The sequence below is a fragment of the Ranitomeya imitator genome, chromosome 1 (assembly GCF_032444005.1).
Source record: "Ranitomeya imitator isolate aRanImi1 chromosome 1, aRanImi1.pri, whole genome shotgun sequence".
Taxonomy (NCBI): Eukaryota; Metazoa; Chordata; class Amphibia; order Anura; family Dendrobatidae; genus Ranitomeya; species Ranitomeya imitator.
This window is the reverse complement of record NC_091282.1, coordinates 606025191-606097279: the sequence shown is the minus strand read 5'-3', so window position 1 is coordinate 606097279 and position 72089 is coordinate 606025191. Positions and strand designations below refer to the sequence as shown.

Below are 72089 nucleotides of genomic sequence, written 5' to 3'. Positions count from 1 at the left end.
ATTTGGTCACCAAGTGGTGGTAATATGTGGTCTTGACATGGTGCAGTGGTATTTGTTCCTTGTATGTGATATTATTCGATCACTGTGGTTGTAATTTGTGGTCTGGTCATGGTGCGGTGGTATTTGTTCCTTGTATGTGATATTATTGGTCAAAATATACCTAAATTGTATTGCAGATTTTAACAAATATTTAATAGGTTACAGTAGAGTAGGGCCCGGCCATTTTTCTGGAATAATCTGGTTCGGGTATATCATGACCCCCGTCACACGACCCCCGTCACATGACCGGGGGGCCCACAGTGTCTGAACAGCCCGGGGCCCTGGCTACCCTTAATCCACCCCTGAATACAGGGGTCTACAACAGGGTGGGCGCTTCTGTACTCTGGCCTAGGCAGGCGTGCCTTTCCTATGCGGAGTAAACCTATGGGGCATTCACGTCCCTGGGTGGCCAAGATCGGGGCACTTTATTCCTCATTAGTTTAGTGGTCTGGTTTTACACATGGAATGCAGGATGTCTAGTGTCAACGCAGCATAAAACCCTCTCCTGGGAAGAGGTGATTAGTAACATCTTGGGTGACCTGGGTAAAATGCGTTCTTTTGAGTTTATGAGGCTGGGTGCGAGGAGGGCCTCCCGACTTTGCAGGGGTTTCTCCTTTAACATACCATAGGGACAGCTAGTTTGGTAGGAGTGAATGGTAGGGTAAGATAAGCAGTGTGGGTAGGGCCAGATAGATGTATAGATGTGTAGGGATAATCTAGGGTTAGGTAAATAGGTAGTTTTGGTAAGGTATGTAGAGAAAGGATAGTAAGGGGCAGGTAGGGATAGATAGGGTCAGCTTTTATAAGGAATGAGGGACAGCTTCTTAGTTAGAAAGGGACAGAGTGCTTGGTGAGAGCTAGTCAGGGTTGGAGCCTCTTAATCTCCAGCTACCTGGTGATGGGCTCTTGTGTTGCACAAGGTTTTTGTTTTTTGGAAAAGTATATATAGATATAGGGCTTGCAGGCGCCATTCTTGGGTCTGGTGTTTTGCCAAAATGAGTTTTTGCAATATGCTAATATATCTTGCTGTGTTGCTTCTTCTATAGCGTTTGGTTGGGAGGGTATAGATTAGGTGGGGAGGTGTTATGACCTGGTGGTTAGGAGCACCCGGCACGACCTGATAGTTAAACCCACACAGGACAAGCTCTGGAATGTGGGAGCTCGGCTGACCGCAGGCCCTAATCCTATCACAACAACTAGAAATAGCCGTGGAGCGTTCCTGACTCTCCCTAGACGCCTCTTCACAGCCTAAGAGCTAGCTAGCCCTAGAGATAGAAAATAAAGCCTACCTTGCCTCAGAGAAATTTCCCAAAGGAAAAGGCAGCCCCCCACATATATTGACTGTGAGTAAAGATGAAAGTCACAAACGCAGAAATGAAACAGGTTTCAGCAAAGGGAGGCCAGACTTACTAAACAGACAGAGGATAGGAAAGGTATCTTTGCGGTCAGCACAAAAAACTACAAAAGACCACGCAGAGTGTGCAAAAAAACCTCCGCACCGACTAACGGTGCGGAGATGCCACTCTGCATCCCAGAGCTTCCAGCTAGCAAGACAAAATCATGATAACCAGCTGGACAAGGAAACAATGAACAAATAATAACTATCAGGAACTTAGCTTCTGCTGGAGAAGACAGATCACCAGAAAGATCCAAGAGCGAACTGAACCAATGCAGGAACATTGACAGCTGGAATGGAGTAACGATCTGAGTGGAGTTAAATAGAGCAGCCAACCAAAGGATAAACCACGTCACCTGTGTAAGGAACCTCAGAAGCAGCAGCTTCACTCACAGCCACCAGAGGGAGTCCATAGACAGAACTCGCCGAAGTACCATTCACGACCACAGGAGGGAGTTCGACAACAGAATTCACAACAGGGAGGGTGATGAAAGGGCTTTTTGGGACATACTTGGGGATGCTTGTTGAACTTAGAAGCTCCAATGCACAAGAGGCCATGATGGACAATGGATACTGCGGACATTCCATGGACCTTTCTGGTGTGGCAGTGTTGGGGTAAGATAGGGTAGGGTTTTATGTGAATTAGGCTATGATGGACAGTGTTTCTGCTGACATTCCATGGACCTTTCTTGTGTTTCAGTGTTGGGCTTACATAGGTTAAGTTTTTGTGTGTTTAATAAAAAAATATATCTATATTTTTCCATATATAATTATATATACAGTGGGTACAGAAAGTATTCAGACCCCTTTAATTTTTTCACTCTTTGTTTCATTGCAGCCATTTGGTAAATTTGAAAAAGTTCATTTTTTTTCTCATTAATGTACACTCTGCACCTCATCATAACTGAAAAAAAAAACAGAAATGTAGAAATTTTTGCAAATGTATTAAAAAAGAAAAACTGAAAAGCAGGTCTTGTGGGGTGTTCCCTGTATACGGCAGGTCTTGTGGGGTATTGGGTTATGATCTGGTGGCCTAGGAGCAGCATGAGATGGACTCTGGAGAAGGTGGTCCCTGTACTGACCGCAAACCCTGAACCTAGCAGCGCAACTAGAAGTAGCCGTGGGGGGTACCTAACACTCCCTAGACCCCTCGGCACAGACTAAGATCTAACTACCCCTAAAGACAGAAACAGGAAACCTATCTTGCCTCAGATAAAATCCCCAAAGGATAGATAGCCCCCCACAAATATTGACTGTGAGAGGAGAGGGAAATAACATACGCAGATATGAAATCAGATTTTAGCATAGGAGGCCATACTAGCTAAAAAGAAAGGATAGAACAGAGTACTATGCGGTCAGTATAAAAACACTAGAAAATATCCACCACAGAAAATACGAATCACCACATCTGACTAAAGACATGGGAGGTATATCTGCAACTCCAGAGAAATAGCTAGGCTGCAAAAAAATCCTTCACAGACTAAGCTGGACAAGACAAAACAAGAAATTGCACAGACTAAGGTCCACAGCAGGTGGACAGCAAAAACAAAGCCAGGACTTATCTTTGTAGAAAAGCACAGCAAACTGGAGAGACCAGCAGGGAAGTGAATCCTTCAAAAACAATGGACAACTGGCACTGACTAAAGGATCCTGCAAAGCTATATACCCCAGTCAGTTTTGCAATTAGTAGATACACCTGTCCACTCCTGCAGTCCAGGCACAACTGCATTACCCTCTACAACCACCGGAGGGAGCCCAAAAGCTGAATTCACAACAGTATTCCCTGTATACGGCAGCTCTTGTTGGGTGTTCCCGGTGTACAGTGGGTCTTGTGGGGTGTTTCCAGCATACGGAGAGTCCTGTGGTTGCTCCCTGTATATGGCAGATCTTCACCATGCTGTGATTTTAATTACATCCTAACACAGTTGGTTCTGAGCTTCCTATATAAGCAGGCGTTACCACGTTATTAGCCATAGGTAAGTGTTCACACTAGGCAGTCAGCTCAGGTACCCATCCGTTCTGAGACTACCTTGACGATTGGTGGATGGGCTCACAACTTTTGGCCAAATCTTGTGCTAAGAATCTCATGTGTTTTTTCATATATTTCACAAGCCATTATGCTATTCCCATTTCATGTATCGCACATTTCCTTGATCTAGCACAGATTAATTTTGAGCTTCAAGAGGTAGTCACCAGGAATGGTTTTCACTTCACAAGTGTGCCCTGTCAGGTTTAATAAGTGGGATTTCTTGCCTTCATAAATGGGGTTGGGACCATCAGTTGTGTTGTGCAGAAGTCTGGTGGATACACCGCTGATAGTCCTACTGAATAGACTGTTAGAATTTGTATTATGGCAATTAAAAAGCAGGTAAGTAAAGAAAAACGAGTGGCCATCATTACTTGAAGGTCAGTCAGTCCGAACAATTTGGCAAACTTTGAAAGTGTCCCCAAGTGCAGTGGCAAAAACCATCAAGCGCTACAAAGAAACTGGCTCACATGAGGACCGCCCCAGGAAAGGAAGACCAAGAGTCACCTCTGCTTCTGAGGATAAGTTATCCAAGTCACCAGCCTCAGAAATCGCAGGTTAACAGCAGCTCAGATTAGAGACCAGGTCAATGCCACACAGAGTTCTAGCAGCAGACACATCTCTACAACAACTGTTAAGAGGAGACTTTGTGCAGCAGGCCTTCATGGTAAAATAGCTGCTAGGAAACCACTGCTAAGGACAGGCAACAAGCAGAAGAGACTTGTTTGGGCTAAAGAACACAAGGAATGGACATTAGACGAGTGGAAATCTGTGCTTTGGTCTGATGAGTCCAAATTTGAGATCTTTGGTTCCAACCACCGTGTCTTGTGCGATGCAGAAAAGATGAACGGATGGACTCTACATGCCTGGTTCCCACCGTGAAGCATGGAGGAGAAGGTGTGATGGTGTGGGGGTGCTTTGCTGGTGACACTGTTGGGGATTTATTCAAAATTGAAGTCATACTGAACCAGCATGGCTACCACAGCTTGCAGTGGCATGCTATTCCATCCGGTTTGCGTTCAGTTGGATCATCATTTATTTTTCAACAGGACAATAATAATAATAATAATCTTTATTTTTATATAGCGCTAACATATTCCGCAGCGCTTTACAGTTTTGCACACATTATCATCGCTGTCCCCGATGGGGCTCACAATCTAGAATCCCTATCAGTAAGTCTTTGGAATGTGGGAGGAAATCGGAGTGCCTGGAGGAAACCCACGCAAACACGGAGAGAACATACAAACTCTTTGCAGATGTTGTCCTGGGTGGGATTAGAACCCAGGACCCCAGCGCTGCAAGGCTGCAGTGCTAACCACCACCACTGTGCTGCCCTGACAATGACCCCAAACACACCTCCAGGCTGTGTAAGGGCTATTTGACCAAGAAGGAGAGTGATAGGGTGCTACGCTAGATGACCTGGCCTCCACAGTCACCAGACCTGAACCCAATCGAGATGGTTTAGGGTGAGCTGGACCGCAGAGTAAAGGCAAAAGGGCCAACAAGTGCTAAGCATCTCTGGGAACTCCTTCAAGATTGTTGGAAGACCATTTTCGGTGACTACCTCTTGAAGCTCATCAAGAGAATGTCAAGAGTGTGCAAAGCAGTCATGAAAGCAAAAGGTGGCTACTTTGAAGAACCTAGAATATAAGACATCATTTCAGTTGTTTCACACTTTTTTGTTAAGTATATGATTCCACATGTGTTAATTCATAGTTTTGATGCCTCCAGTGTGAATTTACAATTTTCATAGTCATGAAAATAAAGAAAAATCTTTAAATGAGAAGGTGTGTCCAAACTTTTGGTCTGTACTGTCTCTATAGATATATCTATAGATATATCCATAGATATCCATCTATAGATATATAGATATATTTATAGATATATCCATAGATATATAATAGCAAGGCCGATGTTGATTAATGAATATGTTTAATTTAAAAAAAAAAGCGGAAAAAAATTGCCTGGGCTCCCGTGAAATTTTCTGTGCCAGAGGGGGAAAGCCGACAGCTGAGGGCCAATATTTGTATCCTGTGACGGGGGTAATACCCATGGCCCCTTCCCAGGCTATGAATATCAGCCCGCAGCTGTCTACGTAGCCTTTACTGGCTATTAAAATAGGGGGATCCCCCAAAAAATGACGTGGGTTCCCCCTATATTTTATAGCCAGAAAGGCTATGCAAACAGTTGTGGGCTGATATTCATAGCCTAGAGAGGGGCCATGGATATTTGCCATGGATATTTGCCCCCTGGCTACAAATACCAGTCCCCAGCAGCCCAAGAAATGGTTCATCTGTAAGATGCACCAATTCCGGCATTTAGCCCATCTCTTCCCACACCCCTGTAGCGGTGGGATATGGGGTAATAAGGGGGTAATGTCACCTTGCTAATGTAAGGTGAGATTAAGCCCGGTAATAATGGAAAGGTGTGAATAAGACGCCTATCCATTACTAATCCTATAGTAGTGAAAGGGTTAAAAAAAAGACACAGCCAGAAAAAAGTATTTTAATATTCTTAATTTCACCATACTTACCATACTCGATCCTCTGCAATAAATTAAAAATAATAAACTAACGGTATACTACCTTTCCGCCGTAGTCAAATTAATAACGAGTGTCCCACAACGATCTCCCCTATAGAACAGTGACATCGGGTGATGTCACTGCTCTATAGGGCCTCCAGTGACACACTGACAGGAGACAATGGCTCCTGCAGTGCATCAATGAAGAGGTTACCTGAGTTCATTGGTCTCACTTTATGGCAAAGCTGCGTGGGAATTTTCCCACACAGCAGTGCCACAAGTGAGAGTAGGAACTATTTCTCACAGCAGCGGAGGAATACAGTGCGGAAGGATACCTTCTGTCATTGTATCCCGGAGCCCCTGGAGAGCGGTCGCATCAGCAGCTCTCCATGGGAGATTGTCGTGGGACACTCATATTAATTGGATAACTGCGGATCAGGGAGTATATTGTTTGTTTATTATTTTAATATTTTTTACAGGTGAGCAATGGCTTTGGGGATCAAGGTGATGTGAGTATGTACTCTATGTTGTATGTACTGTATGTGTTGTGTATATGTACTGTATGTCTATATGTATGTGTTGTATTTACTGTATGTAATATGTTGTATGTACTATTGTATGTTGTATGTACTGTATGTCATATGTTGTATGTACTGTTGTATGTTCTGTATGTCATATGTTCTATGTTTTATGTACTGTATGTTGTATGTAGTATGTTCTGAATGTAATATGTTGTATGTACTGTATGTTGTATGTAGTATGTTCTGTATGTCATATGATGTATGCACTGTTGTATACAAGACTGGGGAGTTCCACCACTCCTCTTGGGCTATCTGCACAAAAGCTGTTCTACCCTGTATGCACACATGGATTTTTTCCTCTCTGAACCCTGTTCACACAGGTTATATACAGATGATCAGGTTTTTAAATACATCAGATAGGGATTGCATACATTAGTTAGGACTGCTCTGATAAGGGTATACCGTGAAGATTGGTAGAGCAGCTTAGTATACATTTTTTGCAAAAAACGTATCAACCAAATACCCTGTTTTTTACATCTTTTACTAGCACTTGCGGATTACTGCAACATTTTTTCAAACTGAGTGTTTTTGGTTTTACTATTCTCTTTTGTGTCTTCAGGTTTCTTGGTGGTGTGTGAACATGATCATACAGACTTGTTCACTGTGCAAGTAGCCCATGTGTTCCTGTTTCCATAATTGTTCTCTTGTGTCTACAAGACTGGGGAGTTCCACCACTCCTCTTGGGCTATCTGCACAAAAGCTGTTCTACCCTGTATGCACACATGGATTTTTTCCTCTCTGAACCCTGTTCACACAGGTTATATACAGATGATCAGGTTTTTAAATACATCAGATAGGGATTGCATACATTAGTTAGGACTGCTCTGATAAGGGTATACCGTGAAGATTGGTAGAGCAGCTTAGTATACATTTTTTGCAAAAAACGTATCAACCAAATACCCTGTTTTTTACATCTTTTACTAGCACTTGCGGATTACTGCAACATTTTTTCAAACTGAGTGTTTTTGGTTTTACTATTCTCTTTTGTGTCTTCAGGTTTCTTGGTGGTGTGTGAACATGATCATACAGACTTGTTCACTGTGCAAGTAGCCCATGTGTTCCTGTTTCCATAATTGTTCTCTTGTGTCTACAAGACTGGGGAGTTCCACCACTCCTCTTGGGCTATCTGCACAAAAGCTGTTCTACCCTGTATGCACACATGGATTTTTTCCTCTCTGAACCCTGTTCACACAGGTTATATACAGATGATCAGGTTTTTAAATACATCAGATAGGGATTGCATACATTAGTTAGGACTGCTCTGATAAGGGTATACCGTGAAGATTGGTAGAGCAGCTTAGTATACATTTTTTGCAAAAAACGTATCAACCAAATACCCTGTTTTTTACATCTTTTACTAGCACTTGCGGATTACTGCAACATTTTTTCAAACTGAGTGTTTTTGGTTTTACTATTCTCTTTTGTGTCTTCAGGTTTCTTGGTGGTGTGTGAACATGATCATACAGACTTGTTCACTGTGCAAGTAGCCCATGTGTTCCTGTTTCCATAATTGTTCTCTTGTGTCTACAAGACTGGGGAGTTCCACCACTCCTCTTGGGCTATCTGCACAAAAGCTGTTCTACCCTGTATGCACACATGGATTTTTTCCTCTCTGAACCCTGTTCACACAGGTTATATACAGATGATCAGGTTTTTAAATACATCAGATAGGGATTGCATACATTAGTTAGGACTGCTCTGATAAGGGTATACCGTGAAGATTGGTAGAGCAGCTTAGTATACATTTTTTGCAAAAAACGTATCAACCAAATACCCTGTTTTTTACATCTTTTACTAGCACTTGCGGATTACTGCAACATTTTTTCAAACTGAGTGTTTTTGGTTTTACTATTCTCTTTTGTGTCTTCAGGTTTCTTGGTGGTGTGTGAACATGATCATACAGACTTGTTCACTGTGCAAGTAGCCCATGTGTTCCTGTTTCCACTGTTGTATGTACTGTTGTATGTTCTATGTTATATGTTCTGTTGTATGTTGTGTGTACTGTTGTATGTTCTGTATGTCATATGTTGTATGTACTGTTGTACTGTATGTTATGTTATGTTGTATGTACTGTATGTTCTGTCTGTACTGTATATTGTATGTTATATGTTGTATGCACTTGTTATATGTTGTATGTACTGTATGTTGTATGTACTGTATGTTGTATGCTGTATGTACTGTATATGTGTGTATGTGTTTTTGTTTTTACATTCAACACATTAGCCGGATGATGGGACTACTACTGTCCCATCATTGGCTAATGTTTTAATCACTGTCACTGTGGCAGGCATAGCTGGATGGGACTTGTAGTCCCATCGGACAATGGCTGCGCACACACACACACTGGGACAGTACCGCACTCACCCGGACAGCGCAGCACACACCAGGACAGCGCTGTACACACCAGGACAGCCCACAGACCCCCGGACAGCCCACAGATGCCCCGGCAGACCCACGGACAGCCCGCAGACCCGCCCGCACACACATACTCACACACAGTCACTGCCCATACTCCGCCCACATACTTCCCTCCTCCTGATCTGCAGCGTTTCCCCCGCAGCTAAAACGCAGATCTTTTTTACATCTGCGGTTTTGCTGCGGATGTGCCCGACTCAATGCAAGTCTATGGGTGCAGATCCGCACAAAGAATTGACATGCTGTGGAAAAAACAACGCTGCGTTCCCGCACGTTTTTTTCCACTGCATGTGCACAGCGGATTTGGTTTTCCATAGGTTAACATGCTACTGTTAAACGCATGGAAAACTGCTGCAGATCCGCAGCGTAAAAAATGCTGCGGATCAGCGGGAAAATCTGCAACGTGTGCACATAGCCTAACTGTATCGGCATGCATGGTTGCTCAGTGGTTAGCATTGCAGCGCTAGAGTCCTAGGCTCAAATCCCACCAAAGACAACATCTGCAAGGCGTTTGTATGTTCTCCCCGTGTTTCATGGGTTTCCTCCCACACTCCAAAGACATACTGATAGGGAATTTAGATTGTGAGCCCCATCGTGGACAGTGATGATAATGTGTGCAAAAGCGCTGTGGAATATGTTGGCGCTATATAAAAATTAAGAATATTATTATAGCCCGACAGTACAGTTAAACTCTGTGGCAGAGCAGGGAGATACGATGTCCCTGCACTACCACTTTCAACAACGGCAGAATGATGCAATGGCCGAGGGACGGGCACATGCACAGGAAGGTCAAAACACCTCGGCCAATGCATGATCCTGCCATCGCTCAGTGGTAGTGCAGGGATGTCAACACGTTGGTATCCTGGATTAGGTGAATATATGATGTTTTTTTTTTACTTAAATCTTTTGGTGTGATACTGCGGGCATCAAAGAATATGGCGGACCCTCATACAGTTGGGTAGGGGGCTCTCATACGTTTTAGGGGCTACTGTTGGGGCACTTCAAAGTGTGGAGGCCATTATACAGCATGGGAGCTAATGTGGGTGCCCTCATACAGAATGGGAGCCAATGTGGGGGCTAATATAGAGTTTGGGGACAAATGTGGGGCCATCATATAGTGTTGGGCCCTCATACAGTATGGGAGATAATGCAGAGACCAATATTCAGTTTGGAGACTAATGTGGGGGCATCATATAGTGGGGGCCCTTAAAGTGCGGCCTACTTTGAGGACCATCATAAAATGTTGGATACTACAGAGGGGACCATCATACAGCGTGGGGGTTATTATACAGTTTAGTGTTCATTATACAGTGTGAGTATACTTTGGAGGCATTGTACTATGTATAGGGGAGCTGTGGACCCATCATACTAAGTATAGGGAGCTGTGGACCTATTATACTGTGTACAGGGGAGCTGCGAGCCAATCATATTGTGTATAGAGGAGCTGTGGGCCCATTATTCTGTGTTTAATGAGCTATGGGGGCATTATACTGCATATAGTGACGCAGTGGGGGCATTATACTGCATATAGGGAAGCTGTAGGAGCATTATACTGTGTATGGGGGAGCTGTGGGGGTATTATAAAGAAGAGCTGTGGGCCCATCATATGACAATCAAAGTACATAGGGCATTATTAAATGCTAGGGGCAAAATGAGTACACTGTTTACTAGGACAATTTAACAGGGCATTAATATTTTCTAGAGGGCAATTTTACTATCTAGAGGGCATTATTACTATGTAAGAGGCACAGAGGTGGGCATTATAATATGGGGCAGTAATATGGCCACTGTTATTGTACCACACAGCAGGTGCAGTAATATGGACACATACGGCAGCATCGGCTCTGTATTGGGGTATCAGGGGCAGTAATAGGGGCACATATGGCAGCATAGGCTCAGTATTGGGGCGTCAGGTGCAGTAAGAGGGGCACATACGGAAGCAGCGGCTCAGTATTGGGGTATCAGGTGCAGTAATAGGTTCACATACGGCAGCAGCGGCTCAGTATTGGGGTATCAGGTGCAGTAATAGGGACACATACGGCAGCAGCGGCTCAGTATTGGGGTATCAGGGGCAGTAATAGGGACACTTACCCCAATACTGAGCTGCTGCTCCCGTAAGTGTCCCTATTACTGCCCCTGATACCCCAATACTGAGCCGCTGCTGCCGTATGTGTCCCTATTACTGCCCCTGATATCCCAATACTGAGCCGCTGCTGCCGTATGTGTCCCTTTTACTGCCCCTGATACCCCAATACTGAGCTGCTGCTCCCGTATCAGGGGCAGTAATAGGGATACATACGGCAGCAGCGGCTCAGTATTGGGGTATCAGGGGCAGTAATAGGGACACATACGGCAGCAGCAGCTCAGTATTAGGATATCAGGCGCAGTAATAGAGGCACATATGGCAGCAGCGGCTAAGTATCAGGGTATCAGGCGCAGTAATAGAGGCACATATGGCAGCAGCGGTTCAGCGCTGGATAATCAGCAGGATAACGAGTTTCTGCAAGTTGTGAATAGATGGGGAGGTTGCTGTAAATGTGAGAAAGATGAAAATGAGAGACAGATGTGTTTCTTGTAATCTTTGCAGATGAGTTGTGAATGGAGAAATTGCCATGTCGATTTGGGCCAGATGGAAAAAAACGGGAAACGAGTCTATCACAAAGAACAGCTGTAAGTAGTGAGGAGCGAGTATACTCATTACTCGAGATTTCCCGAGCATACTTGGGTGATCTCCGAGTATTTAGATGTACTCGAAATAGTAGCGTAGATACTGGGGGGGCAGAGGGGGCCATCGCCCCAGGCCTCGTGCTCTGAAGGGGCTCACCTGGAGCTAGGCTACTACTATAACTGCATTGGCGTGCACGTGGTGCCGATACAGTTACATTCTGCAGCAGAACAGTGAGAATTGATCTCCCTGCTCTGCTGCTTGGCCGCTATGGGGCTCCTGAGGAGGCGGTGGGGGACCTGGTGCCATCAGTTCAGCACATCATCGCAGGTTTAGCTGTATCAGCTAGATGCCGATACAGCTGGCCTCATTGATGTGAGAAGGAGCTTTAGGCCGGGGTCACACTAGACCGTAATACGGCCGAGTGCAATGCGATAAAAAAAAAAAAAAAAAAAAAAAAAAAAAAATCGCATTGCACTTGGACCAATGTTAGCATATGGTGCCGCTCCCAGCAGCCGACTTTTTGTCAGCCGTTTTCCTCGGTCCAAGACACTCGCAGCATGCTGCGATTGTCACGGACCGAGGAAAACTCTCGGCTCACTCGCACCCATGTAAGCCTATGGGTGCGAGTGAGACAGCGCACACCACTCGGATATCATGCGAGTGATGTGCGCTATAAGCGGACCCCAGCAATGGAGGAGATGGAGAAATTCATTTCTCCGCCTCCTCCGCAGTTGTGCTCCGATCCTCCCTGTGCGAGATAATCGGAGCACAGACGCATGACACTCGGCTCCTGCTCTGCTGCGAGCAGGAGCCGAGTGTCATTAGCATATTGCATCCGATGCTCTCGCATCAGATGCAATACGCCAGTGTGACCCCGGCCTTATGCTCCCTCTCCCATCATCCCCCTGTCAGCGTCTGACGTCACCGACGCTGACACTGACAGCAGGAGCAATGATGTCACTACCCGGCACCCGCGGTCCAGAGGTGTGTGGGTGCTCAGCAGTCCAGGAACTAAGAGGAAGAGAGGTGAGTATATATTTATTTATTTTTTTTTTTAGAGTCTGCCTATGGGGGTGCATTATCTTATACAGGCTGCCTATGGGGGGGCTGCATTATTCTATAGAGACTGCCTATGGGGGTCTGCATTACGTTATAGAGGCTGCTACCTATAAGGGGTTGCATTATTCTATAGAAGCTGTCTATGGGGGGGTCTGCATAATGTTATAGAGGCTGCTGCCTATGGTGGGCTGCATTATGCTATAGAGGCTGCCTATGGGAGTTCATTATGTCATAGAGGCTGCATTATGTTATAGAAGCTGCTGCCTATGGGGGGCCGCATTATGCTATAGAGGCTGCCAATGGGGGGCTGCATTATGTTATAGAAGCTGCCTATGGGGGGTCTGCATTATGTTATAGAGGCTGCTGCCTATGGGGGGATGCATTATGCTATAGAGGCTGCCTATGGGGATGCATTATGTTATACAGGCTGCCTATGGGGGTACATTATGTTATGCAGGCTGACTATGGGGGTGAATTATGTTATACAGGCTGCCTATGTGGTGCATTATGTTGCACAGGCTGCCTATGGGGGTGCATTATGTTATACAAGCTGCCTATGGGGTGCATTATCTTATACAGGCTACCTATTGTGGTGCATTATGTTATAGAGGCTGCCTATGGGGGTGCAATATATTAAGGGCTGCATTACACTATAGAGTCTGCCTATGGGGGAGCATTATTCTATATAGTCTGCCTATGGGAAGTGCATTATACTGTACAGTCTGCCTATGGGGGTGCATTATATTATGGGGTGAATTATACTATAGAGTCTGCTTATGGTGGGTGCATTATATTAGGGGCTGCATTATATTATAGAGTCTGCCTATGGGGGCTAATTATATTATGGGCTGCATTGCACTATAGAGTCTGCTTATGGGGGGTGCATTATTCTATAGTCTGCCTATGGGGATATATTATACTGTAGAGCCTCTGAGGAGTGCATTATACTATAGAGTCTGCCTATGGGGAGTGCAGTATACTATATGGAGACCTAAGGGGAGTGCATTATACTATGTGGAGTGCATTATACTATTGGGAATGCATTATACAATATAGAGTCTGCGTATGAGGATTACATTATACTATATGGAGACCTATGAGGTGTGCATTATCTATATATATATAATTGTCTAAGGGTTTTTCCGTCTGTCTGTCTTTCTGTCTGTCTGTCCTGGAAATCCCGCGTCTCTGATTGGTCGAGGCCTGGCGGCCTCGACCAATCAGGGACGGGAACAGCGACGATGATGTCATAAAGGACGTAGACATCCCACGTTTCTGATTCAGCGACGGGCACAGTATCGACATAGATGTCATAATGGTTGCCATGGCGACGATGTCATAAAGATTGCCTCGACCAATCAGCGACGGGTACAATCTGCCGCGAATTCTGGAATCATCATTGTCCATATACTACGGGGACATGCATATTCTAGAATCTATATATATAATTGTCTAAGGGTTTTTCCGTCTGTCTGTCTGTCTTTCTGTCTTTCTGTCTGTCTGTCCTGGAAATCCCGCGTCTCTGATTGGTCGAGGCCGCCAGGCCTCGACCAATCAGCGACGGGCACAGCAACGATGATGTCATAAAGGACGTAGACATCCCGCGTCTGATTCAGCGACGGGCACAGTATCGACGTAGATGTCATAATGGTTGCCATGGCGATGATGATGTCATAAAGGTTGCCTCGACCAATCAGCGACGGGCACAGTCTGCCGCGAATTCTGGAATCATCATTGTCCATATACTACGGGGACATGCATATTCTAGAATACCCGATGCGTTAGAATCGGGCCACAATCTAGTAGTATATATAGAGGCCTATGGGGAGTGCATTATACTATATGGAGACCTATGGGGAGTGCATTATCCTATATGGAGGCCTATGGAGAGTGCATTATACTATATGGAGGACTATATTGTGTATTATGATATATGGAGGCTATCTAGGGGGCCATCATAAAGTGTGGAGATTACAGTGATGGGGCCATTATACAGTGTTGGGGCCATTAGTTTGGGGGATATTAAGGCGTCAGTATATATACAGTGAGGGGGCATTATACTGTGTATAAGTGACCATCATACTGTGTATAGGGGAGCTGTACAGGGGGGAGACTAAGGACATTGGTAAATGTAAAGTGGACATTTTGTTATAGGGGAACCTTCTAGTTACTGTGACTGGCAAAGGGGCACACAGAAGGTAATATTACTTTCTAGGGGACAAAATGTGGGCACTGTTCTCTAGGACACTTGCACCTGGCATTACTGTATTCTAGAGGGGTGCTTTAGAATTTAGAGGACACATAGTAACACACAACAGGTGCAGTAATAGGGACACATACGGCAGCAGCGGCTCAGTGTTGGGATATCAGTTGCAGTAATAGGGACACATATGGCAGCAGCAGCTCAGTATTGGGGTATCAGATGTAGTAATAGGGACACATACGGCAGCAGCAGCAGCTCAGTATTGGGGTATCAGGGGCAGTAAGAGGGACACATACGGCAGGGCAGCAGCGGCTCAGTATTGGGGTTTCAGGGGCAGTAATAGGGACACATACGGCAGCAGCGGGTCAGTATTCGGGCATCAGGTGCAGTAATAGGGACACATACGGCAGCAGCTCAGTGTTTGGGCATCAGGGGCAGTAATAGGGACACATATGGCAGCAGCAGCTTAGTATTGGGGTATCAGGTGCAGTAATAGGGACACATATGGCAGCAGCGGCTCAGTATTGGGGTACCAGGTGCAGTAATAGGGACACATACGGCAGCATAGGCTCAGTTTTGGGGTATGAGCTGCAGTAATAGGGACACATACGGCAACAGCGGCTCAGTATTGGGGTACCAGGTGCAGTAATAGGGACACATACGGCAGCATAGGCTCAGTTTTGGGGTATGAGCTGCAGTAATAGGGACACATACGGCAGCAGCGGCTCAGTATTGGGGTATCAGGGGCAGTAATAGGGTCACATACGGCAGCTGCGGTTCAGTATTTGGGTATCAGGTGCAGTAATAGGGTCACATACGGCAGCAGCGGCTCAGTATTGGGGTATCAGGAGCAGTAATAGGGGCACATACGGCAGCAGCGGCTCAGTATTGGGGTATCATGTGTAGGAATAAGGACACATACGGCAGCAGCGGCTCAGTATTGGGGTATCAGGGGCAGTAATAGGGACACATATGGCAGCAGCGGCTCAGTATTGGGATATCAGGGGCAGTAATAGGGATACATATGGCAGCAGCGGCTCCTTATTGGGGTATCAGGGGCAGTAAAAGGGACACATACGGCAGCAGCGGCTCAGTATTGGGATATCAGGGGCAGTAATAGGGACACATACGGCAGCAGCGGCTCAGTATTGGGGTATCGGGTGTAGTAATAGGGACACATACGGAAGCAGCGGCTCAGTATTGGGGTATCAGGGGCAGTAATAGGGTCACATATGGCAGCAGCGGCTCAGTATTGGGGTGTCAGGTACAGTAATACGGACACATACGGCAGCAGCGGCTCAGTATTGGGGTATCAGGTGCAGTAATAGGGGCACATATGGCAGCAGCGGCTCAGTATTGGGGTATCAGGTGCAGTAATAGGGACACATACGGCAGCAGCGGTTCAGTATTTGGGTATCAGGTGCAGTAATAGGGGCACATACGGCAGCAGCGGCTCAGTATTGGGGTATCAGGTGCAGTAATAGGGTCACATACGGCAGCAGCGGCTCAGTATTGGGGTATCAGGAGCAGTAATAGGGGCACATACGGCAGCAGCGGCTCAGTATTGGGGTATCAGGTGTAGGAATAAGGACACATACGGCAGCAGCGGCTCAGTCAGGGCCGGCTCCAGGTTTTCGAGGGCCCCGGGCGAAAGAATCTCAGTGGGCCCCCCCTTTAACACATACCCCGATTTATGATGCACAGATACGGCAGAGAAATGTATAGTACAATGCCAGATTTCACTTCTTACATGAGTGACAGCTATTGTAAATTCTGCAGTGTATATATACAGGAGGAAAGGTGCTGTGCAGTGTATATATACAGGAGAGGTGCTTTTCTGTTTTGAGTTTTTCTATGAAACAAAGACTTTTCTACATAAACAACGTTGTTTGGTTTTGCGGCCCCAACAGATCTGTGCTACAAAGTAACAGGCGGCTCGGGCATTAATGAGGGACCTGATGCTGAATCCTTTCCTCAAACCCTAATGACCCAATTAGTGCCCCGTCATTAGAAGCTCATTAAACGCCTCCGTCCCGAGCAGTCATGTACAGTATGGGGGGGATCCTGCAGCCCACCCCCTGACTGCTCCATACCATACAATGCCCTCTGTCGCTCTCACTATTATCCTGTGCATTTCTCCGTCATCGTTACCCCATGTTACACTTGTCACCCCCCACTACAGAGTAGCAGGGCAGCCAATGTCACCCCCTCCCGGACCCTAATGGCAGCAGGAAATGTCTGCTCCTCTATTGGGTTGGAACCTGATTTAATCAAGGAATAATGTGGATTTGTTGCCGGTGGCTGCAGGGGAAGGGTTAAGTGATGCCATGTCCTTGGTGGGAGCAGTGGCAGCTGCTGGGACCTGGACAGAGACAACCAATGTTGCTGTGACTGCACAGTGTGACCTGGAGGAGAGAAGCTGAGACTCCGGAGCAGAAATCACCCACATGCCAGCACTGGGCAGAGTCCCTCCAGTCACCAGCCTGGGGCCACGGGGCCCCAACCTACAGCCCACAGCTCAGTATTACCCATGGCAGCAGCTCCCCTTCCTCCTGGCATCTGGTTAACCCCATTTATGCAGGTCGGATGGTTATCTTTAAGGTTCAGCAATAACCTTCATACAGATGGGAAGGGGTTAAGCTTCTTCCTTACCCCACTGGTGCAGGTTTGGTGCAGCATGCATGTATTCTGGGTGAGCTGAGCGGCTACAGGCTGCAGACTGCACCCCACCAGCTGCTCCTCCCGACATCACCCACATTTTTAGGCAGCGGAGACAGCAGCAGACTGAGCCACAACTGCAACCACTGCTGGATACCTTTGCAGTCACTCAGGCACTAGTAGGACAGAGCTCCTCCGGAATCTGCCTGATAAACTTCAGCACTGTCTGCAGCCACCCAGGGGGGAGAGCAGAGAAGGTGCTCTCTCCGCCCACAAACAGTCACACTGGCTGCCTTCTGTTAACCCCTATGTGTGCCTGCCTGGCTGCACTGACTGAGTGAGAAGATGCTTGTGTCAGAGCTGGCACATAGGGGTTAAGAGAACACAGCCAGCAGTGACTTTGTGGGGGGAGAGAGCATGTTATCTCCTGCTCTGCTCTCCCAGCTGTATCTATAACAGCATGAGTGGCCCCCCCCTCTCCCCAGGGCCCCGGCATTTGCCCGCTGTGCCGGGTGCTGACGCCGGCCCTGGGCTCAGTATTGGGGTATCAGGGGCAGTAATAGGGACACATATGGCAGCAGCGGCTCAGTATTGGGATATCAGGGGCAGTAATAGGGACACATACGGCAGCAGCGGCTCAGTATTGGGGTATCAGGGGCAGTAAAAGGGACACATACGGCAGCAGCGGCTCAGTATTGGGATATCAGGGGCAGTAATAGGGACACATACGGCAGCAGCGGCTCAGTATTGGGGTATCAGGGGCAGTAATAGGGTCACATACGGCAGCTGCGGTTCAGTATTTGGGTATCAGGTGCAGTAATAGGGTCACATACGGCAGCAGAGGCTCAGTATTGGGGTATCAGGTGCAGTAATAGGGGCACATACGGCAGCAGAGGCTCAGTATTGGGGTATCAGGTGCAGTAATAGGGGCACATACGGCAGCAGCGGCTCAGTATTGGGGTATCAGGTGCAGTAATAGGGACACATACGGCAGCAGCGGCTCAGTATTGGGGTATCAGGGGCAGTAATAGGGGCACATACGGCAGCAGCGGCTCAGTATTGGGGTATCAGGTGCAGTAATAGGGACACATACGGCAGCAGCGGCTCAGTATTGGGGTATCAGGGGCAGTAATAGGGACACATATGGCAGCAGCGGCTCAGTATTGGGGTATCAGGTGCAGTAATAGGGACACATATGGCAGCAGCGGCTCAGTATTGGGGTATCAGGGGTAGTAATAGGGACACATATGGCAGCAGCGGCTCAGTATTGGGGTATCAGGTGCAGTAATAGGGACACATATGGCAGCAGCGGCTCAGTATTGGGGTATCAGGGGCAGTAATAGGGACACATATGGCAGCAGCGGCTCAGTATTGGGGTATCAGGTGCAGTAATAGGGACACATATGGCAGCAGCGGTTCAGTATTGGGGTATCAGGGGCAGTAAAAGTGACACATACGGCAGTAGCGGCTCAGTATTGGGGTATCAGGGGCAGTAATAGGGACACATATGGCAGCAGCGGCTCAGTATTAGGGTATCAGGGGCAGTAACAGGGACACATACGGCAGCAGCTCAGTGTTTGGGCATCAGGGGCAGTAATAGGGACACATACGGCAGCAGCTCAGTGTTTGGGCATCAGAGGCAGTAATAGGGACACATACGGCAGCAGCCGCTCAGTATTGGGGTATCAGCAGGATGAGGAGTTTGTGCAGGTTGGGAATAGATGGTGATGGGGCTGGAATATGAGAAGTGAAATGTGTCTTTGTTGTATTCTCTGCAGCAAAGTCGTGGCTGGAAGAAGTTGTCATGTCGGTCTGGGCCAGATGGAAAAGATGGGAAAAGTGAACGTCAGCGGTAAGTCATTATCTGTAACTCTGCTATGATCTCTTATATGTTCTGTAGGACTGATATCTACCACTGATCATATGGTGGTAATATCAATATAGGTCTTTATATAGAGATTATCTTCAGTAACAGCGCTGTCATCTGCTGAGGTTCTCCCTCACTATTAGGGTGCGTCACCCAGTTGGAATCAAGGTTACCTGGTTAGGGGCCCACTGAGAAGTTTTGCCTGTTTGTTAGGAAATCCCCACATGTATTCAAGCTGTCTAGCAGCCGCAAATCGTGCAGCTGCCGGTGATACAAACTATGTCTCTGAGCACATCCAAATACTCGGAGACCACACGAGCATGCTCGGGAAATCTCGAGTAACGAGCATACTCACTCATCACTAGCTGTAAGTTACTCTCTATAACTGTGCTGTAATCTGCAGGACTGTGCTCTACCACTATATGATCTCCATGACTATAATACCAGTGTTGGCCTTTGTGTAGAAATGTATTTTCAGTAATGGTGGGGTCATTTGCCCAGGTTCCCCTATAGGCACTTTTAGGGTGCGCCACCATAGTTGTAATCAGAGTTATTTGGTTTGAGTCCACTCATATGTTTGCCCCTAACCCCAGCTTAACCCCCAGCTACAACTGTGATGGAGAGTTTTGTGGACTGTCTCAGAACGAATGAGAAGTTTGTGGAGCTGGTTTAAGGGGTTATCCAGGAATATTTTTTTTCTATTATGGGCCTGAGTACTGAGAGACAGTTATTTGCTAACTACCTGCCTGTTGTGCCCTGCTTCGATCTCTGCTGACGCAGTGTGGTCACCGACCGCTCCTGCCGGCGATTCTGTGGATTCCATTGACATCACCTAGACAGTGCAGCATCTTCTCTTCTGCTCTGTTGATGTGGAGTGACCACTAATGAGTTGCCCACCTGGGCCTTGTGGTACTCGGTAGCCGGTCCGTTATTTAAAGGGGATGTCGTGGTGGCTGCGACCCGGTCCGCGGCCCTGGGGCGTGAAAGTAAAAGGTCTTTTAAAGGTAGTGGTAATAAAGTTTGTGCTCATGATGCCACCTGTGGTTCTCGGTCAGAGGGGACCAATGCTGCTTAAAGGGGCCTTCTGGAATGATGTTACTGCATCAAAGGTGAAGCGGGGTCCCTAGGGCTCCCAATGTGTATGGCAAGAATGGTGTATGCCGGGAAATAAACGGAGGACACAAGGTTGTAATGTCTTTACCTGGTTTACTGGTGGTAGCAGTCCACAGTCCAGGGTACCTGGATCAGGTGGTGGAATGGTCCGGCCGGCCTGGAGGCAATGGTGGATCCCTCTCCCAGGTGAGGTCCGTAAGCCTTCCTGCTTGCGCTCGTATGCAAGGTCCTTGCTGCCTATGGCTTCCAGACAAAGCCCTCTCTCCTGCCCTGGGACAGTTACCCGTATAGTGGGCAGTACGAGCCTTTTTATAGGGTCTCTGTCACGACCCAGGCTCTTTGTGTACTGCTTCAACTTTGGGTGGGGGTGCAGCCAAACTACATAAAGTCCTTTGCCCTCTGGTTCTGCTGTGCCACTTGGAGTACAACACAGCCTCAGGCTCCCGGTTTCTGAGCTTCAGCTCAGAGGGTGCCCACTCACAATACCCCTCTAAGCCATTTCTTTCTCCTGTGCTTCTCCCCTCAGATGCTCATCACATTCCAACCCATCAGGTTATCTTCCTTTCCTGGAACTGCAGCTCACACATGGCTGCACGGCCCCACTCTCTGCTCACACTCATCTCTCCTCTCTGAACAACTGTCTAACTCCTCCTCCAGATCAGAATACATATGTTTGGGGGAAGCTCCTCTGAATCCGGGTTCAGAGCTCCCCCTTCTGGCCTGGATTCACAATGTATTGCGCGTAGGTGCTTACCTGGTAAAGCAAATCCTCCTTGCCTCCAAGCATGATATCGCCCTCCCCGAAAGGAAGGCAACATCACTGTAACAACCAGTTACCTGGGGTGTTACACTGACAACAGGCTGAATGAGATGTGGCTCCTCACTTTGGGAGCCGTCTGTCAATCGGCTTGATGCTGATAGTCACGCCCCGACGACAAAACAGCCCGGAAGAAAACAGGTCCATGACTACTCTGAGCTGACGCCAGGTAGAACAGGCATATAGTTAAAAAATAAATGAGTCTCGGAAAATAGCTTTAAACGCATGTAAAGGTAATCTGGGAGTCCCGGCGTCAGTCTCCTCCCATGATGCAATAGATGTCCTTATTAAAAAGGTTGTGCCGTTTTAAGTTATCCTGTACTCATCGGATAGGAGATAACTTCCTGATCACTGAGAGACTGGCCACTGGGACCCCCACCAATGCTGAGAACGACAGTGCTGTAAAGAGCTCCATCTGAATGGAGCAGAAGTCGAGCATGTGCACCTCTGCTCCATTCATTCTCAATGCGAGTGCCAGAGATAGCAAAGCGTTCTAAATTATATTTTTAAACAATTCTTTGTTTCTGGTTAAGTGAACAAATTAAACAATGTTATTATCATTGCGCATTATCCAGGAATGATATAGTATATGGACTGTGTGTGATAGGACACAGTGGTGTGAGGATATGTGTGGTTAGAACATATGTGTAAAATCATATTCACATGTTTGTGGCAGATTTACTAAACCTGAACCTGTAAAGTCTCTTTCGTATCTAAGGCTTCATTCAGACGTCCATGTTGCACGTACGTGTTCTATCCTTTTTCACAGATACAGCACGTACCCATTATAGTCTTTGGTGTCATTCACGTGTGTCTTCTTTCACAGAGCGCGTGTCCGTGCTAAACTCATGGAGACATATCGTTTTTTTCTCTGGTATCACAGATGAAAAGCGCTAATACATATCTATGGGTCCGTGAAAACCACATCCAGCGTACGGATGGCAACAGTGTATAATCAGTGTACCATCTGTGGGCTGTACTCGTGGTCGGTCTGGCCTGGCGGGGTGCCGGGGATTTCCCCGGTGGGCCCTTGATTGTAGGAAGGAGAGGAGGAGATGGGGGGGGAGCAAAAAAAAAAAAGTCTGCGGTTTTTAGGGCCATGGGCCCTTTAAAAGCACAGGCCACGTATGTGCAGGGACGCACGCGTGCAGCGTTCATTACCTGAACCGCTGCGGCACACGTCCCGATGAATACTGCCAAGTGTGCGCCCGTCGTCAGTGGCGTATGACGTCAAGTGTCATGTGCCGTATGCGACGGGCGCACACATTCACCTCTGCTATGTCGGTGGCCATGTTACTATGTGCGCGCTGAGCTGCAGAGGAGGAGGACGCCACCGCCAGGAGCGCAGGCAGGTAAGAGTAATGTTTTTTTTTTCCTCCCTCTCATACTGAGGGAAGGTGGCCAGGATGGATATACATAGGGAGGAAGGGGGCCAGGATGCATATACATAGGGATGAAGGGGGCCAGGATGGATATACATAGGGATGAAGGGGGCCAGGATGGATATACATATTGGGGGAAGGGGGCCAGGATGGATACACATATGGGGGAAGGGGGCCAGGATGGATATACATATGGGGGGAAAGGGGCCAGGATGGATATACATAGGAGGGAAGGGGGCCAGGATGAATATACATATGGGGAGAAGGGGACCAGGATGGATATGTGCAGCGCCCCAGAGTCCTGGTCGTTGCAGTAATGTCATTCTTCCACCAGGGGGATTGATGTTACGTCTGAAGGCAATGAAGGAGATCTTCTGTCCAGGTATCACAACCACAAAACACACTTCACACTCCAGGCCGCCAGGGGGAGCCATGCTTCTATCTATTAGGGCACTCCTCACATTTCGGTAAAACTGGGGGTCTGTACAGAAAGTGAGACAGAGTCATAACGAGGAGAGGAGAGCAGACGGAAGTCTGTGGGAGAACGGGGGTTCATGGAGCTGCACCTGCCCAACGTGTGGCAGCATCCAAAGAAAGAGACAATGAAAGGAATTGTGTTGCAGTGAGTGAGAAACGAAGTCATACCAAAAGGACAGGAACATCAGGGGGAGACCAGCTAGAAGCAGGCTGCCTCCTTCTGAAGCGCAGTAACCGGTAGCCAGAACACCGAGGGTGTAAGGATCTCTATGCTTTACTTCAGAGACTGGCAGGACAGTTGATTCCACGTTGGCTGCCCAACCATATACCCAGGAGGCACGGTGGCAACTTGTGGGGGCCGGGGCGTCTCTAGGGTCCCTATAAAAAGCCTCAGGTCACCAGTAATACAGGTTTGTCCTTTCCGTCAGGGGGACAGAGAGGAAGAGACTTAACACCTACAATAGTTGTGAGGACCTCACCGAGTTGCTCAGCAGGGAGGGACTACAACACTCAGGCGCTAGAGGAAGGCTATTGAATTCCACCTGGATAAGGGGACTCTGGATTTGCCTTCAGACCGGCCGGACTCTGCCTACCCTGTGGTCCCTGTGGAAAGTGGGGAAAGTGTTCTGGAAGCGATCAGCTATTGATGACTTTGTGGACTGTGGATGCTGAAGCCTTCAGTAAAGGTAAAGAGACTACAACCTTGTGTCCTTGTTATTCACTGCGCCTTACATCATCCACCATCTACACACCGGGAAGCCCTGGGGACATACTTCACCTGTGGGAAGGTATACCATCTAGCTGCCATAACATCACCCCAGTGGACCCCAGTCACCCTGACCGAATACCACAGGTGACGTCACGAACATTTTCCCTTTAAAGACCTTTCCCCAATTTACAATGGACGTTCCCCTAGGGCCACGGACCGGGTCAGCCACCGTGACATCCCTGACGAGAAAATAAGGGCCCGGTACCGGGTAACCCTAGCCCTGGGGGGCGGGGGGGAGGCGCTCCCTATGCATATGGGGGGGAAGGGGCCAGGATGGATATAAATATGGGGGGAAGGGGGCCAGGATGGATACACATACGGGGGGCCAGGATGGATACACATACGGGGGGCCAGGATGGACACACATACAGGGGCCAGAATGGATTGGAATAAGCGATAAAACAACTAAGGCTCTGGTAGAGCCGAAACGTCTGTATATATCGCTTCTATTTTATTATCTTGTTTTGCTCCCAATTTATTCTATGTAATAAATATTTTGAACGAATTAGCATGATATCACCATGATTGTGCGGTGAAATTGTATTGTCAATAGGACCAACTGGTCCATTACATCGGCACCTCGCAATCTTGACCGAGTGCACGCTAACTTTACTTCCATTCTGTTACTGTGCAGGGGGCACTATGTCGCTTTTCTTCTTCATCTGACGTAGTGTAGAAGTCAGGGAAAAAGTGGGGAAAGTGTTCTGGAAGCGATCAGCTATTGATGACTTTGTTATTTTTTGCAGAAACTGAGTCTTGGCTGGAAGAAGTGATGGCAGTCTGTGCTGGTTGAAGAAGAAAAGCGAAGGACTTCAGCTAGAGACGCCACCGGTAAGTCAGTGTATAACATGTGCATACTGTATACAGAGCTCATGTGTATAATGTCACTGGTGATCCCTGTATTACCTGTACACTGTCACTGGTGATCACTGTATTACCTGTACAAAAAAAGCAAACAGGTGACCGACAGCACTCAATTATACGGGCGCTCGTTCCATATCCAGGGACCCTCCTGGGTAACACGTCAATATCCTCACAAAGGAACAGCGCTCCACCGGGTGTAATAGTCCAAAAGAAAACTTTATTTAGCCATATAACATCAGCAACGTTTCGACCATATGCTTGAAAAAGACCATTACACCCGGTGGAGCGCTGTTCCTTTGGGAGGATGTATTACCTGTACACTGACACCATATACAGAGCTCCTATGTATAATGTCACTGGTGATCCCTGTATTACCTGTACACTGACACTATATACAGAGCTCCTGTGTATAATGTCACTGGTGACACTATATTACCTGTACAATGACACTATATACAGAGCTTCTGTGTATAATGTCACTGGTGATCACTGTATTACCTGTACACTGACACTATATACAGAGCTCCTGTGTATAATGTCACTGGTGACACTATATTACCTGTACAATGACACTATATACAGAGCTCCTGTGTATAATGTCACTGGTGATCACTATATTATCTGAACTGTGAGAATACGCTACCTGAGTGTGTTGGGGGACACTCGCATGGCACAAGATTCAAGCACTCAGGCACGGTACCTCACATGAGTCTGGTTTATTAAACTGCATAAACCATATGATGTACAGTCCATTGCAATACAGCCACGAAACATTAAAGGACATCAGACAGTTCATATAGCAGATAGGCTTCTCTGCTGTATATTACAATCCCCTTGTCCGGGGTTACCTCTCAGGAGTTCCACTCCTCACACTGACTTCACGTCAGTCCCAGGTCCTCAACACAGACAGTCCAGGTCTACGGTCTCCAGGTGCTTCCAGGACGACTTCACTCCCAGGAGCCTCCAACACCGACCGTCCAGGTCTTGCACAGGAACCTCACAGGTACCATTCAGATCCAAACACAGGAACCCTGTGACCCACACCCTGGTCACATTACATACCTGTAACCACTCCCCTGGGTGGGAGTGTGGGTGTGTGTGGCTAGTCTTACCCTCCCATCTCTCATGACTAGCCCTGCCAATCTCCCATTAGAACTTACACATTTACATGTGGGACTACAGGTCCCAGACCATAACTTTAGACTGACAGCGCAGAGTGTCCTCCTCTGCGACACACATACCGGCCATCTACAATTCTGCCGGACTTTGTCTCATCACAACTATGCCTCCAAGTGCATCTTGAAGTGCACATGCAGCGCCCCCTGGCTGTAACATTGGTCACTGCATCACATACCTCCCCCCTTTGTTCAACCCTATTGGGGTGGACACATGACATAAACCAGGGGTTCCGATACCGGGAACCCACGTCACCTTTGACAGGCCTCCCCCGCCCCCAGCGGTCAGTTTGTCAGCCCTGGGCTTCAACCCTTGAGTCACCATCCGTTTGTGTCAGCAGACCCTTTTTGGTCAACCCACTTACAGTCGAGCTGACTGTCTGGTTTGAGTCTCCGCTACTACGTCTGCTACCAGGTCTCCCACCTCGGTCACTCAGCCCTGAGTTAACAGAGGAGTCACTCCTTTGGACTCTTCTATTCTTTAGGGTACCTTTTCGTATCTCCATACTCTGGGTTGGAAGTGGTCACCATCTTATATTCTGCAGCTGTTTATTAATCTTCAGACGTTCCAGTCTTAGCTGCTCTATCTCCTTTAAATACGTCACCCGGTATTCAAGAAGCACTCAAATGTTCCTAAGACTATCTATTGAGCCAATTACAACAAATGGAACCATCTTATCTTCATCGGTTACCTGGACTTCACCATCATCCGGAATCCTCAGTCTTACCACACCGGATCTATTCACCAGGTCCTGCATCACTTTTCCAAATCTTCCAATGACTTTCCCCACCAAACTTCTGGGTACTTGAATGACGTCTTCCACAAAGCCCAGCCGACTTTGAGCTTTCCTGGCATGCTCCAAACGTCGAGCGGCTTCCTTATTTCTCAACAAGATCATCCGTTTCGTACGGAGACATTGCAGATGCATATCCTTCAGGATAGCCACCCGCTTAACTGTGACTTCCTTAGTGGACAGTATCACCAACTGTTTCGTCTCTGGGGCCCAGTTCACACTATGCGCTTTGACCCCCTTCTTAAAGGCCTCATGCACATCTTAAAGGCCTCATGCACACCTTCACCGGTACAGGCTTCTTGCACATCTTCGGGTACATCTATCACACACTTGAATAGCGGGGTCTCACTCTCTTCATGGACAGATGGCTCCCCTTTTGCTATGGACCTTTCCATTAAGACATCTGCCACGACTGGGTTCTGTTTTTAGTGCCAATTCTTCCTCCGCTTTACAGTCTTCCAGAACCCTTGCCAGGATGGGCACTGGCAACTTCACCTCGTTACAACTCTGGTACCGCCGCTGTGAGTCTGTGACCAACATCTCCTTCTCTTGCAGAAGACCATTTAATGCTTCCCTGAGCACATCTACATCTTCCCTTAAGGCTTTATTCACACTTTGCCACATTGACAGGTGATGTTTGAGCTCAGAGACTTGCTTCTCCAGTTCATCTACTCTGTGCTCAGCGGCTTGTCTCAGATGCGTTAACTCGGCCTGTAAATCTGTTACCTTTTGGTTCTCATGAGACAATCCTTTAGCGAGTTCCTGGAACCCCTGTGCTTCCTTCGCTACAAACCAGGCCTTGACTGCTGCGAGCTCGGACTCCAGGTAACACACCTGATCCAGCTGCGCAGAGTTGGCGACTTCTATCTCAGGGACATTATCTTTGTTGGCACCTGTCCCTGTCTCCTCTTTAACACTCTTCTCGGAGGGTGCAATTTGTTCAGCCCCTTTTCCTCTTTTACGTCTCCGGCGACGGGAGGAAGCTTTGCTATTTATACCAGAGTCAGTTTTACTGTCTTCTTTTCCGCTTTCGTCACTGTCTGAATGGGAGTCACCACCACCCAATCGGTCATCCGGGAACAGCCGTTCCCATCTAAACAGGTCACATTTTCTGGAATGGCTGCCACCGCTATCATGACTTCAGCCTGTGGAGCCCTGTCGTTTCTCTGTGTCAGTACCTCTGATAGCACAGCGTCATACTCCGCTCTAGCGTTTGTTACTGGCCATGACATGTCACAGTCACCCCTAGAGCCAGTCTCACCCCCCACAACATGGTGAACCTTCCCGCTGCTCCCTAACCGGGTGTCAGCTTCAGGGGCTTTATTAACCACATCACTTACAGTCATCTTGGGGTACACATCAGGTGATATGTCCGTAAGTTGGGCAGACGCTCCCTCCCCACTGGTCAACCCGACATTTGACCCTTCAACTTTGGGAGGAACACATGTTTTAAGGTACGCAACCCCACCAACTGAGAGGCCTCCATTCACCTGTTGTAAAGACACTCCCTTCTCCCACAAGTCTGTGAAGAATTTAGAGTCCCGGCAAATTATCACTGGACAGGGTAAGGTTGAGACTATGGCCACATCATGGATTGCACGGTCTTTGGCCATCTCTAGGACCACCCTGACTACAGGAAAATGCTTAGTGTGCCCATGGATGCAGGTGACCTTGATTTTCCTACCGGGTATTTCGAGTCCCTCAGGTGCAACCCTCAGTAGAGTCACCGGGCCCCCAGAATCGACCAGTCCATACATTTCCATCTCTTGCATCCGTAGGACACACCCCCGTAGACTTCCACCAGGTGGATAGTTCACACAACATACCGGACACACATAACTCACAGGCCCCGGGCACCAATTTGTCTGCGGTACCTCTTCGGTATGCTCCTGCCCCTTTTGAGAAACCACCATTTCTCGAGATTCTACCTCTTTTTTAGCTACTACCCTTCTTTGGATTACCGCCCCCATTTGGGACTCCACCCCCTTTTGGGCAATCATCCCCATTTGGGTCACCGCCCACTTTTATGGACACTACCCCTTTTAGGGACACACCGTGGACTTCCCCACGGCACTCAGTCCCCAGTTCGCACAGTACACCCCTATGTCTCTGGGCTTGTACTGGCCCTTTAAGAGTCTGCAAAGGAAAAAAAAAATATTTTTTTTTTCCTTCTCAATTCTCCAGCTCCTGCTGGTAATCACAAGCCGCTGCTGCTGAACCTCTTGCTGCAACTGCAGCTGCACTCCACAATGCTCTGTACAGCTCCACCGCAGACTTCGTGGACCCGCCAATCCACAGCAAGCCGCTTGTCACCTTCGTAACCCCGCCGAGTTACAGAAAGACGCTTGTCACCTTCGTAACCCCGCCGAGTTACAGCAAACTTCGTGATATCACCGAGCCACAGCAAGCTGACTTGAGAAAAAAACTTCAGTCTCTCACTGACCCCAGTCAGCACAGACTCCTGTCTGTTACACCCTGTTCTCAGACCGTTTACTCCTCTGGCTCAGATCAACCAGCGCTGCAACATGTGCTTCTTGGACCGTTGCGCCTCGCATTCTCCACCATATGTGAGAATACGCTACCTGAGTGTGTTGGGGGACACTCGCTTGGCACAAGATTCAAGCACTCAGGCACGGTACCTCACATGAGTCTGGTTTATTAAACTGCATAAACCATATGATGTACAGTCCATTGCAATACAGCCACGAAACATTAAAGGACATCAAACAGTTCATGTAGCAGATAGGCTTCTCTGCTGTATATTACAATCCCCTTGTCCGGGGTTACCTCTCAGGAGTTCCACTCCTCACACTGACTTCAGGTCAGTCCCAGGTCCTCCACACAGACCGTCCAGGTCTACGGTCTCCAGGTGCTTCCAGGACGACTCCACTCCCAGGAGCCTCCAACACCGACCGTCCAGGTCTTGCACAGGAACCTCACAGGTACCATTCAGATCCAAACACAGGAACCCTGTGACCCACACCCTGGTCACATTACATACCTGTAACCACTCCCCTGGGTGGGAGTGTGGGTGTGTGTGGCTAGTCTGACCCTCCCATCTCTCATGACTAGCCCTGCCAATCTCCCATTAGAACTTACACATTTACATGTGGGACTACAGGTCCCAGACCATAACATAACTTTAGACTGACAGCGCAGAGTGTCCTCCTCTGCGACACACATACCGGCCATCTACAATTCTGCCGGACTTTGTCTCATCACAACTATGCCTCCAAGTGCATCTTGAAGTACACACGCAGCGCCCCCTGGCTGTAACATTGGTCACTGCACCACAGTACACTGACACTATATACAGAGCTCCTGTGTATAATGTCACTGGTGACACTATATTACCTGTATGCTGACACTATATACAGAGCTCCAGTGTATAATGTCACTAGTGATCGCTGTATTACTTGTACACTGACACTATATAGAGAGCTCCTGTGTATAATGTCACTAGTGATCGCTGTATTACTTGTACACTGACACTATCTACAGAGCTCCTTTGCATAATGTCACTTGTGATCACTGTATTACTTGTACACTGACACTATAAACAGAGCTCCTGTGTATAATGTCACTGGAGGTAAGAACAGTGTTGCTAGTATTGTGGTTTCTAGTCATAATCAGTATTGTAGTATTCGGTCACCATGTGGTTGTAATTTTTTGGTCTGGTCACAGTGTGACAGTATTTATCCTTGTATGTGGTATTATTTGGTCCCTATATGCTGGTAATATGTCATATTATTTGGTCACTATGTGGTGGTAATTTGTAGTCTGGTCATGGTGTGGTGGCATTTGTCCCTTGTATGTAATAATAATAATAATAATAATAATCTTTATTTATATAGCGCCAACATATTCCGCAGCGCTTTACAGTTTAACAGTTTCAAACACAACAGTCATAGGTAACAATGTTAACAATACAGTAATAAAGCAAAATAAGACGACCCTGCTAGTGAGAGCTTACAATCTACAATGAGGTGGGGGAGATACAAAGTACAGGTGTGTATTTACAATGATGTATTTACAATGATGGTCCAGCCATCTTCAGGGGGTGGGGGGTAGATGGAGATAGTGAATGGGCTACACACACACAAACATAAAATGATTGATTAGGGAGCGCGATAGGCCGCTCTGAACAAATGTGTTTTGAGCGAGCGCCTAAAACTATGCAAGATGTGGATGGTCCTAATATCTTGGGGTAGAGCATTCCAGAGGATTGGCGCAGCACGGGAGAAGTCTTGGAGTCTGGAGTGGGAGGTACGGATTAGTGCAGAAGTTAGTCGAAAGTCGTTTGCAGAGCGCAGCGGTCGGCTAGGCCGATAGACAGAAATGAGGGAGGAAATGTAAGGGGGTGCCGCACTGTGGAGAGCTTTGTGGGTGAGAAATGTAGGTAGTATGTATGTAGGTTGTATGTAGTATTATTTGGTCACTATGTGGTCTGGTCATGGTGTGGTGGTATTTCTTCCTGTATGTGATGGTATTTGTCTTAGTATAGTGGATTGTGTTGTGTATGGCGATCATTTGCACTTTTTGATATTAATTAGGAGAAGATTCTTTATTTCCATTAGAGATTAAATACTCTGCACACAGCAGCAGAGATGCACTTATAGGGGTTTCCTGTGGGAAAAAAGTAATCATCTATCCACAGGATTAGTGATAACTTATTGAATGGTGGTGGTGGGGGATCTGACTATTTAGACCCATTCAGCAAAATATGGAACTTTTTATCTTCATTAGACTGGAGCGGTACGTCCGACTTGACCAGTATGTCCGACTTGACCACTGATCCATTCATTCCCTCAGTGGCTGCACTTGTTTTTTATAGAAGCATCAAAGAGAATGAATGGAGCTGTGGTCAGATATCCCACCTGCCGCTCCATATTAAAATGGGGATAAGTGTCCTGTCAGTGATAAAACGTCCTCATTTTTCCGATCAGTGTAGTTTCTAATGGTCGGACCTAAGCGATCACCTGTGGAGCCCGTGGATCAGTGATAATTTGTTTTAACCAAAGAACTCCATTAATGTAAACAACTGTAATTATACATCCCAGTTATGGGGGCGCACAGTAGATGTGCAGGAGCCGCCGGTGTTTTACAGCCGATGCTCCACTATAATGGAGATTACAAGTGACAGATGTTTGCATACAGCCGTAGGGTGGGCCCCAGACACCCCAGTCCGACCCTGGCTGCACTGTATATCTCTAACACTGCAAAGAATAGAAGAAGTTTCTATATACTTACGTGGAAAAATTCTGATGACATTGATGGTAAAAACGAACACACAGACCGTACACTGATGACATTGATGGTAAAAACGGACACACAGACCGTACACTGATGACATTGATGGTAAAAACGGACACACAGACCCTCCTGGGCCTGTACATGGCGTACACTGATGACATTGATGGTAAAAACGAACACAGACCGTACACTGATGACATTGATGGTAAAAACGGACACACAGATCGTACACTGATGACATTGATGGTAAAAACGGACACACAGACCGTACACTGATGACATTGATGGTAAAAACGGACACAAAGACCGTACACTGATGACATTGATGGTAAAAACGGACATACAGACCGTACACTGATGACATTGATGGTAAAAACGGACACACAGACCGTACACTGATGACATTGATGGTAAAAACGGACACACAGACCGTACACTGATGACATTGATGGTAAAAACGGACACCCAGACCCTCCTGGGCCTGTACATGGCGTACACTGATGACATTGATGGTAAAAACGAACACAGACCGTACACTGATGACATTGATGGTAAAAACGGACACACAGATCGTACACTGATGACATTGATGGTAAAAATGGACACACAGACCGTACACTGATGACATTGATGGTAAAAACGGACACAAAGACCGTACACTGATGACATTGATGGTAAAAACGGACATACAGACCGTACACTGATGACATTGATGGTAAAAACGGACACACAGACCGTACACTGATGACATTGATGGTAAAAACGGACACACAGACCGTACACTGATGACATTGATGGTAAAAACGGACACACAGACCGTACACTGATGACATTGATGGTAAAAACGGACACACAGACCGTACACTGATGACATTGATGGTAAAAACGGACACACAGACCGTACACTGATGACATTGGTACCATTTTTCAAGTGAATGAGGCCTTGGGGAATTCCATTTCTTTTTTCTGCCTTAGGAACAGACAGGTGGAATGAATGCCCAATCCGATCCTTTGTATAAGGCCGGCGTCACACTGGCGTATTGCATCCGATATGCTAATGACACTCGGCTCCTGCTCTGCTGTCAGCAGGAGCCGAGTGTCGTGCGTCTGTGCTCCGATTCTCTCGCACAGGGAGGATCGGAGCACAGCTGCGGAGGAGGCGGAGAAATGAATTTCTCCATCTCCTCCATTGCTGGGGTCCGCTTATAGCGCACATCACTCGGATGATATCTGAGTGGTGGGCGCTGTCTCACTCGCACCTATAGGCTTATATGGGTGCGAGTGAGCCGAGAGTTTTCCTCGGTCCGAGACAATCGCAGCATGCTGACCGAGGAAAACGGCCGACAAAAAGTCGGCTGCTGGGAGCTGCCCCATAGCTTATAACATTGGTCAGAGTGCAATGCGATTTTTGTGTGACCCCGGCCTAACTGAGGTTCTCCGTTTTGCACATAAATGCCACCGGTCTGTTCCTAATAAAGACAAGACATTACCATCTTGCTTTGACCAAACACTTGAGAACATCCATCTGGAGCATCTAGAGGCACCGGGGCGCCATTGACTGTGATGGGCGGACATAGTGCACCCGGGTCACTGTCCTTACGCCAGGTATACGGTTAGTTATAAAAGTAAAATAATAATCTAGTAAACTGCTAGGAAAGCCATATACCTGGCATACAGACAGCAGGACGCGACATTATTGATAATAATAATAATAATCTTTATTTTTTATTGATGATTGATTCCGTCCGCAGAGCGTTACCTTTCAATACATGTTTGTGCATTTTTCCAAATATATTCACTTGTCTGAAGCCGCCATTTGTAGAGAACGCGTTATCCTATAATGTTACGATGGTCTGTAACACGCTGCACCAACCCTATATTCTTAGCTCCTAGTGATGGCGCTCACTGACGTACCTACATCGCAAACAGATGACCCAATATGAGAACAGCACCAACCCCCGCTGTTTAAAGCCTCGACACCTCTACTAGTTCATTGCAAGCTAAAGATGGTCCGATCATGGGCCAGGGCTCTGTGCTCGCCCCCAGGCTGACCCTTGCCCCCAGCCCCCGCCCTCCTGGGCCTGTACATGGCAGCACTGAGCACAGAGCGGGCAGCGGGTCTCCCGGGGGCGGGGCATCTCTCACAGCCCGGGCCACGCCCATGGAGGCGGCACCGCTCCTGCTACATAAGGCTCCGCTGGACGCTCCGCCCACAAAGACGGAGTGATGAAGCGGGACGGCTGTACGCTGCTCCTGCTGCTCCTCTTCTGTGTGCGGGCGGCGGCGGCCGAGATCCACACCGTGTACTGGAACAGCACCAACCGCAGGTGAGCGATGCTCTGCAGGCACCGTGCGGGGGGCAATGCTCTGCATTCTGCACACTTCGGCAGCGTTGTCCTTCAGTAGGTGCAATGCTCTGCAGCTGCTCGGCTGGAATCTTGTCATCACTGTTCTGTGTGAAGTTCGATGTGCTGCAGTAGTGATGGTCTGCAGCGGTGTCTCTGGCGCAGCGATCTATAACCGAAAGCCGTGTCCTGGGCTAGTGAGGGAGGGTGATGCTCTGCAAGACGTGGTGTGATGTAGTGCTCTGCAGGACGGAGGGTTTGGTGTGATGCTCTGCAGTGTCCTGGGGTAATGGGGCTAATGCTCTGCAGTCCTGGAGTAATGGGGGTAATGCTCTGCAGGACGGAGGGTTTGGTGTGATGCTCTGCAGTGTCCTGGGGTAATAGGGCTAATGCTCTGCAGTCCTGGAGTAATGGGGGTAATGCTCTGCAGGACGGAGGGTTTGGTGTGATGCTCTGCAGTGTCCTGGGGTAATAGGGCTAATGCTGCTCTGCAGGATGGAGGGTTTGGTGTGATGCTCTGCTGTGTCCTGGAGTAATGGGGGTAATGCTCTGCAGGATGGAGGATTTGGTGTGATGCTCTGCAGTCCTGGAGTAATGCTCTGCAGGATGGAGGATTTGGTTGATGCTCTGCAGTGTCCTGGAGTAATGGGGGGTAATGCTCTGCAGATGGAGGATTTGGTGTGATGCTCTGCAGTGTCCTGAGGTAATGCTCTGCAGGATGAAGGATTTGGTGTGATGCTCTGCTGTGTCCTGGAGTAATGGAGGTAATGCTCTGCAGGATGGAGGATTTGGTGTGATGCTCTGCAGTCCTGGAGTAATGCTCTGCAGGATGGAGGATTTGGTTGATGCTCTGCAGTGTCCTGGAGTAATGGGGGGTAATGCTCTGCAGATGGAGGATTTGGTGTGATGCTCTGCAGTGTCCTGAGGTAATGCTCTGCAGGATGAAGGATTTGGTGTGATGCTCTGCTGTGTCCTGGAGTAATGGGGGTAATGCTCTGCAGGATGGAGGATTTGGTGTGATGCTCTGCAGTCCTGGAGTAATGCTCTGCAGCATGGAGGATTTGGTTGATGCTCTGCATTTTCTTGGAGTAATGGGGGTAATGCTCTGCAGAACGGAGGATTTGGTGTGATGCTCTGCAGTGTCCTGGAGTAATGGGGGGGTAATGCTCTGCAGGACGGAGGATTTGGTGTGATGCTCTGCAGTGTCCTGGAGTAGTGGTGTGATGCTCTGCAGTGTCCTGGAGTAGTGGGGTAATGCTCTGCAGGATGGAGGATTTGGTGTGATGCTCTGCAGTGTCCTGTAGTGGTGTGATGCTCTGCAGTGTCCTGGAGTAGTGGGGTAATGCTCTGCAGAATGGAGGATTTGGTGTGATGCTCTGCAGTGTCCTGGAGTAGTGGGGTAATGCTCTGCAGGATGGAGGATTTGGTGTGATGCTCTGCAGTGTCCTGGAGTAGTGGGGTAATGCTCTGCAGGACGAAGGATTTGGTGTGATGCTCTGCAGCCCCAGGTACCAGCATGTTCCTGTCCCTTCTCTGAATCATAATTGCTCAATAACAGCCCAGGTGCGAGAAGTTCATCCAGAGAGCTCGCTGATGAGAAGTGGCTGCAGGCGTGTGTGATGTCACCAGTCTCGTGTGTGATGTCACTCCTGTCGTGTGATTTTTCTGTCTGTCTCTCCAGTGTGTGTGTGAGGTCACTACTGTCTCTCCAGTGTGTGTGTGGTCACTACTGTCTCTCCAGTGTGTGTGTGGTCACTACTGTCTCTCCAGTGTGTGTGTGGTCACTACTGTCTCTCCAGTGTGTGTGTGGTCACTACTGTCTCTCCAGTGTGTGTGTGGTCACTACTGTCTCTCCAGTGTGTGTGTGGTCACTACTGTCTCTCCAGTGTGTGTGTGGTCACTACTGTCTCTCCAGTGTGTGTGTGGTCACTACTGTCTCTCCAGTGTGTGTGTGGTCACTACTGTCTCTCCAGTGTGTGTGTGGTCACTACTGTCTCTCCAGTGTGTGTGTGGTCACTACTGTCTCTCCAGTGTGTGTGTGTGTGTGTGTGGTCACTACTGTCTCTCCAGTGTGTGTGTGTGTGTGTGTGAGGTCACTACTGTCTCTCCAGTGTGTGTGTGTGGTCACTACTGTCTCTCCAGTGTGTGTGTGTGGTCACTACTGTCTCTCCAGTGTGTGTGTGAGGTCACTACTGTCTCTCCAGTGTGTGTGTGGTCACTACTGTCTCTCCAGTGTGTGTGTGTGGTCACTACTGTCTCTCCAGTGTGTGTGTGTGGTCACTACTGTCTCTCCAGTGTGTGTGTGTGGTCACTACTGTCTCTCCAGTGTGTGTGGTCACTACTGTCTCTCCAGTGTGTGTGTGGTCACTACTGTCTCTCCAGTGTGTGTGTGGTCACTACTGTCTCTCCAGTGTGTGTGTGTGTGAGGTCACTGCTGTCTCTCCAGTGTGTGTGTGTGTGTGAGGTCACTACTGTCTCTCCAGTGTGTGTGTGTGGTCACTACTGTCTCTCCAGTGTGTGTGTGAGGTCACTACTGTCTCTCCAGTGTGTGAGGTCACTACTGTCTCTCCAGTGTGTGTGTGTGTGGTCACTACTGTCTCTCCAGTGTGTGTGTGTGAGGTCACTACTGTCTCTCCAGTGTGTGAGGTCACTACTGTCTCTCCAGTGTGTGTGTGTGTGTGGTCACTACTGTCTCTCCAGTGTGTGTGTGTGTGGTCACTACTGTCTCTCCAGTGTGTGTGGTCACTACTGTCTCTCCAGTGTGTGAGGTCACTACTGTCTCTCCAGTGTGTGTGTGTGAGGTCACTACTGTCTCTCCAGTGTGTGTGTGGTCACTACTGTCTCTCCAGTGTGTGAGGTCACTACTATCTCTCCAGTGTGTGAGGTCACTACTGTCTCTCCAGTGTGTGGTCACTACTGTCTCTCCAGTGTGTGTGTGTGAGGTCACTACTGTCTCTCCAGTGTGTGTGGTCACTACTGTCTCTCCAGTGTGTGTGTGTGTGAGGTCACTACTGTCTCTCCAGTGTGTGTGTGAGGTCACTACTGTCTCTCCAGTGTGTGTGTGAGGTCACTACTGTCTCTCCAGTGTGTGTGTGAGGTCACTACTGTCTCTCCAGTGTGTGTGTGGTCACTACTGTCTCTCCAGTGTGTGTGTGAGGTCACTACTGTCTCTCCAGTGTGTGTGTGAGGTCACTACTGTCTCTCCAGTGTGTGTGTGTGAGGTCACTACTGTCTCTCCAGTGTGTGTGTGTGAGGTCACTACTGTCTCTCCAGTGTGTGTGTGTGAGGTCACTACTGTCTCTCCAGTGTGTGTGTGTGAGGTCACTACTGTCTCTCCAGTGTGTGTGTGAGGTCACTACTGTCGCTCCAGTGTGTGTGTGAGGTCACTACTGTCTCTCCAGTGTGTGTGTGAGGTCACTACTGTCTCTCCAGTGTGTGTGTGAGGTCACTACTGTCTCTCCAGTGTGTGTGTGAGGTCACTACTGTCTCTCCAGTGTGTGTGTGTGTGGTCACTACTGTCTCTCCAGTGTGTGTGTGTGGTCACTACTGTCTCTCCAGTGTGTGTGTGTGAGGTCACTACTGTCTCTCCAGTGTGTGTGTGTGTGTGTGTGTGTGGTCACTACTGTCTCTCCAGTGGTGTGTGTGTGTGAGGTCACTACTGTCTCTCCAGTGGTGTGTGTGTGTGTGGTCACTACTGTCTCTCCAGTGTGTGTGTGTGAGGTCACTACTGTCTCTCCAGTGTGTGTGTGTGAGGTCACTACTGTCTCTCCAGTGTGTGTGTGTGTGTGTGTGTGTGTGGTCACTACTCTCTCCAGTGGTGTGTGTGTGTGTGTGAGGTCACTACTGTCTCTCCAGTGGTGTGTGTGTGTGGTCACTACTGTCTCTCCAGTGTGTGTGTGTGTGTGTGTGAGGTCACTGTCTCTCCAGTGTGTGAGGTCACTACTGTCTCTCCAGTGTGTGTGTGAGGTCACTACTGTCTCTCCAGTGTGTGTGTGTGGTCACTACTCTCTCCAGTGTGTGAGGTCACTACTGTCTCTCCAGTGGTGTGTGTGTGTGTGGTCACTACTGTCTCTCCAGTGTGAGGTCACTACTGTCTCTCCAGTGTGTGTGTGGTCACTACTGTCTCTCCAGTGTGTGTGTGTGTGTGGTCACTACTGTCTCTCCAGTGTGTGTGTGTGAGGTCACTACTGTCTCTCCAGTGGTGTGTGTGTGAGGTCACTACTGTCTCTCCAGTGGTGTGTGTGTGTGTGTGAGGTCACTACTGTCTCTCCAGTGGTGTGTGTGTGTGTGTGTGTGAGGTCACTACTGTCTCTCCAGTGTGTGAGGTCACTACTGTCTCTCCAGTGGTGTGTGTGTGTGTGAGGTCACTACTGTCTCTCCAGTGTGTGAGGTCACTACTGTCTCTCCAGTGTGTGAGGTCACTACTGTCTCTCCAGTGTGTGTGTGTGTGGTCACTACTGTCTCTCCAGTGTGTGTGAGGTCACTACTGTCTCTCCAGTGTGTGTGTGTGTGTGTGAGGTCACTACTGTCTCTCCAGTGTGTGAGGTCACTACTGTCTCTCCAGTGTGTGTGTGTGTGTGTGTGGTCACTACTGTCTCTCCAGTGTGTGTGTGTGAGGTCACTACTGTCTCTCCAGTGGTGTGTGTGTGAGGTCACTACTGTCTCTCCAGTGGTGTGTGTGTGTGAGGTCACTACTGTCTCTCCAGTGGTGTGTGTGTGTGAGGTCACTACTGTCTCTCCAGTGTGTGAGGTCACTACTGTCTCTCCAGTGGTGTGTGTGTGTGTGAGGTCACTACTGTCTCTCCAGTGGTGTGTGAGGTCACTACTGTCTCTCCAGTGTGTGTGTGTGGTCACTACTGTCTCTCCAGTGTGTGTGAGGTCACTACTGTCTCTCCAGTGTGTGTGAGGTCACTACTGTCTCTCCAGTGTGTGTGTGTGTGTGTGAGGTCACTACTGTCTCTCCAGTGTGTGTGTGAGGTCACTACTGTCTCTCCAGTGTGTGTGTGAGGTCACTACTGTCTCTCCAGTGTGTGTGAGGTCACTACTGTCTCTCCAGTGTGTGTGAGGTCACTACTGTCTCTCCAGTGTGTGTGTGTGTGAGGTCACTACTGTCTCTCCAGTGTGTGTGTGAGGTCACTACTGTCTCTCCAGTGTGTGTGTGAGGTCACTACTGTCTCTCCAGTGTGTGTGAGGTCACTACTGTCTCTCCAGTGTGTGTGAGGTCACTACTGTCTCTCCAGTGTGTGTGTGTGTGTGTGAGGTCACTACTGTCTCTCCAGTGTGTGTGTGAGGTCACTACTGTCTCTCCAGTGTGTGTGAGGTCACTACTGTCTCTCCAGTGTGTGTGTGTGTGTGTGTGTGTGAGGTCACTACTGTCTCTCCAGTGTGTGAGGTCACTACTGTCTCTCCAGTGTGTGAGGTCACTACTGTCTCTCCAGTGTGTGAGGTCACTACTGTCTCTCCAGTGTGTGAGGTCACTACTGTCTCTCCAGTGTGTGAGGTCACTACTGTCTCTCCAGTGTGTGAGGTCACTACTGTCTCTCCAGTGTGTGAGGTCACTACTGTCTCTCCAGTGTGTGAGGTCACTACTGTCTCTCCAGTGTGTGAGGTCACTACTGTCTCTCCAGTGGTGTGTGTGTGTGTGGTCACTACTGTCTCTCCAGTGTGTGTGTGTGGTCACTACTGTCTCTCCAGTGTGTGAGGTCACTACTGTCTCTCCAGTGGTGTGTGTGTGAGGTCACTACTGTCTCTCCAGTGGTGTGTGGTCACTACTGTCTCTCCAGTGGTGTGTGTGTGTGTGTGTGTGTTCACTATGGTCTCTCCAGTGTGTGTGATGTTGCTCTGATTGTAGAGGGCAGCACACAGGTCTCTGCTGTCACACAGTACAGGGGGCGGGGTACAGTTTCACTACAGATGGGTGTGGGGGAGGGGTATTGTCCAGTGGTGTGGACATGGAGGGAGTGGGGGCAGTGGACACCTCTGGGGACTGTCAGCACTTCACTCCAAAAACAAGAACTTCAGGAACATCACCCCGCCCCCATCCCCAGCTCCATCTGATGGGCATTGTAATAGCAGTCACTGTTGGAGACGGCTACAAAGTGTGCCCTGTATATCCAGGGGAAGCGGGGTGCGCCTGGTGGTAGTAGTCTGGGGGCTGCCAGTCCCTGTTTTTTCCTCAGGATGGCTGTGCAGGAAGCGTCCCCTCTTGCACTCCTTCCTTTCTCAGACCCTGCTGCTCCTCCTTTCTCTGGCCATTCCCGGGCACAGTGCCAGGCACAGAGGGGGTGCGGGCACTTTCCTGCCCCAGGGCTGCAGTTGTCAGCTCTGCGGCCCAGTGCGATCAGTCAGGTATGTAGGTAGAACTGGTAAATCAGCTGCCGCTTATCTCCAGGCCCTGCAGGCAGAGCCGGCCTCGCCCCATCCCTGGCCGCCCAGCTGCACATTCCCAGCAACTCCCAGGAGCTTGCACTCTACAGCTGCAGCCTCACACTTGGCTCCAAGTGTTGCGCGTAATCCTGTGCAGCCGCATGTTGGGGGCGACCGCTGGACCAGGCTCAGGTTACCGGGAAAGTGGCATTTCCAGTTTTAGTGTAAAATCTCAGATCACCAACCAACCCACCGCCTGTGCTTACGAGGGGCAGTGCCCAATATGTCAGAGGTGCCCCACCGCCTGTGCTTACAAGGGGCAGCGCCCAATATGTCAGAGGTGCCCCACCGCCTGTGCTTACGAGGGGCAGCGCCCAATATGTCAGAGGTGCCCCACTGCCTGTGCTTACAAGGGGCAGCGCCCAATATGTCAGAGGTGCCCCACCGCCTGTGCTTACAAGGGGCAGCGCCCAATATGTCAGAGGTGCCCCACTGCCTGTGCTTACGAGGGGCAGCGCCCAATATGTAAGAGGTGCCCCACTGCCTGTGCTTACGAGGGGCAGCGCCCAATATGTCAGAGGTGCCCCACCGCCTGTGCTTACGAGGGGCAGCGCCCAATATGTCAGAGGTGCCCCACTGCCTGTGCTTACAAGGGGCAGCGCCCAATATGTCAAGTCCCCAATATGTCAGTTGCCCACTGTCAGATAGCACCCAATGTCAGAGGTCCGCAATATGTCTGGACCCCTTTCTACAATACCAGTGACTTGCAGTGCCACTGTCATTCGGGGTGACTTGTGTGAAACTTTCCTCCTCCAGGAATAACAGAAGGTGATGGCAGCCTGAGCGCTCTCACCCTCATCACTTGTACTTTTTAATGAGAGCGTCTTATTTCTGATGGTCCCCTCCCCCGTCCGCAGACAATACACTCGCCTGTAAACACGGTCATTGCCCACAATGTGCCTCTTGGTAAAAGTAAACAGGCCCGGGAACGCAGCCTAAAATCACACGTCCCCAACCAGTCCGCCCAGCATTGGGGCCAGTAACTGATTAACTCAGGGTTACGTGCCGAACACAACACCGTGCGCCATTCGCACACCCCTTTCTGCACATGGCACCGCGCCAGCTGTACTCTGCTCAACCAAAGAGCCTCTTGTCCTCAGGACATAGGTGCTATGCTGTACTCTGGTACTCCGTAGAGAAGACCCAACTCGTGTCACATGTGGTCCCAGCCCCAATAGAGGGAACGCCTCGGACACTGCATACTTGGCCTTGTGATTAGTGAAGCCCTGTGTATCAGTTCACAGGCCCCTAAATTAGGAGGAACTAATGTGATTGCAGTGTGCTTCACTGGCTGCCATGAACGTGGCTCCTTTGTTTCCATGTAATTGTGTGTGAGGCTACTGGGGCAGTTGGGTCACTTGCAATGCAACCTTCCACTATGGCATAAATTCCCCTACGTGGACCCATCGTGTACCCCATGGCAGGACGCTTAATTGCACTCTTGGAAAGGGTTATACAATTTAAGAGTTAATAAACCTCTCTACCTACTGGAGCTGAGAATGCAGTTTGAGGATGGGGTACACTCTGGGGGGCTAGTCTGCACCCCTCTATAACACCACCCTGTATAGACTGAATTTGACAACAAGCCTTTCACTAGGCCGAGGCTGTACAGATCGCTCCCACAGATTACCCAAATGTTTCCAATCTCACGGCTGGGTAATGAGAGGATTTGCATGGTCCCTTGTGACTGCAGTCTATGGAGGGGGCTCCTGTTAACAAGGCTGAGATGTTTATTACCTGGGGCTGAGGGGGAATCAAATGTCACCCATAAGCAGGAGGGTGAAGAGGGCGCGTGTATGCCAGGATTGGGTGTGGACCCTTGTATGTATAGCTCTGTGTACTCAGCACATCTGCAGAACAATGCCAGCGACCTGAATTGTTTCTATAATGGCCTCAGAAGCTTATAACTTAGTTGTCTGGCCCAGACACCCTCCATGTCGCAGTCACGTGAGTGGTGATGTAATATGCCACCCGCTCAGCTTTCTGTAGCTGATCCAGAGTCTGGGAAAGCTGGGTGATGTCCCCGAAGGGATGCTCTGAGGGGAGATTACTGTGCTGTTTTCAGAAAGGAGAGCTTCACCCTTATCGCTCCCAGAGACATATGCGTGTGAGCACCTCACATGCTATGTGCATTGTGCAAGATATGAGACGTGCCAAGATATTCCCACCTGACTCCACCGTGCCAATAAACCCCCTAAATGTCTGCGACTGGAGAGAAACTGCAAACCCCAGAAAAAGGGATGCGTTCCTGTGTGGGGACCACTCCGCACCTAGCGGACACTGCTGACTCATCATTACACATCGGCTCTTCTCATTGCCCCTGGTCACGCCACACACCCCAGGGCCAGGGTTCACTCTGGAGGAAACCATGTTTATCAACACGGCACTCACTCCAAAATTCCCGGTGACGACTTAACACATGCGTCACTGACTCCAGAAACCTCCTCCAGGCCCTTTGCTGACTGGTATATTACACATCAACAGCCCCCACTCGTCAGCGTCCAGGTGCTAAAAGGGTTAATGCACAATGTAACATTACAGCGCGAACCCCTCCCCGATATTACACTGCAATAACTATCCTGTCTTCTGTCCGCAGCTTCAGGAATGACTACACCGTACAAGTCCAGCTCTTCGACTACCTGGACATTGTGTGCCCCCATTATGAGGATGACCGAGGTGCGGGCACTGCTGTGGAGAGGTACACTTTGTTCCTGGTGGAGCATGAGGAGTATGTCGCCTGCAAACCAGTCTCCAAAAACCAAGTCCGATGGGAGTGCAACAACCCCTTCAATCTGAACGGCCCCGAGAAGTTCCGGGTGAAGTTTCAGAAGTTCACAGCCTTCAGCCTCGGCAAGGAGTTCAAGGAGGGGCACAGCTACTACTATATATGTAAGGGGCACTACTACTACTGGCACTACTACCCCTGTAGTGGTCACTGCTGCTACTACTATTGCTACTAGTACTACTATTGTAGGGGTCGCTGCTGCTACTATTGTAGGGGTCGCTGCTGCTACTATTGTGGGGGTCGCTGCTGCTACTATTGTAGGGGTCGCTGCTGCGGTTTCCCACACCAGATCTCTGGAACTGACATTTCTGTGTCACACAGCTGTTTTTGGGCTCAGTCCTGTAATCCCTCTGTGTGAGACGCTCTCCTCTGTGCTGGCACAGACCCAGCACATGCATGGGCAGGACACAGCAGGTGGGGGTGATCCTGTCTCTACACGCGGCCTAGGTGTGTCTTTTGGGATCCAGGCTCGGATGCTGGAGGAGTCTCCTGACAGACTGTGTGGAGGAGAAATCGGGACAATGAATAATCTGTCCAAGAAATGCACACTTCCCAAAAAACATCTTCAGGAAGGTGCTGGGGAGGGTGTTCCTGTTGGGACATTGTTTGTGGGAGGGGGTCCTTACTCCACGGGTCTCCAGCCTCTGCAGGAGGATTATTTATTATGCAGCGCTTTACAGACATTATCACTGTTCCCATTGGGGCTCACAATCTAGGTTTCCTATCAGTATGTCTTTGGAGTGTGGGAGGAAGCCAGAGGAAACAAACACGGGGAGAACATACAAACTCCTTGCAGATGATGACCTTGGTGGGATTTAAACCCAGAACCCCAGCACTGCAAGACTACAGTACTAACCACTGAGCCATCTGCTGCCCAATCTAACTTTTGACTCCAGGGAATCTTCTTGTTCTGACATTGGCTTCTTTGTCATTACAGCCAAGCCCATCCACCATCATGGGGACTCGTGCTTGAAGCTGAAGGTCCACGTTGCCGGCAAGGCCAGTAAGTGTCGAGCTTTAGGTTAGGGGATAGGCCAAGTACAGCGTGGTGATGAATGAGCCCTCCAGTAATGGGACTGCTGGAATATTCCCAATAAACAGCTGTCTCCCTGGGTTTGAGGCGTGACTGTGACTCTTGGGCCATGGCCACCTCACACCACCATCATGGCATGTCATGTAAGGGTTGAAGGATCATTTATTTTTTATTTTTTTTTTCTTTCTCAGCTCAGCAGCCATCAACCAATGTCCACACGCCGAGGGCCCGAGTTGTAGCAGGTAAGAACCCTGTGGCCGCCCTTACACTGGGGCTGGCTTACATAAACTTCTCTTAAGGGACTTTGTTCCCGCTCTGCTTCTCTATCCTCCCTGATCCGTGAAATCAGGACCAGATGCCAAAACATCCAGCCCAAGATGTAGAGCAGCAGGGGTGTATATGGTGTCCTGGGGGTGGTGATTCTTGAGGACTCCCAGATGAAAGGAAATGACCTAATCCTCTCTCTCCAGATGACCCAGCGGCGGCACTTCCTGACATCCTACGGAGCATCGCTCATAACTCTGCTGATCGGTCAGTCTCACTCACGCTCTGTGGACTCATGCTACCTTTACTCTTTGCTCTGGGACTATGATGGAATATTCCAGGACATTGGCCGTATTGATGCTGATGGAGATGTAGCAGATAAGTGCGAGTCTGGTGGCCAAAGAATGCCTTGTAGACGCACAGTGTAGCCAAAGAACACATGAAGGTGCAGCTTCTGCACGCTGGGCATAGTGTGTGGACAAAGACTGTCATGCTCAGGGGTCCTTATCTCGGCAGAATCTTGCTGGAAGAGATCTGCATCACGATCCTTGAAAATCTCTGTGAGATGGTTGATGACTAAAGCAGTCGGCAGCACCCTCGTTAACAGTATTGGCCCCGCTCGGGGTCCACATAGTGTAGCCATATGTATATATGTAAATAATAGAATATATTTATGGAGGCCTCCTTATTCTAGATACCTGCTGTCCTGCATAGACTGGTGGTGGCTCCTGGCTGGAGTGCCACCTTGAAAAGATGCTGTATAATTGTACAAGAGAAGGACATGTATACGTCTTATAGAACTGGAATTTTATATGTTGCAAATAAAGATTTCTTCTATTATGGATTGTGTTATTCCAGACCGGTGCTTAATAACCACGGGAGAGCGCACAACACCACCAACATGGAGGAGACGTATGTGATGCCCATATCCTGTCCAGAAACCACACAACCGACATGAAGGAGGAGACGTATGTGACCCCATATCCTGACCATGCACATAACCACAAGAGAGGGCACAGCGCCAGCAACATGGAGATGTACAGTGGGTATGGAAAGTATTCAGACCCCTTTAAATTTTTCAATTAGTTTCATTGCAGCCATTTGGTAAATTCAAAATTTTTTTTTTTCTTCTTATTAATGTACACTCTGCACCCCAGCTTAACTGAAAAAAAAGGAAATGTAGACATTTCTGCAAATTTATTAAAAAAGAAAAACTGATCCATCACATGGTCATAAATATTCAGACCCTCATATATTTAAGTCACATGCTGTCCATTTCCTTGTGATCCTCCTGGAGATGGTTCTACTCCTTCATTGGGGGCCAGCTGTATTTAATTAAAGCGATAGGACTTGATTTGGAAAGGCACACACCTGTCTATATAAGACCTCACAGCTCAGGGTACGTGCACACGATGTGGATTTTGCTGCGGATCCGCAGCAGTTTCCCATGAGTTTACAGTACAATGTAAACCTATGGGAAACAAACGCTGTGCCCATGCTGCGGAGAAAAAAAAGCGCGGAAACGCAGCTTTTTATTTTCCGCAGCATGTCAATTCTTTGTGCGGAATCCACAGCGTTTTTACATTTTCTCCAATAGAAAACTGCAGATGTAAATCCGCAGCAGGATCCACACTAGAAAACGCGATAAATCCGCAGGAAAAAACGCAGCGGTTTTACCCTGCGGATTTATCAAATCCGCTGCGGAAAAATCTGCAGTGGTCCATTCTACGTGTGCACATACCCTCACAGTGCATGTCAGACAAGATGAGAATCATGAGGTCAAACTGGCCAAGGAGCTCAGAGACAGAATTGTGGCAAGGCACAGATCTGGCCTAGGTTACGTAAGAATTTCTGCAATACTCAAAGTTACTAAGGCTACTTTCACACATCAGGTTATTGCTGTCAGGCACAATCCGGCAAGTTTTGAAAAGGATTCGTTTTTTTTTCCCGCCATATCTTTTTCTTTTTTTTTCTCATAGTTGTATTGACACCGGATCGCGTCTGATGGCCACACATTTCATCCGCTTTTTTCCGGATCCATCTAAAATTATTTTTCTTTCCAGCGAAAAAACGCCAAGTGACGACTACTTCACCCTCTCCCCTCTCAAAAAAAAAAAAACCCTGATCCGTTGCATCACTATTTCACAATTTTCAGCAGATCGTTTTTTTCCCACAAATTTGCCGAATCCTGCCTAACGGCTAAAACCTGATGTCTGAAAGTAGCCCAAGACCACAGTGACCTCCATAATCCTTAAATGGAAGAAGTTTGGGACCACCAGAAGTCTTCCTAGACCTGGCCATACAGCCAACTGAGCATTCGTGGGAGAAGAGCCTTGGTGAGAGAGGTAAAGAAGAACCCCAAGATTACTGGCTGAGCTCAGGTATGCAGTAGGGAGATGGGAGAAAGTTCTACAAAATCAACTATCACTGTGGCCCTACACCAGTTGGGCCTTTTTGGCAGAGTGGCCCGACTGAAGCCTCTCCTCAGTGCAAGACATATGAAAGACTGCATAGTTTGCTAAAAAAAAAGGACTCCCAGACTATGAGAAATAAGATTCTCTGCTCTGATGAGCTGAAGATTGACCTTTTTGGTGATAATTCTAAGGCTACGTTCACATTAGCGTCGCGTCGCTGTTGCGTCGGCGACGCAGCGGCGACGCGCCCCTATGTTTAACATAGGGGACGCGTGCGTCTTTTTGCACGCGTTTTCCGACACGTGCGTCGTTTTAGACGCTAGCGTCGGACGCAAGAAAACGCTACAAGTTGCATTTTTCTTGCGTCCGATTTCGTCAAAAAACGACGCACGCGTCGCAAAACGCGCGCGTTTGCGCGCGTTTTTCCATGCGTCGCCGACGCAGGGCGGCGCAACGCTAGTGTGAACGTAGCCTATGCGGTATGTGTGAAGAAAACCAGGCACTTCTCATCTGCCCAACAATGAAACTTGGTGGTGGAAGCATCATACTATGGAGGTGTTATTCAGCTGCAGGGACAAGATGACTGGTTGCCATTGAAGGAAACCTGAATGTGGCCAGGTACAGAGATATCCTGGATGAAAACCTCTTCCAAAGTGCTCTGGTCCTCAAACTTGGCTAAAGGTTTCATCTTCCAACAAGACAATGACCCTAAGCACACATCTAAAATAACAAAGGAGTGGCTTCAGAACAACTCTGTAAGCATTCTTGACTGGCCCAGCCAGAGCCCTGACCTAAACCCAATTGGGCTTCTCTGGAGAGACCTGAAAATGGCTGTCCACTGACGTTTACCATCCAACCAGACAGAACTGGAGAGGATCTGCAAGGAAGAATGGCAGAAGATCCCAAATCCAAGTGTGGAAAAACTTGTTTCATCATTCCCAAGAAGACTCATGGCTGCACTAGCTCAAAAGGTGCTTCTACTCCGTACTGAGCAAAGGGTCTGAATACTTATGACCATGTGATATTTCAGTTTTTCTTTTTTAATAAATTTGCTAAAAATTTCTTTTTTTTTTTTTTTTTTTTTTTTTGTCAAGATGGGGTGCAGAGTGTACATTAATGAGAAAAAAAAAGCTTTTTTTCAATTTACCAAATGGCTGCAATTAAACAGTGAAAAATTTAAAGGGGTCTGTATACTTTTCATACCCACTGTATGTGATCCCATATCCTGACCAGACGCACAACCTTGGGAGAGGGCACCGCACCACCAACATGGAGGAAACGTATGTTGCCCCATCTCATGAGTAGACACATAATAACCTTGGGAGATGGCACAGGACCACTAACATAGAGAAGACATAGGTCGGTGACCCCATATCCTGACAAGACACATAACCCTGGGAGAGGGCACAATACCACCAATATCGAGGAGATGTAAGTGAACCCATATCCTGACCAGACACAAAATAATTATGGGAGAGGGCACAGCACCACCAACATGGAAAGGTATGAGACCCCATAGCCTGACCAGACACATAACCACAAGAGGGCAGAACACCACCAACATGGAGGAGACGTATGTGACCCCCATATCCTGACCAGAGACATAAACGTGGGAGGGGGCACAGCACCACCAACATGGAGAAGACGTACAGGTGCATCTCACAAAATTAGAATATCATCAAAAAGTTAATTTATTTCAGTTCTTCAATACAAAAAGTGAAACTCATATGTGTGTGTGTGTGTGTGTGTGTGTGTGTATGTATGTAATGTCTAAGGGTTTTTCCGTCTGTCTGTCTGTCCTGGAAATCCCGCGTCTCTGGTCGAGGCCGCCAGGCCTCGACCAATCAGCGACGGGCACAGCATGGCGACGATGTCATAAAGGTTGCCTCGACCAATCAGCGACACGCACAGTATCGACGTAGATGTCATAATGGTTGCCATGGCGACGATGATGTCATAAAGGTTGCCTCGACCAATCAGCGACGGGCACAGCATGGCGACGATGTCATAAAGGTTGCCTCGACCAATCAGCGACACGCACAGTATCGACGTAGATGTCATAATGGTTGCCATGGCGACGATGATGTCATAAAGGTTGCCTCGACCAATCAGCGACGGGCACAGTCTGCCGCGAATTCTGGAATCATCATTGTCCATATACTACGGGGACATGCATATTCTAGAATACCCGATGCGTTAGAATCGGTCCACAATCTAGTATATATGTCAGTACAAACAGAGTGATGTATTTTGTGTTTAATTCTGTTAATGATGATTATGGATTACAGCCAATGAAAACCAGAAGTCATTATCTCAGAAAATTAGAATGCTTTGATAGCAGCCTTCAGTTCGTCTGCATTGTCGGGTCTGGTGTCTCTCATCTTCCTCTTTACAATACCCTATAGATTACCTATGGGGTTAAGGTCAGGCGAGTTTGCTGGCCAATCAAACACAGTGATGTTATTGTTTTTAAATGAGGTATTGACAGTTTGGACAGGTGCCAAGTCCTGCTGGAGAATAACATTTCCATCTCCAAAAAGAGGGACGCATGAAGTACTCTAAAATTTCCAGGTAGGCCGCTGTGCTGAGTTTGGTCTTGATAAAACAGTGTACCTATACCAGCAGATGACATAGGTCCCCAAACCAGAACTGATTGTGGAAACTTCACACTAGATCTCAAGCGGCTTGAATTGTATGTCTCTCTATTCTTCCTCCAGCCTCTGGGACCTTGATTTCCAAGGTCTAGTGTGAAGTATCCACAATCAATGATGGTTTCAGGAGCCATGCCATCTTCTGGTGTAGGTCCTCTGTGTTTTATCAAGATCAAAGTCAGCGCAGCCATCACCGGGAAATTTTAGAGCACTTCATGCTTCCCTCTGCCGACAAGCTTTTTTGGAGATTGAAATGTCATTCTCCAGCAGGACTTGGCACCTGTCCACGCTGCCAAAAGTACCAGTACCTGGCATACAAACAAAGATATCATGTACTTGATTGTCCAGCAAGCTTGTCTGACCTTAACCTCATAGAGAATCTATGGGGTATTGTCAAGAGGAAGATGAGACACCAGACCCAACAATGCAGACTAGCTGAAGGCTGCTATCAAAGCAACCTGGGCTTCTAGAACACCTCAGCAGTCCTACAGACTGATTGCCTCCATGCCACGCCGCAATGATGCAGTAATTGATGTAAAAGGAGCCCCAACCAAGTATTGAGTGCATTTACTGAACATACATTTCAGTAGGCCAAGATTTCGGATCTTAAAATCATTTTTTCAAGCTGCTGTCATAAAGTATTCTAATTTACTGAGATAATGACTTTTGGGTCTTTATTGGCTGTAAGCCATAATCATCAACATTATCTGAAATGAACATGACTCTGTTTGTTAGGACTCTCACTTTTTGTATTGAAGAACTGAACTAAATTAACTTTCCAGGTCACCACCTGACAGCACACTGGAGGACGTCCTTCTTATCCATCATGGGACAGGAAACACAAGAGGTTAAAAGGACCCTCCCCCCTACCACCCTTCAGTGTTTTTCCTGTCCCATTATGGATAGGAACAGACGAGAGGACTGACTGTTCTGTGCGGGAGGTGTGGATCGGGGGGCTTTGCCTCACTCTTCCCACCATGAGGCACCCGCTGGCCGATACCCGCCCGAGGGTCCCTCTGCCTACCAGTGTAGCGCTGCTCCTGGTATGAGGATCGCTTTTCCCTGCCGGAGGCTCTCAATCCTTCCGTCACGATGCGTGCATGCGATCCCGGCCGCTGCCTCTGATGACGGCGTTTCCATGCGGCCGTCGGGGAAGCCAAACCACACTGCACCGCGCTCAGTTTCCAGCCGCGCATCACTTCCGGTTTGTGGCTGAGAGGGGCGGGCCGCATCTCTGCAGCTGCAGGAAGTTCGGAGCAGTCAGATGGCGCGAAAGAAGTAGCGCTGCACCAAGAAGAACAGAAATAAAAGGTATGTGCTGGGGCATTAGGTCGATCTCCAGAGGAACATGGAGGACGCAGCTAGATCAGAGGGGCAGGAGCCCTGTATTATATGGATCCCTTAAAAAAAAAAAAAAAAAAAAAGCACTATACTATCGATCACTATGTATTTCTTATAGGCGGCCTCCTTGCCTGAGAAATCCTTAAAGAAGCCCCGCAGAAATAAAGTGTCCCATCTGTGCGGCTAAGATGAAGGATACCTGGCAGAAACCCCTGTGTGAAGCATGCACCCGCAGGATCATAGGAGAGGAGCAGGCTTCTCTTATGACAAATATGAGGGCCATTATAAGAGAGGAGGTTCAGGCTTCCGTGTCAGGCCTGGTACTTCCTCAGGCCTCACTTCCAGAAAAATCTATGAAAAGGCTGAGGGAAGAGCATTCATCAGGAGACTTATCATCTTCCGTGTCAGAACTAGAGGAGGAAGAAGAAAGAGAACCTCCAGAGCAGTGGTCCCCAACTCCAGGCCTCGAGGGCCACCAACAGTGCAGGTTTTCAGGATTTCCTTAGTATTGCACAGGGGTTGGAATCATCACCTGTGCAGATGATCACATTACCACTGATGCAATACTAAAGAAATCCTGAAAACCTGCACTGTTGGCGGCCCTCGAGGCCTGGAGTTGGGGACCCCTGCTCCAGAGAAAGGGAGAAGATATTTATTTTCTGCTGCAGACACGGGGGAACTGTTGGAGGCTGTTCGGCATACTATGCAGATTGAGGAGCCTCAGCCATCCTGTTCTGTTCAGGATGAGATGTTTGGTGGCTTACGCTCTCAGACCTCTAAGGTTTTTCCGGTAAATTCCAATATCCGATCCATGATTCTGGAGGAATGGGAGGAAGCGGAGAAAAGACTAACTATTCCTAAAGACTTCAGACTCCGCTTGCCGTTTGATCCAGACGAAGTTAAAGAATGGGTTGATATTCCTTAAATAGACATACCGTTGGCTAAAGTGTCTAAAAGGACTTCAATTCCTTTTGAGGACACTTCCAACCTAAAAGAGCCCATGGATAGAAAGGCAGACGGCCTTTTAAAAAGGGCCTGGGAGAGTTCATCAGCAGTTATTGGAGCAAATTTAGCAGCGACATCGGTTGCTCGCTCCATGCACCTGTGGTTAGATGATCTTCAGGATTAATTAACAGCCAAGACTCCAAGGGAAACTATTCTGAAATCCCTGCCTCTGTTAAAATTGGCAACCACCTTTTTGGCAGATGCATCCGCAGAATCAGTAAGGTTCGCGGCTAGGGGTCAATCCCTATCTAATGCAGCCCAAAGAGCTATCTGGCTCAAAAGCTGGTTGGGAGATATGCATTCTAAGAATAAGCTGTGTTCGATACCCTTTTTCGGACCGGTCCTCGATGATATCTTAGACAAAGCCTCAGATGTAAAGAAAGGGTTCCCTGAAGAAAAGCCTAAACAATTCCAGCCCTTTCGTAGACCCCGCTATAATCAAAAACCAGATTACAGGGGTAAAGGGAAACAGGGTAGATGGAGTTATCAAAAAGGAGGGGATAGCAGGCTTAAAACCAAAGACTCGGGTCCGGGTTCTAGCTACCGGAGAAAATGACGCCATCAGAGTGGGAGGTCGTCTAGCCGAATTCCTAGAGGGATGGCGGGAAATAACGACGAGTCCTTGGGCCTTACAGGCTGTGTCCCAGGGATACAAAATAGAGTTTATATCTCTCCCTCCCAAAAGGTTCCTAGTTTCCAGCTCCCATCTAAAATCGTCATCCCCCATGTGGTCAGATATACAGGACCTCCTAGAAATGGCGACAATTGTTCCGGTACCCCCTCAGGAAGAGTACAGAGGTCATTACTCGAATCTCTTCTCAATAATAAAACCATCTGGAGAATCAAGAACAATAATCTAAAACACCTAAACAATTGGGTGTTATACAAGAGATTCAAAATGGAGTCAATTCTGTCAACTATCCCTCTGTTAGGAAGGGGTATGGTGATGTGCACTCTAGATCTAAAGAGTGCATATTACCATGTACCCATTCATCTAAATCACCAGAAGTTTCTGTGGTTTGCGGTAAATATGGATGGAAAAATCTACCATTTTCAATTTCGCTGTCTCCCCTTCCGCCTGACATCTGCTCCCAGAATTTTTACAAAACTTATGGTAGAGATGGTCGCCTATCTGAGAAATCAGGATATAATTGTAATTCCTTATTTAGACGACTTTTTAATAGCGGCAGACTCCGTAGGCCAGCTCAGGATCAACTGTCAATCCCTCATTTCCACACTAGAGAGTCTAGGATGGATCATAAATTGGAAAAAATCGGATCTGATACCAAAGTCCAGAATAAAATTCTTAGGAGTCATGCTAGATTCGGAGACAAGAATGTCCTACCTACCAGAAGACAGGCTAAAGGGCATAATAGAAAAAGTCCATCACTTTTCCCAAGGCCAGAATTCTATCAGAGACGGGATGAAAATCTTGGGATTAATGACGGCCTGCATCCCTTGCGTGAGCTGGAGCCAGTTTCATTCTCGGCAGCTTCAGAAGGGAGTTCTGATGAGCTGGAACAGAAAATAGAACTCACTAAATCAGAGGATGAAACTCTCTTTCCAGATCAAAAGATCCCTGAAATGGTGGACTCTCTCCAGGAACTTTCAGCTAGGGGTAGCATGGCTTCAAACCCTGAGTGTGTCAGTCACGACAGATGCAAGTCAGCAAGGTTGGGGAGGTCATGTTCAAGGAAGATATTTCCAAAGTCGATGGAAAAGGAAGGACAGCAAGAAATCATCGAACTACAGAGAACTACATGTAGTTTGGAAGGTCTTTAAAGGCTGCGCAACACCTACTGAGAAACAAACATGTAAAAGTCTTTTCAGACAATACGACAACTGTATCCATAGAGGTATAGGAGCAGATCTGAGATTACTACAGAGATTTGGGAGCAGAACCAAGTTTACTGCAGAGATTTGGGAGCAGAACCGAGCTTACTACAGAGATATGGGAGCAGAACTGAGCTTTCTACAGAGATAAGGGAGCAGAACCAAGCTTACCACAGAGATGCGGGAGCAGATCTGAGCTTACTACAGAGATATGGGAGCAGAACCAAGTTTACTACAGAGATTTGGGAGCAAAACCGAGCTTACTACAGAGATATGGGAGCAGAACAAAGCTTACTACAGAGAAGAGGGGGCAGAACCGAGCTAACTACAGCGATTTAGGAGCAGAAATGAGCATACTACAGAGCTACGGGAGCAGAACCGAGCTTACTACAGAGATGGGAGCAGAAACAAGCTTACTACAGAGATATGGGAACACAAACAAGCTTGCTACAGTTATATTGGAGCAGAAACAAGCTTACTAAAAGATATGGAAGCAGAACTGAGCTTACTACAGAGATAAGGGAGCAGAACAGAGGTTACTACATATATATGGGAGCAGAATCGAACTTACTACAGAGAAATACCACAAAGATATGGGAGCATAACTAAGCTTACTACACACATATATGGGAGCAGTACAAATCTTACTACAGACATATGGAAGCAGAACTGAGCTTACTACAGAGAAATGGAAGCAGAACCAAGCTTACTACGGATAAATATAATATAAAAACAATAAATCTGTACGCATAACAGGACATTTCATAACAGAAACCGAGCAGAACCGAGCTTACCATAGAGATAAGGGAGCAGAACCGAACTTACTACAGAGATATGGGAGCAGAACAAAGCTTACTACACAGATATGGAAGCAAAACCTAGCTTACTACAGAGATATGGAAGCACAAACAAGCTTACTTCGGAGATATCTGAGCAGAATCAGGGTTGCTACAGAGATATGGGAGCTGAAACGAGCTTACTACAGTGATATGGAAGCAGAAACGAGCTTACTACAGAGCTTTGGGAGCAGAACCGAGATTACCACAGAGATATGGCAACAGAACCGAGCTTAGTCCAGAGATATGGGAAGAGAACCGAGCATACTACAGAGACAGGGGAGCAGAATCGACCTTACTACAGAGATATGGGAGCAGAACCGAGCTTACCATAGAGATAAGGGAGCAGAACCAAGCTTACTACAGAGATATGGAAGCAGAACCAAGTTTACTACAGCGATATGGGAGCAGAACAAAGCTTACTACAGAGAAGAGGGGGCAGAACCGAGCTTACTACAGAGATATGGGAGCAGAACTGAGCTTCCTACAGAGATAAGGGAGCAGAACCAAGCTTACCACAGAGATGCGGGAGCAGATCTGAGCTTACTACAGAGATTTGGGAGCAAAACCGAGCTTACTACAGAGATATGGGAGCAGAACAAAGCTTACTACAGAGAAGAGGGGGCAGAACTGAGCTAACTACAGAGATTTAGGAGCAGAAATGAGCATACTACAGAGCTACGGGAGCAGAACCGAGCTTACTACACAGATATGGGAGCAGAACCGAGCTTACTACAGAGATGGGAGCAGAAACAAGCTTACTACAGATATGGGAACACAAACAAGCTTGCTACAGTGATATTGGAGCAGAAACAAGCTTACTAAAAGATATGGAAGCAGAACTGAGCTTACTACAGAGATAAGGGAGCAGAACAGAGGTTACTACAGATATATGGGAGCAGAATCGAACTTACTACAGAGATAAGTGAGCAGAATCGAGCTTACAACAGAGCTATGGGAAGAACAGAGCTTACTACTGTAGGAGCTGATCTGAGCTCAATACAGAGAAATGGAAGCAGAACTGAGCTTCCTACAGAGATAAGGGAGCAGAACCAAGCTTACTAAATATCAGAATCGCAAGATAGGACGGCACTAGAGTAGTACTGTTATCCAATATTTTTAGGACTCTACATGGGCGGCTGTATGTCAGGCTTCACGAAAGCTCCGGGTATTGGTGCTCAGCATAAAAGCTTAATCACTGATCAGTCCAAGAAGAAATGAAAATGCGGCACTCACCCCAAAATCGCTGTGCAGATCGTGAACTTTATTGGAGAGTAACTGAAATATACATCCGTCAGGACATCAGGTAAACCATGAGGGTGCGGTAAAGGAGCAACGGACGACGGCCGTTTCGCACTCACAGGTGCTTCGACGGGTCCGAATTTTCTTCAGTGATTTGTGGTGTTTCTGTGTTTTAATATTATCTACAGAGAAATGAAAGCAGAACCAAGGTTACTACACAGATATGGAAGCAAAACCTAGCTTACTACAGAGATATGGAAGCACAAACAAGCTTACTTCAGAGATATCTGAGCAGAATCAGGGTTGCTACAGAGATATGGGAGCTGAAACGAGCTTACTACAGTGATATGGAAGCAGAAACGAGCTTACTACAGAGCTTTGGGAGCAGAACCGAGATTACCACAGATATATGGCAACAGAACCGAGCTTACTCCAGAGATATGGGAAGAGAACCGAGCATACTACAGAGATATGGGAGCAGAACCGAGCTTACCATAGTGATAAGGGAGCAGAATCAAGCTTACTACAGAGATATGGAAGCAGAAACAAGCTTATCTCAGCTATGGGAGCAGAACCGAGATTACCACAGAGATATGGCAACAGAACCGAGCTTACTCCAGAGATATGGGAAGAGAACCGAGCATACTACAGAGACGGGAGCAGAATCGACCTTACTACAGAGATATGGGAGCAGAACCGAGCTTACGATAGAGATAAGGGAACAGAACCAAGCTTACTACAGAGATATGGAAGCAGAAACAAGCTTACTTCAGAGATATGGAAGCAGAACCAAGCTTACTACAGAGATTGCTACAGAGATATGGGAGCTGAAACGAGCTTAAAACATCGATATGGAAGCAGAAACGAGCTTACTACAGAGCTTTGGGAGCAGAACTGAGCATACTACAGAGATATGGGAGCAGAACTGAGCTTACTCCAGAGATATGGGAGCAGAACCAAGCTTACAATAAAGGGAGCAGAACCGAGCTTAAGACAGAGCAATGGGAGCAGAATCGAGCTTACCACAGAGATATGGCAACAAAACCGAGTTTACTCCAGAGATACGGGAACAGAACTGGGCATACTCCAGAGATATGGGAGCAGAACCGAGCTTACTCCAGAGATATGGGAGCAGAACTGAGCATACTACAGAGATATGGGAGCAGAACCAAGCTTACAATAAAGGGAGCAGAACCGAGCTTAAGACAGAGCAATGGGAGCAGAATCGAGCTTACTTCAGAGATATCAAAGCAGAACTGAGAGCTTACTACAGAGATATGAGAGCAGAACCAAGCATACTACAGAGATATAGGAACAGAACTGAGCTCACTACAGAGATATGGAAACAGAAACAAGCTTACTACAGAGAAATGGAAGTAGAACTGAGCTTGCTACAGAGATAGGGGAGCAGAACCTAGCTTACTGCAGAGATATAGGATCAGTTATGAGCTTACTACAGAACTAAGTGAGCATAACTATGCTTACTACAGAGCTATGAGAGCAGAAATGAGCTTACTTTGGAGATATGGAAGTAGAACCAAGCTTACTACAGAGATATGGGAGAAAAATGAGCTTACTACAGAGATATGGGAAAAGAACCATGCTAGCTATAGACATATAGGAGCAGAATCTAGCTTGCTACAAAGATATGGGAGCAGAACCGAGCTTACTACACAGATATGGGAGTAGAAATGAGCTTACTACAGAGATAAGGGAGCACAACTGAGCATACTACAGAGATATGGGAGCAGAACCAAGCTTACAATATAATAAAGGGAGCAGAACCGAGCTTAAGACAGAGCAATGGGAGCAGAATCGAGCTTACTTCAGAGATGTCAAAGCAGAACTGAGAGCTTACTACAGAGATATGAGAGCAGAACCAAGCATACTACAGAGATATAGGAACAGAACTGAGCTCACTACAGAGATATGGAAACAGAAACAAGCTTACTACAGAGAAATGGAAGTAGAACCAAGCTTACTACAGAGATATGGGAGAAAAAATGAGCTTACTACAGAGATATGGGAAAAGAACCATGCTAGCTATAGACATATAGGAGCAGAATCTAGCTTGCTACAAAGATATGGGAGCAGAACCGAGCTTACTACACAGATATTGGAGTAGAACTGAGCTTACTACAGAGATAAGGGAGCAGAACAGAGCTTACTACCGAGATATAGAAGCAGATCTGAGCTTACTGCAGATATATAGGAGCAGAACCCAGCTTACTACAAAGACATGGGAGCACTACCAAGCTTACTACAGAGGTAAGGAAGCAGAACCAAGCTTACTACAGAGATATAGGAGCAGATCTGAGCTTAGTACAGAGATGGGAGCAGAACCAAGTTTGCTACAGAGATACGGGAGCAAAACCGAGCTCACTACAGAGATTTGAATGCAGAACCGAGCTTACTACAGAGATATGGGAGCAGAACAAAGCTTACTACAGAGCTATGGTAGCAGAAACGAGCTTGCTACAGAGATATAGGAGCAAAACTGAGCTTACTACAGACATATGGGAGCAGAACAAAGCTTACTACAGAGATAAGGGAGCAGAACTGCGCTAATTACAGAGATAATTCGTCAGAAAAGATATTACTACAGAGATATGGGAGCAGAACTGAGCTTACAACAGAGCTATCGGAGCAAAACTGAGCTTACTAAAAGATATGGAAGCAGATCTGAGCTTACTACAGACACAGGGGAGCAGAACAGAGCTTACTACAGAGAAATTGGAGCAGAAACTAATTTACTACAGAGATAAGGGAGCAGAATCGAGCTTACTACAGACCTGTGGGAAGAACAGAGCTTACTTCAGAGATATAGGAGCAGATCTGCGCTTAATACCGAGATATGTGAGCAGAACTGAGCTTATTACAGAGATAAGGGACCAGAACCGAGTTTACTACAGAGATATGGGAGCAGAACTGAGGTTACTACAAATATGTGGAAGGACAGCCAAGCTTACTATACAGATTTTGGAGCAGAACCACCCCACCCACCAAAAGAACTGCTGCATTAGGCCCTGGGGCCTTGGCTGGGGGGTTCTTCTGCTTGTCTGGGCAGTAGGGACTGATATGGCCAGTCTGCTTGCAGAAGAAACACTGGCGAGGTTCGGTGGTAGGTCTGGTGCTGTTGGCCACGGGGACAGGACCTCTGGTGTGTTGGCTGGCAGGGGCACTGGCGTTGGTTGCAGGCTTACCCCCTCTCCAGCTGGTGGTGACTGGCTTTCGCACTTCCGATCTACGGTTGGCCTCATAGGCATCGGCAATCTGCACTGCTTTTGTCACGTCTTTGGGCTCTCTGTCCATTACGAACTGTCGCACCTCAGCTGGGCAAAGATGTAAGAACTGGTCTTTGATCATCAGGTCTCCCAGCTGCTCAAAGGTGGTCACTTACAGTCCTTGGATCCACTGGTTCAAGTGGGTCCTGAGTCCATGCACCACATCGCCGTAGCTGTCATGTGGGCCACGTTGGAGGTTCCGGAACTTTCTACGGTACACCTCGGGTGTAAGCTGGTACTTTGTTATCAGGGCCTGCTTGATGGCCTCATAGTCACCATCTTGTTCTTGAGGGAGGGCAGCAAACGCCTCCAGAGCTTTGCCTATCAGCCCTGGGGTCAGGTATCATGCCCATTCTTCTGCAGGCAGTTGGTACTGTCTGCAGGCTTTCTCAAAAGCCCACAGAAAAGTGTCCAAGTCCCTGTCCTTTTCCATAACAGGAAAGTGATCGGGCCGGGGCTTCGGTATCTGAGCTCTGCTGGGCTCACGGCTCTGAGCATCACCCCTGCCGGAGCATCTCCCGTTCATGTTCTCGCTGGGCTTAGCGCTCGGCTCTCTCAGCCTCCCACTCGGCTCACTCCTGGTATTGCTGGATCAGCTGCAGACGTCCATCACGGTCATCGGCGGGGAGTAGTTCCAAGACCGCCAGCAGGTGGGGGTCAAATTCGCCCTGATTGCTAATAGGGCCGGCATTCAGTGGTTGGACCTCTGCTGCAGCACCATGTTCGCTTGTGCTGGCTTCTGCGGCCACTGGGCTCTGTGGCCTGGCTTGGTCTAGAGCGGCTTCCCATTGCACCAGATCTGCGACCAGTTGGGCTTTGTTTTTGCCTGCAAAATCAATATGCTGTGACCTGCATAAGGCAATAAAGGTACCGTCACATTTAGCGACGCTGCAGCGATACAGACAACGATGCCGATCGCTGCAGCATCGCTGTTTAGGTCGTTGTGTGGTCGCTGGAGAGCTGTCACACAGACAGCTCTCCAGCGATCAACGATGCCGAAGTCCCTGGGTAACCAGGGTAGACATCGGGTTACTATGCACAGGGCCGCGCTTAGTAACCCGATGTTTACCCTGGTTACCATTGTAAAAGTTAAAAAAAAAAAAACAGTACATACTTACATTCCGGTGTCTGTCACGTCCCCCGGTGTCAGCTTCGCTGCACTGTCAGCGCCGGCCGGCCGTAAAGCAGAGCACGTTTTCAGGGATGGATTCTTCAGGAATGACTGTAATATAATTTTTTTTTGATGTTTCATGAATAAATGTCTAGATAAACTGTGTTGGACAAAGCCGATTTTAGTATTATGGCGATGACCATTGATTCTAGCCCTTAGCGTTTGGGTCGTACGGCCGACATATTGCAGGCCACATTAGCAGATGACTACATAAATTACAAGTGCTTTCGCAGGTTAAATGTTGTTTTATCATTAATTTTTCACTTGTGCTATTGGATATTATCGATTTTGCTCCATGTTGAATGACAGCACAGGTGCAACAGTACCCTGATCTGCACTTATATGCTCCTGTATTTTTTGTTTGTCCCATATGGTAAAAACCTTTTTTTTCTGAGAATCTTACTGGGTGCTATTAAAGGGAATCTGTCACCCCAAAATTCGCCTATAAGCTAAGGTCACCGACATCACGGGCTTATCTACAGCATCGCGGTCCGGGTCCGGCGCCTCCCATCTTCATACGATGACATCCTCTTCTTTTCTTCCTGCCGCGGCTCCTCTGCAGGCGTACTTTGTCTGCCCTGTTGAGGGCAGAGCAAAGTACTGCAGTGCGCAGGTGTCGGGAAAGGTCAGAGAGGCCCAGTGTAATAAGGAGATTTATGAAAAACAGGGAGAAAACCCCCAAAAATGAATAAACACATTTTTTGAGACTTCCACTCCCGAAGTCTCTCAGATAGATATTCACACGACACATTTGGATGATTTGATTGATTTAATTATGGACTTAACCCCTTAGAGCCAATTTGCAGCTTAATGACCAGGCCAATTTTTACAATTCTGACCACTGTCAGTTTATGAGGTTATATCTCTGGAACACTTTAACGGATCCTGCTTATTCTGAGAATGTTTTTTCGTGACATATCGTACTTCATGTTAGTGGTAAAATTTATTCTATATTACTTGCGTTTATTTATGAAAATAATGGAAATATGGTGAAAATTATTAAAATTTTGCAATTTTCAAACTTTGAATTTTTATGCCCTTAAATCAGAGAGATATCTCACACAAAATAGTTAATAAATAACATTTCCCACATGTCTACTTTACATCAGCACAATTTTGGAAACAAAATTTTTTTTTGTTAGGAAGTTATATGAGTAAAAATTTGACCAACGATTTCTCATTTTTACAACAAAATTTACAAAACCATTCTTTTTAGGTACTATCTCACATTTAAAGTCACTTTGAGGGGTGTACAAGACAGAAAATACCCAAAAGTGACACCATTCTAAAAGCTACACCCCTCAAGATGCTTAAAAGCATATTCAAGAAGTTTATTAACCCTTTACGTGCTTCACAGGAACTGACGCAATGTGGAAGGAAAAAATTAGTATTTAACTTTTTTTTTTTATAAACCTTTTACTTCAGAACCAATTTTTTTTATTTTCGCAAGTGTAAAAAGTGAAAATGACACCACAAAATTTGTTGTGCAATTGCTCCTGAATACGCCGATACCCCATATGTGGGGGTAAACTACTGTTTGGGCACATGCCAGAGCTCGGAAGGGAAGGAGCGCCGTTTGACATTTTCAATGCAGAATTGGCTGGAATGGAGATCGGACGCCATGTCGCTTTTGGGGAGCCCCTGATGTGCCAAAACAGTGGAAGCCCCCCACAAGTAACATCATTTTGGAAACTAGATCACTTAAGGAACTTATCTAGATGTGTTGTGAGCACTTTGAACCCTCAAGGGCTTCACAGAAGTTTATAACGTAGAGCAGTGAAAATAAAAAATCATATTTTTTCCAAAAAAATAATCTTCTCCCCCCCAAAATTTTTATTTTCACAAGGGTAACAGGAGAAATTAGACCACAAAAGTTGTTGTGCAATTTGTCCTGAGTACGCTGATACCCCATATGTGGGGGAATACTACTGTTTGGGCGCACGGCAGAACTCAGAAGGGAAGGAGTGCCGTTTTGGAACGCAGACAGATAGAATGGTCTGCGGGCATCATGTTGCGTTTGTAGAGCTCCTGATGTGCGTAAACAGTAGACAACTGCCACAAGTGACCCCATTTTGTAAACTAGACCCCCCAAGGAACCTATCTAGATGTGTTGTGCGAACTTTGAATCCTCAAATGTTTCACTAAAGTTTATAACGCAGAGCCATGAAAATAAAAAAAAATTTTCCACAAAGATTTTTTAGCCCGCAATTTTTAATTTTCACAAGGGTAACAGGAGAAATTGGACCCCAAAAGTTGTTGTCCAATTTGTCCTGAGTACGCTAGTACCCCATATGTGGGAGAAAACTACTGTTTGGGCACACGTTGGGGCTCGGAAAGGAAGTAGTAATGTTTTGGAATGCAGACTTTGATGGAATGGTCTGCGGGCGTTATGTTGCATTTGCAGAGCCCCTGGTGTGCCTAAACAGTAGAAACCCCCAAGTGACCCCATTTTGGAAACTAGATCCCCCAAGGAACTTACCTAGATGTGTGGTGAGCACTTTCAACGCCCAAGTGCTTCACAGAAGTTTATAATGCAGAGCCGTAAAAATAAATCATTTTTTTTTCTACAAAAATGATTTTTAGCCCCCAATTTTTTATTTTCCCAAAGGGAAACAGGAGAAATTGGACCCCAAAAATTGTTGTCCAATTTGTTCCGAGTACGCTGATACCCCATATGTGGGAGAAAACTACTGTTTGGGCACACGTCGGGGCTCGGAAGGGATGTAGTGATGTTTTGGAATGCAGACTTTGATGGAATGGTCTGCGGGCATCATGTTGCGTTTGCAGAGCCTTTGATGTGCCTAAACAGTAGAAACCCCCCACATATGACCCCATTTTGGAAACTAGATCCCCCCCAAGGAGCTTATCTTGATGTGGGGTGAGCACTTTGAATGCCCAAGTGCTTCATAAAAGTTTATAATTCAGAGCTGTGAAAATAAAAAAATCTTTTTTTCCACAAAAATTATTTTTTAGCCCCCATTGTTTTTTATTTTCCCAAGGGTAACAGGAGAAACTAGACCCCAAAAGTTGTTGTCCAATTGTCCTGAGTACCCTGATGCCCCACATGTGGGGGTAAACCACTGTTTGGGCGCATGGTAGAGCTCAGAAGGGAGGGAGCACCATTTGACTTTTTGAACGCAAAATTGGCTGGAATCAATGGTGGCGACATGTTGCATTTGGAGACCCCCTGATGCATCTAAACAGTGGAAACCCCCCAATTCTAACTCCAACACACCCCTAACCCTAATGCCCAACCTAACCATAACCCTAATCACAACCCTAACTCCAACACACCCCTAACCCTAATGCCAACCCTAACCATACCCCTAACCCTAATGCCAACCCTAACCTTAATCCCAACCCTAACCCTAACCCCAACACACCCCTAATCCCAACCCTAATCCAAACCCTAAACCAAACCCCAACCCTAATCCCAACCCTAACTTTAGCCCAACTCTAACCCTAATGGGAAAATGGAAATTAATACATTCTCTTTATTTTATTATTTTTCCCTAACTAAAGGGATAATAAAGGGGGCGTCATTCACTATTTTTTTTATTTTGATCACTGTTATAGTATCTATCACAGTGACCAAAATGAACCAATAGTAAAAAATCTCCCTATTGTTGCCAGGTGGCGGCTGGCAGATATCGCCGTTTTCTTCTTCCTGGAAGAAGACGCTGGGGGATGCAGGATGATGAAAGCGGGCCCAGGCATACCAGGGGGAATAAATGGCAAATCGCACTTTTTTTTGTGGTCGCAGTTATACGGTTAATAACGGCAATTGCAACCCCGGGGTAGGTAACCGACCCAAATCATGTTCTCTAGAGTCTAGGCTACCCCCGGCAGCCGAGACCCTGGAGAAATTCCGACTCTGGGGGGCGCTATACACTTTTTCCACAGCGCCGTTAAAAAGCGTATCGGTGGTTGTTAAGGGGTTAAACCATTTCAGTTGAAAATTAACTCTTGCGAGTCTAAATAACCTCTACAGTCACTTCAATAGAGATACCTCTTGTTTTAAAAATATATACATGAAAAAATGGGAATCTGATCTCAACATTTCTTTACAAGTTGAGCAATGGGACAAGGCCATTAAGGATACATACATGTCTACCATTTCAGTGGCTCTACAGGAGTCCTACTTCAAGGTGATCACGTGTTGGTACTACACACCAATTAGACTTGCGCATATATATCAGGATCACTCTCCTTTGTGCTGGAGGAAGTGCGGATATCAAGGAAATCTTTTTCATCTTTTTTGGGGCGGCCCGAAAATAAAACGTCTATGGTCAAAAGTTTCATTTCATATTAATTTATTTGTTAAAAATGTTGTGATTACTCCCCAGAGGGCTCTCCTTTCTCTGGACATGGAAGGAATTGATCCTCAGGTCAAATACTGTACATCCTAATACATGTATTTCTAGTAGTCAAAAGTACAATAGCACTCTGGTGGAAAAAATCAGATTCACCCAGCTTTACAGATATTCTGGATAAAATCTATCAGCATAGTGCATTAGAATGGAGATTTGCTGCCAACACCAATGGTATTAGAAAATATCTGAAAAAAATGGAAGATTTGGAATGACAAGTTTTGTAAAGAGTAAATCTCTTGTAGTCATGCAAAGTGGATAAAGATTGTTACCGTACTTTATATCTCTTTCCAATGCATTGCATAGGAAAAATTGTAGTACTGTATATTCTATTCAAAAGTTCATATTTAATGTCTTTTTTTTTTTTCTTGTCTATTCGAGATTGATATTTGGTTCTCTAATTATATTGATTCCCTTTTCCCTCACCCTTTTTTTTTTTTTCCAATGTTAACCCCTTCCCCATCTTCCCTTCCCTTTATCCCCTACCATTTCTTATGCAAAATTTCAATAAAAATATTTAAAAAGAAAATTAACTCTTGCAAGGCATTTTGCAATGCAAGACCACACAGCAGGTGTAATCAAGATTCGCTAGTAACAGAAAATGATGAGATGTTTGTGCATAAGGAAGTGATTCCAAAATCTTTTTAGTTAAGTGCACCACATAGGTAATTGAATTGAAATGTGCACCACAGTCCTCCATATTGTAAAATGCACTCTATAATCCTCCATATAATATAATGTGCCCCATAGTCCTCCATATAGTATACCACACTCCCCATAGTCCTCCATATAGTATAATACACTCTCCATAGTCCTCAATATAGTATAATACACTCCCTATAGTCCTCCATATATTAAATTACACTCCTCAGTGCTCCATATAGTATTATACACTACCCATAGACCTCCATATTGTATAACACACTCCTCAGTCCTCCATATAGTATAATACACGCCTCAGTCCTCCATATAGTATAATACACTCCTCATAGTGCTCCATATAGTATAATGCACCGCCATAGTGATCCATGTAGTACAATTCACTTCCCATAGTATAATGCACTCCATAGTTTTTCATATATTATAATGTATTCCCCATAGTCCTCGATACAGTATAATGCAGCCCACATATAGAATAATGCAGCCACCCCACAGAATATAATTAGCCCCCTGAGTATAATGCAGCCCCGCCATACAATACAATGCAACCCCCCAAAGAATATAATGCAGTCCCCCATAGAATATAATACAGTCCATCTCCCCATAGAATATAATGTAGCCCAATAAAAGAGTATTATTCAACACAGTCTTGAAGAAAATTCCTTGCAAAAAACATCAGATACAATACAAATACACACTACTACTTAAATAAAGAAATCCTTACACCAATGTTACAATACTGCAGATATGGTTGCTACATGGAGAACCAGCGCAAAAAAAATGTGATCATGCCTGAATGTGAGTGAGTGTGGAAGGTCCCAAACTGCACATGTGCTCTCACCCCTGGACCCGTTGAAGCGCACAGCGCGAAACGGCCGTTGTCCTCACCTGTTTCCCCGCACCCTCTCCTGTTCATTCCCTGCCGCCTCTCCATGTATACCTGAGCGCTGATCCCAGTGAATAAAGGACTTTTTGCAACAACATCGTTGGGGTGAGTGCCACATTTCTTCTCATATATATTACTGCTCTTATAGCTTTGTTTGGTATTTTTTACATCATTTTAATCATATTCAATAAAATTTATAATATTTTAATATTGTTGCTTTATCGTCTTTTCTACTCTTCCACTCCAGAAGAAGCGAACGCGAAACGCGCGTCGGGGCAGAGGGACGTCGGGGCATTTACCCTACACACACCATAAGGTAATCAGTTCATATCTACCTCTACAAGCTGTTATTTCCATCTTAGCCATTTGTGCTAAGGAACACTATTATCAATAGGCTAATGTCCGTTGGGACTTTCTACACATTTCCCCTTACATTGGGGCCTTCTTAGCTCTTATTATAGGGCATGTTTTATTTACCTTGATTGGCCTCTGTAGATGGTTATCATTAGTGTAGGTGGTAGTGCATGTTTGGGTTTTGTATTTGCCTATGACATTTTTGTCCCTCTTTTTGTGGATTCTCTGCACCTTGTTTTGACTTGTAGTTATGTATTTTATATGTTTTTTATATGACTTTAATAAACTGTAATTTTTATCCAGTACCACAGTGTTGATCAATTTATAATTCTGGTCACACCATATGTGAGAGGTCTTTATTTAAGTAGTAGTGTGTATTTATACAATAAAAAAGTATGATGCAATCTTCCCTCATAGAATATAATGTAGCCCCCAAAAAATATAATGTAGCCCCCAGAGAATATAATGCAGCCCACCTCCCCATAGAATATAATGTAGCCTCATCAAAGAGTTTGATGCAATCCTCCCTCATAGAATATAAAACAGCCCCCCATAGAATATAATGTAGCTCCTCAGAAAATATAATGTATCCCCCAGAGAAAATAATACAGCCCCCATAAAATATAATGTAGCCCCAGAGAATATAATACAGCCCCTCCATAGAATATAATGTACCCCCTGCAGAATGTAATACAGCCCCCTATAGAATATAATACAGCCCCCTATAGAATATACTTCAGCCCCCATAGAATATAATACAGCATCCCATAGAATGAAATACAGACCCCATAGAATATAACACAGCCCCCATAGAATAAAATACAGCCCCGACTTCAGCGCTGCCCCCCAGTGCGCGCCGCAGTATAATAGAAGAGGGAGCATCAGATGACGCTCCCTCTCTCATCATTCCCCTCGCCGCTGACACACAGCGGGTGCGCGATGACATCACTTCATCGCGTACCTGCTGTGTGCGAGGCCGACGGCAGCGCAGCTCCTGACATCAGAGCAGAGCCACCGCCGTGCGAGCGAGGAAGAGGTGAGTATTGCGGTTTGTTTTTTTTTAATATCAGTGAGTCTTGGTTGTATGAGGGGGTGAGCTGCATGATGCCCTATGGGGGAAGGGTGAGCTGCATGATACCCTATGGAAGGGGTGTAGGCTGCATTATACCCTATGGTGAGTGAGCTGCATGATGCCCTATAGGGGGTGAGCTGCACAATACCCTATGGGGGGAGTGAGCTGCATTATACCCTATAAGGGTAGTGAGCTGCATGATACCCTATGGGAGGAGTGAGCTGCATGATGCCCTATGGGGAGGGTGAGCTGCATGATACCCTATGGGGAAGCTGCATGATGCCCTATGGGGGGTGAGCTGCATGATACCCTATGGAGGGAGTGAGCTGCATGATACCCTATAGGGGGAGTGAGCTGCATGATACCCTATAAGGGTAGTGAGCTGCATGATACCCTATGGGAGGAGTGAGCTGCATGATACCCTATGGAAGGGGGGTGAGCTGCATGATACCTTATGGGGAGGGTGAGCTGCATGATACCCTATGGGGAAGCTGCATGATGCCCTATGGGGGGTGAGCTGCATGATATCCTATGGGGGGTGAGCTGAATGATACCCTATGGGAGGGTGAGATGCATAATACTCTAGGGGGAGCTGCATGATATCCTATGGGGGAGCTGCATCATACCCTATGAAAAGGGGCAGCATGACACCCTATGAGGGGGGGTGGCAACATGATACCCTATGAAGGGGCTACATTATATTCTGTGGGGGCTGCATTATATTCCATGAAGGGGCTGCATTATACCTTATGAGGGGGCTGCATTATAGTCTGAGGGGGCTACATTCTATTCTGTGGGGGGCTGTATTATACTATTTGAAGAGCGCTGCATTATACCCTATGAGAGGGCTACATTATACCCTATGGGGGCTGCATTATACTCTGAGGCTGGTTATATTATATTCTATGGGGGGCTACATTATATTCTATGGGGGACTGCATTATTTGCTATGAGGGGGCTACATTATATTCTATATGAGGGCTGCATTATATTCTGTGAGGGGGCTACTTTATATACTATGGGGGATACATTGCACCCTATGAGGGGGCTACATTATATTCTATGGGGGGGCTACCCCAACCCTTGCTACATAATTAAGACATGTACTACCTTATATTATAACCTATTAGCGTGTTTTACCACACAATTGGTGGTCTTGCATTTATTTCTATGTAGCTACATAATGGGCCCCAAGAAAGATTTTCTCTAGTGGGCCCAAGGTGCTCCAGTCTGACTCTGCCCCCTATAGAATATAATACAGCACCCCACAGAATGTAATACAGCCCCCCATAGAATATAATACAGCCCCCCATAGAATATGATACAGCACCCCATAGAATGTAATACAGCCCCCATAGAATATAATACAGCACCCGATAGAATGTAATACAGCTACCCCCATGGAAGACAATACAGGCACACAATGAATATAATACAGCCCCCCATAGAATATAATACAGCCCCCTCATAGAATATAATACAGCCCCCAATGAATATACAGTAACAAAGCCCCCACAGAATATAATACAGCCCCCAATAGAATATAATACAGCCCCCATAGAATATAATACAGCACCCCATAGAATGTAATACAGCCCCCCATAGAATATAATACAGCGCCCCATAGAATGTAATACAGCCTCCCATACAATATAATACAGCCCCCCATAGAGTATAATACAGCACCCCATAGAATGTAATACAGCACCCAGTAGAATATAATACAGACCCCCAATAAATATAATACAGCCCCCCATAGAATATAATATACACCCCATAGAATATAATATACACCCCATAGAATATAATACAACCCCATAGAATATAATACAGACCAATGAATATAATACAGGCCCCATAGAATAATAATAATAATAATAATAATTTTTATTTATATAGCGCCAACATATTCCGCATCACTTTACAATTAAGCGGGGACATGTACAAACAATAAATTCTGTACGAGTTAAGACAATTTAAACAGTGACATTAGGAGTGAGCTTACAATCTACAAGGAAATGGGGGGACACAATAGGTGAAAAGCGATTGTTATTTCAGGTCTGGCAATTATAATAAATAGGGATTTTTATACAAAAGCTGCATGATCCGGTCATCAGCCCGTATGTTTAAGTGCAATAGTCAAGTATCAAGTGCAGTTATCATGTGCATGGAGGGTGTGGAGACAGATGATTAGTAGGGTGCAAATTCAGAGTAATATTTGGAAGGAGTGAACAGGGCAAAGTTAGTTTACTGAGTAGTAGATGTGGTAGGCTTGTTTGAAGAGATGGGTTTTCAAAGCGCCCTTGAATAGGTCGGGGCTAGGTATCAGTCTGATCGTCTTTGGAAGTGCATTCCAGAGAGCTGGCGCAGCTCGAGAGAAGTCTTGGAGACTGAGGTGTGAGGTTCGGATTGCAGGTGATGTTAGTATTAGGTCATTTGTAGAACAGAGGGCACATGTAGGGCGATAGACAGAGATGAGAGGAGATATAAGGCGGTGCAGAACTGTGGAGAGCTTTGTGGGTGAGAGAGATGAGTTTATACTGGACCCTGTAGCGAATGGGTAGCCAGTGTAATGACTGGCAAAAGATGGAGGCATCGGTGAAGTGGCTGGACAGAAATATGACTCTGGATGTAGCATTCAAGATTGATTGGAGAGGAGAAGGTTTGGTAAGAGGGAGACAGATCAGAAGAGAGTTGCAGTAGCCCAGACGGGAATGAATAAGAGCGACAGTAAGAGTCTTAGCAGTTTCAACAGTATATAATACAGCCCCCATAGAATATAATACCTGACCCCCAAGGAATATAATACAGCTTCCCACAGAATATAATACAGACCCCCCCATAGAATATAATACAGACCCATAGAATATAATACAGCCCCCCACAGAATATAATACAGAAAAGAAACACACCAGCGCTACACTGAAGGGTGTACCCTCAGCAGCAGGAATCGATAGAGGTAGGTGCTGAAAACCTGTCGTGGATAAAACAATTGCAACTGAAAAAGATACGAAACCGCGCTTGAGGGGATGAGGACTATAAAGCGTAAGTGAGTGGCCTACCTGCACAATAGCAAGATGCCTAAATGGAGAAAAACAAGAGGGAAAATGAAATGTGTGTATATATACCTGGGGGAACAAGGGAGAAAGGGAGGACCAAGTGATGCACTGGAGGGCCCACGTGGGATGGATGGTACGTGTCTGCAACGAAATACAATATATATGCGATATAAAAAAGTCACCAATACAGAATGGATAAAATGAGGTAACTGCTAACCTATATTGTAGATTCCAGCAGGTGAGGACAGGTGGCTGAAAGTAGGTGGTGTACCTCTGATGGAGTCGATGTGTATTGAACACTGATCGTTGGGCTCCTGCAGGCTACACAAGAAAAAAGGGGGGCTATGACTTAGCGTGAGCGGAAGCTAGTGCACACTCGTGTGTAAATACCTGTGGGCTACAAAAGTATAGCTAATGCCACATAAATGAAAGACCCCCACACACACTGAAAGTGAGTGGGACAATGTGCGTCAGGATTGCTGATGCATGAGCACAAAAACTCACCAGAACGGCAGGCAGGGTACAGTCGGAGGTGAGCTGACGAGACTCCTGCAGCTGGCGGGGCGGGTGTCTGTGAGCTGCAGGTGCCGGTGTGAGTGCGCTGCGCAGAGCCAGAGATAGCCCCGGCCGGTGGCGTCTCTGGATGCGTGCGAGGAGAAAAAAATGGCCGACAACGGTACCTGGCTTGTGACGTCACAGAAAACTACGGAGCAGTCCTGGGGCCAAAAGGCTACCAACGCGTTTCCAAGGAACGGCGTCCTTCTTCGTCAGGGTTACCTGACCCCCGTTGCTCCCAGCTATTAAAGCCGGTACCCTGTCAATTACCGACAGCCTAGCCCGCCCCTATACCTCAGTGTGTGAGAGACACTATATGTTAACTATATGTAAAATCTGAGCACAAAGGGAGGTGTGATCTTGCAAATGAATATGGCACTGGTCAGGGCAGATGAATATACATACACCCCCAAAAAACTAAAGACT

At 47.1% G+C, this 72089-nt stretch overlaps 1 protein-coding gene across 1 annotated transcript; it reads left to right on the top strand.

Moving 5' to 3' along the window:
• The first annotated feature begins 34296 nt into the window (after positions 1–34296).
• Positions 34297–45770, top strand: EFNA1 (ephrin A1). Its single transcript, XM_069769045.1, has 5 exons — positions 34297–34404; positions 43445–43737; positions 44571–44636; positions 44858–44908; positions 45137–45770. Exons 1-5 carry the CDS (start codon positions 34304–34306, stop codon positions 45256–45258), a joined length of 633 nt encoding a protein of 210 aa, XP_069625146.1. The 5' UTR covers positions 34297–34303; the 3' UTR covers positions 45259–45770.
• The last annotated feature ends 26319 nt before the right edge of the window (positions 45771–72089 follow it).

Excerpts from the sequence above, each read along its gene's own strand:
- EFNA1 (XM_069769045.1), top strand. The coding sequence starts at position 34,304 with ATGAAGCGGGACGGCTGTACGCTGCTCCTGCTGCTCCTCTTCTGTGTG. Across the intron at positions 34,405-43,444 it reads TGGAACAGCACCAACCGCAG|CTTCAGGAATGACTACACCG; the intron begins GTGAGCGATGCT and ends TTCTGTCCGCAG. Across the intron at positions 44,909-45,136 it reads GAGGGCCCGAGTTGTAGCAG|ATGACCCAGCGGCGGCACTT; the intron begins GTAAGAACCCTG and ends CTCTCTCTCCAG.